Consider the following 72,089-nt stretch of genomic DNA (forward strand, 5'->3'; position numbering starts at 1 on the left):
CTGTACGACGTAAAATATGTATTCCACGACGCAACCACCGTCGTTAAAAATTAATACCCTAAACCCATAAAACTAAATTATACAATTTAAAAAATTAAGTTTATAAAAGGTTTTATGGTTTTAAAGCCTAACATATACCCTAGACTACCCAAAAATTATACTTTAAAAATAAACCCCAATAAATAACAACCCTAATCTCTAAACCCTAGACTCTAAACCCTAAACCATAAAACTAGAAGTGATTTTATGACTCATCAAAATAATTTTATTTTGGATGGTCATTTTAAATTTTTGTTATTCAAAATGAATTTTTTCAAGGTTTATGTGGAAGAAAATATATCAATGACTTCATAGGAGTTGACTTTTCAATTTTCTGATTTATTTTAAATTTATTTTGAATATTTTGATATAAAAATAATAAAATATTCTTACCACAACAACAAACCACGTCGGTGTTAATAAATTGTAGACGTTGTAAATTGTAATAGACTACTAAGTCGTTAAAATGACGTCGTTAAAATGAGAAACCATGGCGGCTATTTAACTATACGACGTAAAATATATATATCAACGACTTAACCGCTGTCGTTACATAAACGTCGTCGATGATACCCTGAACCCTTAAGAAATTGAAGATGTTGTAAACCATAAATGACTCAATTGTTCAAAGAACGTCGTCTAACTATATTTTTACGTCGTATTTGTTTAAAACACGAAACAACAAAATACGACGGTTTTTGACTTTATTAGGTCGTTGGAAAAGTATTACACGTCGGTTAAGCAATTTGTATGTTTGTTTTTTTTTTAATTTAAGAAAACCTCAACAAATTTTTACATTACATATTATAGAGAAAATTTGTACATTATACATAAATATCAAGTGTTCAATAATTGCCCTGTTTAATAATTTGGAAAACAAACTCTGCCCATTCATTCCGGACTTCATCAATGGCTTCTTGGGGGTATGAAGCTTCCTGGTTTCCCTTGGCATACTGCATAAACAATGACTATTAGGGTTTATAAATAGAAAGAAATTCAATCACAGACGACGATATTTTTCATAACCGACGTAGTATATCCATTCAACGACGTTAATTTTACATGACCGTCGTTGATAATACAAAAAAGGACGTGAAATGTATGAAGGTAATTTCTTCTTACCTTATTCTCAAACCCCAAGGAAGGATCCATGATGATGTCCCTCATGAAGCGCATCACATAATACCCGCATTCGACATTGCTGGGTTGCTTTGGTGTGCCTGAGAGAGTTTTCCAAATTACATTTTTACGTCCTGCTCGGCCTATGTGGGTATTATATATTTTTAAAGCACTGTTCACGATGTTTTTCGCCTCTTCGTCGACCACACGATGACCTGGCAGAGGATCCAGAAAATAGACGGTCTCCTTCTTTGCTCTTACAATCAGCAAGATCCAATGACGGCTGCACAAAATTAATATAAAAACGACGGTTATTTACAAAAACGACGTATTATAGTATTTCACACGACGAAATAAAGTAGATAACGACGACATTATATATTTATCACGACGACAAATAAATACCGACGTGGTTAGTAGTTTCAAACGACTAAATAAAATAAAACACCGACGTGGTTAGTTTATAAGCTGTCATTTATTGAAAATCATAAAAACAAAATCCTAAGGAGACTAACCCTGGATTGTAAGGCATCATGAAAAGCTGTTCACCGTCTGTCTTCTGAAGTCGAGCTGCTACCAGTCGTGATCTTTCAGTTATTGTGCCAGAGTTGGCACTAACTGTAGCAGGGTCGATAAAGCCAACCATGCTGCACATATTGGCTTGTTTCAAAACATCGTGTAAGTACCTAAATACATAAAATAATATAAACAAGTCAGCAAAAACAAACACGACGGTTATGTATAAAAAAACGACGTATTATAATATTTCACACGACGTACTGAAATAGATAAGGACGTTATAATATATTTATCACGACGGTAGTTAGTTAAGACGACGTGGTTAGTTAGTTAAGACGACGCAATATATAAACCAACGAGTTATTATCTTAGAAGTACAAACCTCATATATACAGCCAATACAGTAGCTCCAATTTTTTCCATGCCTGCAAATTGTGTAATATCTTCAGGCAGGAGGAAGGTATCGCGCTCACCACCAAACACCTCCTTATCAATTGTAAATTGGAGTGTCTTATCCTCAGGCAGGAGTGTCGTTTCCACAAAACGACAAAGGGTTTTTAAAGAAGATGGCGCCTCCATTTTTGAATAAGCACCAACTTCAATAACCTGTTTAAAGAAATAAAAAAAATGACGTGGTAATTCAATAAAGACGACGGTTTAAGTAATAAAACGTCGTCTTAAAAGTATTTAAACGACGGTGAAAAAACTGTCGTGGTAATTCAATAAAGACGACGCTTTTATTAATAAAGCGTCGTCTGAAACCATTTAAACGACGGTGCAAAAACCGTCGTTTAAATATTTTATTACGTCTTAAAAAAAGTCCGCCGTCTAAGTTTTAAACAAACGACGGATTAAATAAAAATATCGACGTCTGAAATTTTGAAAAACAAATAAAAAAGGCAAAGTTATGTTAACATACCTTGTCGTCATGCTTTTCTTCATCTTCTTTCTCCTTTTCTTCTTCCTTCTCTTCATCTCTTTTTTCTTCTTCCTTCTCTTCATCTGGCTGATGTTTCCCCATTTTGGCAGTATCATCCTCCAAATGTAGGGATCTCACATCACCTCCAGAGCAGCTAGCTTTGTCAGACATTGGATTTTTGGGGCTTTGGCTAATTCTTGGTTTAAGCATGCTTGGATCAAAATTGGGAATTAATTGGGAAAGCTGACTCAGGAAATGCTGCCTCTCAGCCTCTACCAATTGTTTTGTCCTAGCCTCCATCCTTAAGGCCTCTTCCCTTGCCTTAGCCTCCATCTTTTTAGTATCTTCTTGAAGGAGAACTCTTAAACTGTCCTTCAAACGGTCGTCAAAGCTCACCCTCTGTGGTTTGGGCAAATTGAAATATTGCCTTGGGGAAACACCAGCACCAACTCCCCTCAGTCTGCCTGGATGCTCGGGGCCCAAAGCCATGGTCAGCACATCATTGCTGCCATCTACTCTGACTTTGCCTTCCGAGACTTGTTTCTGCAATTCATCCTAAAAAAAGATAAACAAAAAAACACACGACGGTTATTTATGTACAAACGACGTATTATATAATTTCACACGACGCAATAACGTATAAACCGACGTTATTATAACTTATCACGACGGTAGTTATACCGACGTGGTTATTTATTTAAAACGACGAAATGAATAAACAACCGACGTCTTATGCTATAATTAAAGATAACAGAGTAGTGATTCCTATTTAGACCGTTAACGACGTTTTTAAAAAAGTTTCGACGTGGTAATATCATTCACACGACGCGAAAATGAACCACCGACGTCTTATGCTATAATTACAGAAAACATAGTAGTGATTCCTATTTAGACCTTTAACGACGTTTTTAAAAACTTTTCGACGTGGTAATATCATTCACACGACGAAAAATATAACATACGACGTAATAAGAATAATTCACAGTTTAATAAAAATTTAAAACAGAGTGATAGTAGGCTTACAATTAATTTTGCTTTCTCTGCCACCTTTGGATCAGGGATGTTACCATGTTTGTCCTGTCTAGCTCTCTTCCATAAGGTAGATCGATCAATTTCTACCCCAGGCATGGTTTCCTCCAATTGATCCTCCAATCCAGCATATCCTTTTCGAGACAATCGATGATTGTACTCGAGTTTCTCCCTAATCTGTGCATGTTGAGAATGCACAGACTCAAAATCTTTGGATAGCCTTGAAGCTACAAAGGCATCCCATTGTGCTTTCTCTATGAATTTATATGTTTCAGGGGGTTGGCTTAATTTCTCCCTGTCATTGGTGTATGGAAGGATATAATGCCTCGTTAGTGTAGACTTGAAATCCTTCCATTTCTTGGAAGCAGAAGCTAAAACAGAGGTCTTGCCCCCTTGTCCTACGACAAAAGCCATGTCAACTGCTTCCCAAATCTGCTCCTTTATATCCTTGGGGATTTGGGACCATTTCTTGTCCACAAGTGGGATCCTGGAGCGTGCCAACACACCAATATACGACTGCATCTCAATATGTGCTTGGCCAACACCTTTCCCCCTTTTATTGTACTCAACAATTGGCCTCAGTTTCTGAAGCTTTCTCTTCACAACACGAGGCATTGTGCTCATACCTCGACCAGTCTTTGAATCATCAGAGATTGTTGTCTGGCTGGTTTGTTCTGTCTCAGCAGATGATGAAGCAAACTTCATCTTCTTCGAAGACTTCATCTCCTTCGAAGACTTGTCTTGAGGAGCTACCATTCCAAGCTTCTTGGAGCCAGAATCCTTAGTTTGTTGTTGAGAAACCATTTTAACAGACAAAACTGCAAGTGAAAATATTTCAGGAAAACATTAAGAACACAAACGACGGTATTAAAAAAATACGACGTATGATATGATTTTAGACGACGCAATGAAATAATCTCAGACGTAATAAATGTTTAAAACCATTATTTATATAACGTCGTGGTATATATGTTCACACGACGTCAATAGTAATACACCGTCGTGGTAAACTATTATTTATATAACGTCGTGGTATTTATGTTCATACGACGTCAATAGTAATACACCGTCGTGGTATTAACATTCACACGACGTAAAACAATAAGATATTTTGTCGTCTATATTAGATACCAACCCTAGTTTCTTTTTCTTTATATTTTATCAAATAAGGGAAAAACAAAAACCATTGTTCAGAGAAATCAAACCTGCAATTAAACAAGCATATAAAAAAAGACTATTATTTTAAAAACAACTTTGTCAATTTTCAGACGACGCTAGAACAACTGACGAACCGTCGTGGTCTACCGTCGTCTTATTTAGTTGATGTAGTTGTCTTCAAAGTTGGAAACTTTCCCTCTTTGTCTGTATATTTTATCAAACTTGGAAAGAAGTAAAATGATTTTGGCCAGAAAAAAGGTAAAAAGATTTTTCAAACAAAAAACGTATGAGCATGCAAAACAGTAACCAAAATAGTGAAAATGAAAGCTTACCTTTTGCGTGCAATGAAAGCAAGAGGAAGATGATCGATGTTTAAGTTCAGAGACGACGAAGAAGACGAGAGGAAGACGATGAGAAACTCTGACAATGCTCTGACAAGGAAAAAAGACGAAAAGGTTTCTCTGGGAGATTGAAATTTTTAATCGGGTTTGGAAACAGTGCATGTGTAAGTCGAAAAGTTGCTTACATATAAAACCATTTCAAAAAAATAATACGGCGGTTACATTTAACTACGTCGTTTTTAACTAACACGACGCAATATTTTTCGTTCGACGTGGAATCATTTCATTTAACGTCGTTAGGTTTAATATAACCGACGTGGATTTTAATTTTTAAATTATGAATAGAATTTTTTTTCCCGTGACCTTTCAGTTTATTTTTCAATTACAGTGCGTTATAAATAGAGTTTTTTTTCCGGAGGAAATTTAAAACGAAGGAAATTAATATTCTGCAATATGTAAAGTTTCTTTTTTGGATGACAGATTTAAATAAAATAAGAATATAAAAACAACAAATGTGTAAGTCAAGTAGACGAAAAGTTGCTTACATATAAAACCATTTCAAAAAAATAATACGGCGGTTACATATAACTATGACGTATAAATTACAAAATACGACGGTATATTTAACTTCGGACGTGGTAAATAAATACGACAGTAGTTTGTAGGTACCGTCGTAGTAAACTCAAAAATTAAAGTACATAAGTAATAACTCGCGTCATGGTAGATTATTTAACACGTCGTTTTTATTAATTTACCGACGTGGATTTTTGTAATATACGTCGATCATACCGACGTTGATTTTACAATTTAAACGGCGGTTGTTTTGTAAGGACCGCCGTTGGTTTTAAAAATTTATTCTATAAATTTGTCGCTTTCATTCATTTTCGGTTTACATTTAAGGTTCCAAGTTCTTCCTCTCTCAGTCTCTCATGTCTCAAAGACAATAATTTGGATGTCTTTCTCAAAGAGAAATTGAGCTTACTCGCATCAAATATATGTCCACAAGAAGAAGCTTGTCAACTAGCCTTCTCACTTCCTTGATCAAGCCTGATAGGACACTTAGTGCTTCTGAATACTCCTTTCTTTCCATCAAAAGAGATGCAAGCCTGGCCTCCACTCGCTGTCGAAGGAAAGTTCGCTTCTCAGGGAAATCTGAAGATCAGATGTGCCTGATCCTCTGCTTGATTTTCTTGCCTAAAAAGATCCGTCGGATTTGTGATAGCCTCTTCCTTTATCCGTAGAGCTTCAGAAGAAGAAGATGGGTTTCAAGAATGCGATAAAGAATAGAAATGGCTTCAGATGGCCTCTAAAGCATGAGCAATTGAATCAGTAGTTTCTGGGAGATATGATGAAGACATTGTCAATGCTTTGAACTACACAAGTCCTGCAGAAAGATATGTTAAAGAAACTGAAACAACGGCGGTTTTCTGTTCTACCGTCGTCTTTTCTCGTCGTCTATATTAAGTTAAGATGGCGGTAGATTTATAATTACCGACGTTGATTATTTTGTTAAACGTCGTTAAGTGTACTACAACCGACGTGGATTTTAATTTTAAATTATAAATAGAGTTTTTTTTCCCGTATTCTTTCAGTTTTAGTTTTCAATTCCAAAGCGTGATAAATAGATTTTTCTTTCCCGAGGAAATTTAAAATGAGGGAAATTAATGTTCTAGAATTTGTAAACTAACACGACGCAATATTTGCAAATCTGTGTCATCTGTTAAGATTATGATGTGGAACAGAGTTCCATCTGGTAAGATTTCGTAACCCTTGGGATCTCAGACAAATCTGATTATGTCGGCGGTGTTCTATATAAACCGTCGTGGTTATTTCAATTCTTGTCATTAAGTAGATCTACCGACGTAGGATAAGAAAATAAAGGAAAAATTGTTAACAAAAATTCTTATTAAGACGACAGTTTAAATTAAAGGTACGACGTATAAAATTAATAAATACGACGTTAAATTTTATAGTACGATTTAAAGATAACGTCGTAGAACTATACGATAATAACGTCGTTATATTTATATTTTCCGTCGTTGTAAATTAATTTAATACGGCGATATTTTGTATTTTAAAGCCGTGGATTTGTTTGTAATTATACGGCGTCTTATACGAAAATTTCGTCGTGTTATTTTATGAGTAAAAACGGCGGCTTTTATTGAAATCGTCGTCTTTACTTTCTACGTCGGTCGATTCATAACTTCTGCCGTTCTTTGTTGGCTTTGATTTTACACTGCGGAAATCTGTTTCAAATAGACGTCGGTTTTTTAATTAGGTACGTCGTTGTTTTTGAACAGCCATTTGAATCTCCATTTTTAGTTGTCTAAGGTGGTATTACACGACGGTGTTTTTAGAACCGTCGTCTTTTTAAAAACCACGACGGTTTTCACTTAGACCGTCGTTGTTTTCTGGTCGTCTTTTTCACTTTTTGTAGTAGTGCAAGAAAGTCTAAGATTTTATTACCAATCACAAATGGGACAGAAACAAACTTTTCAAGTTTTGGATGATGATTTGGTTGATAAAATTTTAACAATTCCTCTTCTTATCTCTAAGTTGCAAGATCAAATGGTTTGGGGCCCTAACCCTAGTGGCTCCTTCACCATTAACAGTGCCTACAATCTCCAAGTTCAGAGCATCCCTCCCATCCTCCAGCCCATCTTCTCAAGAAAATGTGGAAGCTTGAAATTCCTCCTAAAGTTAAGATTTTGCCTAGATGCTTATAAGAAAAAGGCTTCAAGTGAGAACTAGACTTCACAAATTTATATGCCTCAGTAGTGCCATGATTGCCTTTTTTATCAGAAGCAGCTTGAGACCATTCAACACTTTTTGTGGACTGTGGTTTTTCCAAGATTGTTTAGGGAAGTTCATCAGTTTTCCCCTCTCTCCCTGCGCAAGATGGTGACTTCATTAATTGGTTGTCCTCTTTGGCTTGTACCAGAGACGGACCCAGGAATTTTGTGTCGTGGGGTCATAGTGTAAAAGTTCAATTTTTTTTTGAAAGATTAAAATAACATTGAAAATAAAACTAGAGTACATTCATTCATAATTCATGTAAAAAAATAGCATTACAAATTACAATTGGCCACGACGAGGTTTCATATTTTGAAAACGTAGCATTATAGCTTCATTTTCAATACAATCAAAAACATCCTTCTCAACATAAACAAGCAAGCTATCACTCAACCATTGATCTCCCATTTTGTTCCGAAGTGGACCTTTGATAATATTCATGACGGAGAATGCCCTCTCGACTGAAGCAGTAGCAACCGGTAAAACTAGAGCCAATGTAATAAGCAAATACACATAATTGAATGCTCGATGCATCCTTGTCTCCACCATTTTTTTTGCAAGATCACCAATCCCTTGCAAGTCAGAGAAATCACTACCCGAACTCACATGATGAATATAAAGCTCAAGTTGATCATCAAGTGCCAAAAGATCCCCATCCGAAAAGTCTTGAGGATAAAATTGAGCAAGACGAAGTAACTTTTGTTTATCAAAAGCTACAAATGAATTATTTGGACTCAAACATGCCAAACAAATAAGCAACTCAGTATTTACCTCATTAAAATGATCATCTAACTCCGTAAGTTGCTCGTCAATGACATAAATAAAGAGCTCCACACGATAATGATGACGATTTGTCTTTATTGGAGCATTACGCCTTGACCTCCCTGGAAGTACGAAGGCCTCATCCATTGTAGGAACATCAATATGATGTTTGTCATAAAATGAAGACACCTCTTCAACCAATGCATCAAACCCATTATTCCTCATCCAATGTAGTTTTTCCTTGCATGATTTCACCAAAGCCATTGCATTCACAATTTCTTGATCTTTCTTCTGCAATGCTTGTGACACATCATTTGTGAGTCCCAATATAGTCTTCATTAAGAATAGGTGAAACACAAACTGAAAAGTAAGCATTTCCCTTTGAATCTTGTTTACACCATAATGAACCGAGCAGACCCAGCATCAAAGCGACTAGCACTAAGGCAGCCACGCCTTCTCCCGTGTCGAAGGAAGACACACTTCCGAGGTGCCAGACACCTGCCGAAGCTCCCAGCTGCCAAACCTAATCTCCAGGACACGTGTCGCCACCACAACGACTTGCACAAAGTCCCACATTGGAACTTTGTACAAAGTTTCCACTTTCACCTCCCTATAAATAGGGAACAGTACCCAGGTAAAAACAAGAACTATTCTCCCACTTTTACTGTTACTCTGCCAGAATTACTACTTGTAACTGACTTAGGCATCGGAGAGCCTTCGGCCGGCACCACACCGGTGTCCGAAGCATAACGATTGCTTCTCCCACTTTGTCTTCTGCGGGTTTCCCATCAACCTATATTTCACCAAGGGCCTCAGCCCTCTTCCCTGCTGAAGACCCAGCACATCTAATCACTAAGTTAGACTCAATATTGGCCGGGCCATTTTGAGCATCAACAGTTTGGCGCCGTCTGTGGGAACTCGACACTTGAATCCCCTCTTTCTCTATCAGCCCAGCTGGCTCCTTCACCCCTCAGGCCCCGTCGCCTCTTCTTCACCCCACATTCTGCGATGCCGACCGAGGATAGCCGCGATACCCAGCATCATACCCCCCGCGATGGTACTTCTAGAAGGAAATCTTCGGAAGATGCCACTCTCCAGGCAGAAGTGGAGCGCCTCCGCGACAGTGTCACTAAAATGTCGGAAAAATACGAGCACCTTCATTGCAGGAATGTTGAGCTAGAACATGACTACCGTGTTTTAAAGCGGAACTGGGAAAGGACTCACACCCAGGATGCCCAGCATGACCTCACCCAGAACGTTGGGCTTACTCAGCCGAACCAGCCAGTACATTCCAGCCACAGTGCCTCGGCCCAAGCTAGGCTCCGCAAGGGTAAAGACCACCTTCATCCGGAGATAACCCAGTCACGATCCCTTTGCGTTCCCCCACCGAGGGACCGGCCCCATGAACCAGTCAGGATCTACCAAGATTGCAGGGATCGCCTCTCGGACCGTCAGCCAAGGCCGATCCCTATCCCTGTCAACCTCGAAGACCCACGGGTGACACACCTGGGCCCCTCGCCAGCCCCCGTCTGCATACCCGACGAGGAAGGTGTCGGGGACTCGGATACTTGGGACTTTTATAATTCAGAGACCCGGCCAAATTACCACACCGGGGCGCTGAAAAATTGGGAACAATCCCCAGTCCCTGTCTGCCCCGCCCCCAGGCCTTTGGCACCTGAAACTCTCCCTCATGCCGACCCGGCCATGAGGCTTCTCTTTGAAAAGGTCCGGCGCCTGGAAAGCGAACAACATCGCAGCCATCAACCCCTCTGGGCAAAACCACGACCAGGGCCCTTTACCGAACGCATCCTCCACTACCACCAGGAGAAAGATATCCAGCCACTCCGCATCGCTTTCTACACTGGCACGGAGGACCCTCTCACCCACATCCACTCCTTCCAGTCTGCCCTTGGGTGCAAAGGCCTCACTGATGAAGGCATGTGCCTCCTTTTCCCTTCCACCCTCAGCGGCGCGGCCCTGAATTGGTTCTACAGGCTCCACCCCCGCACCATCAACTCCTTCGATAGTCTCAAGCAGACGTTCCTGGACCATTTTATGATCCAGACTGATCGCCTATACTTTGCCGACGACTTGTATATGCTTAGGCAGGCTGAGGACGAACCCCTTCGGGAATATGCAGCTCGGTTCAGTCATGAGTACTCCCGCTGCCCAGACACTGACGATCGCGCTGCCTTCGGTGCTTTTAAGAGCGGCCTCCGCGAGTCCAACTTCCGCTACCTGGTTCATAGCAACAGTTGGAACACATATGCAGAGCTGATGAAGCAGGCAGCGGTCCATGCTAAGGCCGAATACTTCAATTCCAAGCTTGGCCCAGCTAACCTGATGCGCAACGCTTTCGCTGATCCTCCACCTGCTTCAGCACCCGCCCCAGCCCCACCTCAGCATTCTACCCCTACCCCGAGTACTCAGGACAACCAACAACATAAGCGGAAGGATAGCTACCAGCATCCCTTCGGTAATAACAAACGTGGCAGGCATGGCAACCACCACCACTCTAGCGGAGGCAACCCTCCTAGGCCTGCTGATCGGGCCCCACTTCCATTCACACCCAGGCCCAGGTTCGAGGTATTTACCACCCTCAACACCACCTATGAAAATGTCCTGGTGCGTGAAGCTCCTATCATCCCCAAGCCACCCCCCCGGAGACCATCCAGCAAGCCCATGCCAAACACGGGTGTCTTCTGCCGCTTTCATCAATTCAGCGGCCATGACACCGAATCTTGTGTTGCCTTGCGCAACATAATTGAAGGGCTCATCCTCGAGGGAAAGCTGGACAACTATGTACGCAACATACCAGCCCCGCCTAACCCTCACCAACGACAAATCAACATGATCTCCACCATCAGCGGAGGTCCTACCCTGGCTGGCACCTCCAACAACTCCATCAAACATTATGTCCGCTCCACCTATGCGCACCAGGTCTTCAGCACCGAGCAGGGACGCTTGCCAAAGACCCACAGGACTGGCTGGGCCCCCATTACCTTCTGCGATGAGGAGGAGCGTGGTGTTATCCTCCCCCATGACGATCCACTCATTATCCGGGCTGACATTTCTAACTTCGACGTTGGGCGTATCCTGGTGGACACTGGCAGCTCGGTCAGTGTGATGTTTGCCGAGGCCTTCAATGAACTCCAGGTCCCGCCTCACCTACTCGACCGAAGCATCACACCCCTTGTGAGCTTCTCGGGTGATGTGGTCCAGCCCATTGGTAGCATTCATCTCCCTATCTCAATTGGGGCCGCACCCCAGCGGACGACGATCACTACCCCCTTCCTTATCGTCGATTGCCCCACAACCTACAACGTCATCCTCGGCCGCCCAGCCCTGGCCCAAATGCGAGCTTTTATTTCCACGCATATGCTGCTGTTGAAGTTTCCCACTCCTAATGGCCCAGGCACGGTGCGCGGCGACCAACTCGGGGCCCGAAGCTGCTATGCTTCAGCAGTGAAATCCACCAATTGCCAACCTAGGAGCGAGGCCCTTTCGGTAACCATGGCTCCCGCCCCTCCTCAAGCTAGCACAGAACCACCTGTAGACCCAAGGGAGGAGTCCATCGCACCACAGGCCGAACCTATGGAGGACCTGGAGCTGGTTACCCTCCATGACGATATCCCGGATCGACAAGTCCGGATCGGCACCTCCATCTCGCCAGAGCTTCGCTCTGACCTGGTCGCCTTCCTCCGCCTCAACTCCGAAGTCTTCGCATGGTCCTACAATGACATGCCTGGCATATCACCAGACATCATATCCCATAGGCTTAGCGTCAATCCTGCCATCAGACCAGTCCGACAGAAGCGCCGCGCTTATGATCCCGAGCGCTATGAGGCCATGAGGGCGGAGGTGGAACGATTGAGTAGCATCGGATTCATCAGGGAGCTTAACTATCCTACATGGCTGGCTAATGTCGTGATGGTCCGCAAGCCAAGAAAGGGCTGGCGCATGTGTGTCGACTACACCAACCTTAATCGGGCTTGCCCAAAGGACAGCTTCCCACTACCCCGCATTGACCAGCTAGTCGACGCCACAGCCGGCCACGCCCTTCTTAGCTTCATGGATGCTTATTCAGGTTACAACCAGATCTTCATGCACCCCGAAGATCAGGCCCACACCTCTTTCATTATGGACCGCGGCCTCTACTGCTATAAGGTGATGCCCTTCGGCCTAAAAAACGCCGGGGCTACTTATCAGCGTCTGGTGAATCAACTATTTGCCCCCCTGATTGGCAATACCATGGAGGTCTATGTCGATGACATGCTTGTCAAGAGTCGCACGGCTGACCAACACATCCCCAACCTCTCTGCCATGTTCACCATCCTGAAGCAGTACAAAATGAGGCTTAACCCCACCAAATGTGCATTCGGGGTGGCTTCCGGCAAATTCCTTGGCTTCATGATCAGCCAAAGGGGTATTGAAGCCAACCCAGAAAAGATCCAGGCCACCTTAGACATGACGGTACCTAAGACGGTCAAAGATATCCAAAGCCTTACAGGGCGTGTCGCCGCCCTGACCAGATTTATCTCCAAAGCCACTGACCGCTGCGCCCCATTCTTCAAGGCCCTTAAAGGCACCAAAAGAAACATCACCTGGACTGCTGAATGCGACACGGCTTTCAGCGAGCTCAAGGAATATATGGGCCGGGCCCCTTTATTGTCAACCCCTGAGCACGGAGACATCCTTGTGATTTATCTCTCCATCTCAGCTTCGGCTGTTAGCTCTGTGCTCATCCGATCAAAGGATAACGCGGAACACCCAGTGCATTATGTTAGTAAAGCATTGCAAGATGCCGAAGTTCGGTACCCGGACATCGAAAAATTGGCGTTCGCCCTGGTCGTCTCGGCAAGACGCCTTCGACCATATTTCCAAGCTCACACCATCCATGTCTTAACCAACCAACCGCTCCGACAGGTGTTGCAGAACCCAGAAACTTCTGGGAGGCTGGTCAAATGGGCCATTGAACTGGGCGAGTTTGATATTCATTACAAACCCCGCCCGGCTATGAGGGGCCAGGCCGTTGCTGACTTCCTATCCGAATTCACGGATCCCCAAGCTTCCGCAGCTACCCAGCTCATAACCGACCCCAATCCCCCTCCCAGCCAGGACCAAACCCCCACCGAAGGCAATCTCGACCTGACCCAGCCCCTGTGGACTTTATTCGTAGACAGCTCTTCTAATGCCCAGGGTTGTGGGGCCGGCCTCGTTCTCATCTCCCCAGACAAGGTTGCCCTCGAGTACGCCCTTCGCTTCAAATTCCAAGCCTCCAACAATGAAGCCGAATATGAAGCACTCTTAGCTGGTCTTCGATTAGCCAAAGAGATGGACGCCAGGCAAATTCAGATATTCAGCGATTCACAACTCGTGGTCCACCAGGTCAACCAGGACTTCACGGCTAACGATGCCTCTATGACGGCCTACCTCCAGCACGCTCGGCACTTGCTGGCGACCTTCCACGCCCACTCTATCAGGCAAGTGCCGCGCTCCGAGAATAGCCATGCCGATGCACTAGCCAGGTTGGCATCAGCCCTGGAGCAAGGAATGGGTCGACACATCCACATCGAGTTTTTGGCCCACCCCAGCACACAAGCCCCACTCATCTGTACTATTGATCACAGCCCTACATGGATGGACCCCATCCTCCAGTTCTTACAGAACCAAACACTACCGGCTAATCCGGCAGAAGCACGACGCGTTCGCCATCGCTCTGCCCGTTACCTGATCATCAACGGCTCCTTATACAAGCGGGGTTTCAGCCTTCCTTACCTCCGATGCCTGACTCCAGAGGAGGGTCACTATGTCCTCCGAGAAATCCATGAAGGCATATGCGGTAACCACTCGGGCGCACGCTCGCTGGCCCATAAGGCAATCCACCAAGGATACTTCTGGCCATCGCTCCACACTGACGCCCAGAAATTCACCCAGAAATGCGACAAGTGTCAGCGATTTGCCAACATTCCACAACTCCCGGCTGAACCGTTGACTGCCATCGTCAGCCCTTGGCCATTTGCCCAATGGGGACTGGATCTCATTGGACCTATGCCAGAGGGCAAGGGCCAAGTCAAGTATGCAGTTGTGGCCGTAGACTACTTCACCAAGTGGGCTGAGGCCGAGGCCTTGGCCACCATCACTGCGGCTCGCATCGAATCCTTTGTGTGGCAAAACATTGTATGTCGCTTCGGCATCCCCAACTCCATCGTCACCGACAATGGCCGGCAATTTGACAACGCCAAATTCAAACAATTTTGTTCCAACCTCAAGATTCGTCTGTGTTTCGTCTCCCCAGCCCATCCTCAGTCCAATGGCCAGGTCGAAGCCGTGAACAAAATTATCAAGAAGACCCTCAAGACAAAACTTGACAAAGCCAAGGGCTGCTGGCCAGAACTACTTTCAGAAGTACTCTGGTCCTACCGCACCACCTTCCGCACATCCACGGGTGAAACGCCGTTCTCCCTATCATTTGGAACCGAGGCCGTGGCTCCGGTAGAGATTGGCCAGCCCACATACCGAACCTCCACTTACGATGCCACGGCCAATGACGAGCAGTTGGCCCTCAACCTCGACTTCATTGACGAGCTCCGGGACCAATCGAGCATGCGTAATGTCGCGTACAAACAACGGATCGCCAAATATTACGACTCCCGAGTCAAGCCCCGTGCTTTCAAAATGGGGGACTGGGTCATGCGCAAAGTTTCCTTGGCTACCAAAAATCCCAACGAAGGTACCCTCGGCCCTACATGGGAAGGTCCTTATGAGATTATCAAAATCTGCCGCCCCGGCACTTATCAGCTTCGTGATTCCACAGGCAAGACGCTGCCTCACCCGTGGAATGCTGACCACCTCAAGTACTATTACAAGTAAACATATCTAGATCCTAGGACAATACTTTGGTCTTGATTATTTACTGTAAGGTAGAAGTAAGGTATCTAGACCCTAGACCACTTGTACCTTATGCCTTTCGGCACCTATTTAAATGAAAAGCCTGACTCCGGCTCATTTTCATGCATTCACATGGCTATTACTTTACTAGCACAATTGATATCACACAAGTCTCATATCATAAATCAAAACAACCTTGCTCCACGTAAGGCAAACTGTTCATACAAAGCAAAAATAAACAAAATAGCTAGAATACAACAGAAGGCAACGCCTTCAAGACTCGGTGGAAGGGGCTTCCTCAGTGGCTGGCTCCGCCTCTGGTGTCGGGACACTGGCATCAGCAGGAGGAGACTGTGCAGGAGGCTCGCCACTCGTGTCAAAGTTGATCTCAACCGAGGGGTTGAACCTAACCAACCTATCCTCCCAGCGAAGCTGCTCATCAACCAGCCGGTCCATGATATAGCTCTTCAGCTCCTCTGAGGATCGGAAGGACTCAATCACCTCGACTCGGGCAGCAGCCACCTCCTCGGCCTTCGATCTCTTCAGCTCCTCCACCTCCTTGGCCAGGGCCGCCTTTTGAACCAGCAAGGCGTTCTTCTCTCGGATGGCCTCCTGCGCCTCCGCCATTTTGCTCTTGGCTAGCTCATCCCGCCTCTTCAGCCTCTGGATCTCCTTGTCAGCCTTGGCCATGCTGACGTACATCTCGCCAAAGGCCTGCAAAACAAACACCATGTTTGTCAATCCACACAAAAATAATCCAACACAAATACATTCAAAAAGGGCCTAAGCACTTACATAGGCAGAGGTGAGGATCGTCTTTTGGGCCCGGTCAATGAAGGAAGAAGCTGGAGTCCTCGCCAGAGCCTCAGGGTCGCTCTTCACGCCTTCCAGGAAGACGTTCACTAAAGGCACCTCCTGCCGGTGCATCGCCAGGTTGACCTCCTTCTTCTGCTGGCGTAGCCTGCCGAAGTCTACCTTCTCTACCCCTTCAGCGAACACGTCCTCCATACCGAAGGGTAGCTTCGGCGGTGCCTGCAGATCAAAGGGCAGAAGTCTCGGCCCTGACCCCATCACATGCTGATGAGCCTCCTCTAAGGCTTTCCTCTTCCCCAGCACGTCCGCGACCCGACCCTCATCTTCATCCCTGGGTCGTTTTCCAGCACTCTTCTCAGCCTTCTTGGCTCGAGACTCCCTCAGCCGCTTCTGCATCTCGGTCTCATCAATGTCTACGGCCACCTTCGTACTCCCCCTTATGATGCCAGCCACTGTCAAAACAAACAAAGCAATTCTATTACTCAAACTCACAAAGGCTCAGCACAAAACAAAAAGATAACCTAGGTATTTACTTCCTTGCAGCAGTCCGGACTCAAACAAATTCTTCTGCGTGACTAGATTCCCGCACTCACGCTCAGTCTCCGACAGCTGCGCCCTCACCCACTCAACCTCGTCTTCCTGCTCCTTGGAGATAGGCCCCCACTTCACTGAACCTGCACCAAAGGTTAGATACTACTTAGCCATTTATACTGGCACAGACAAAATAGAGAACCAAGCACAAGAGACAACAAAACACTATCAAACATCAACCAGTCTTAAGGAATGGGGCCAAGGACCTATAGACTGGAAGTGGGTAGGAATGTGTTGGACAACGCTCTTCCCTGGCGGACTCTCCCAGTCCCCGTAGGCCATGCACCACCTGTTCCTCCAGGACTTTTGCGTTGTGGGCTTGTGTCCAATAAAATAACCCCTCTCCTTCGCCTTTCGGCAATTGGCCTGTACCCAGCCAAAATTCCCTTGCTGCTTTGAAATGGAGTACAGGTACATGAATTGCTCAAACGTTGGCTCCCCTAACCCAGCCAACCACCAGGCAATATACACCCCATGAAGAAGAATCCAAAAGTTGGGATTATACTGCCTCGGTGCATACCCCAACTTGGCCAACATCATCTGAACCCACGGATGAAACGGTAGTCTGAAGCCGTGCCGATACATATCTGTAAAAATCATCATGGAGCCATCCGAGGGATATCTGACTACATCGGCCTCAGTGGGTAACCTCAAACCCACATAGGCTGGCACACAAAAATCTGTTCGTAGCTGGGCCAATTTCGCTTCTGTAAGTGTATTTCGCCTCGGCAACGGGACACCAACCCGGATGTCTAATCCCTCTGACACCGAAGCCACGGCTATACCCACAGACCCTGATGGTGATGCCTGGTTGCTCGAACCCACTTCTTGTGTTTGAGGCAAGGCTAGAACCCGATTTGCTATAGCCTCTAACTCTATATAATTTCTCTGCATCTCCCTATATGCAGCCGACCCAGAGTCTCCCGATGGCTCAACCCTCTCACCCCCAGGCCCTATCATCCTACTTTCTATAGTGCCTTCTACCAGACCCTCTGTCTCTGAACTCTCCTCTTCAGAACATATATATTGGCTGGGCTCTTCACTTTCAGTATCATCCCCACCAAAGGCAGGGGGGTCAAGACTTTCCCTATCAGAACTTTCAGACATCTACAAATATGGAAAAATAAGAAAAAGGAACTAAATGCACATGCAGAGAGGATCGAACCACAACAACAAAAATTTGCCAAATCTTCATGCCAGGCAAGAATTCTACATGTTCATACATATGTTCAACATGTTCATCATGTTCATGCTCATGTTCAATGTGTTCTTCCTAACCTTCAACATGTTCATGCAAAGCAAGACATTTCAATTCAAAGGTTCTAGCGAAATAAGGTCTAACCTTGTTCGTAGCACCACGAATGGATCACCGGAAATCACCTCAGCCACAAGCACCACCACAAACTAATCGCTGGAAATCGCCTCCCCTCTTCTTCAATTTCTCACAAATTTTCTCAACTCAACTCAAGTGTGGTGCCTTCACCACCCCAAGTTCCTTTTTATAGCCACCTAAGGGTACCATGCCTCGATTCACGAGCAAACCCTAGCACCCTTTTATCTTCCCTCCTAAAACCCTTGTACCTACACACAATTTGAAATTCAATTTTCAAATATACAAACAAGAAACAAAAAACAATTGAGGGAAATTTAGGGGCCTTGCCGAACGGCAAGGCCCGTGCAAAAACAAAATGGAGTCCCCATATTTTCACGTGTCCTAGCCTATTTCGTAAGCCCAATCCCACTACAAGGCTAGGCCCAAATTTGATCAAGGCACCCAAATACATTTCACAACATATATCATGGTAGGGCTTGCCGAACGGCAAGGCCCTTTCACCAACAAATTGGGGGCTCACCTCCAATCGGCAAGCACAAGACAAGCTGCACTAAACAAGCGAAACGGCCCAGCCTCACGGACTCTACACCTACTCATACCCATGGGACCAGCCCATTTGCCGAAGACAACAAAAAGGGCACATCGGAATTTCAATGGCTTTGCGGAACGGCAAGACCCACGAAAATATTCTTAAAGAACTCGAAAAGATACTCACAGTGAGCTGCCTTGCCGAAGTTGCTGAATCTACCCTAGCACCTTCTGAAACACCTGCCAGCCGAGGCCAAGACCTGCCAAACGGTATGGGCTAGCCACTCGGTTGCACTAGCCGCAAGAGTCCTCCACTCACCCCTGCCGAACGGCAAGGACCTACCAAATCAAATTGGGTGCTGCTGCAAAAGCCCTACTTTCATGCCTTGCCGAAGATTGAAAACAACACAAACTTCCCAATCACTATAGCCGAACGGCAAGGTCAAGAAAATCAAATCTTGCTCCAGCCGCCCCGCTGCCGCGCTGAAACCCTGCCAGCCACCTGCTGCCGAAGCACCTTCCAACTGCACAGCCTAGCTGCTGTCTGCCGAAGCCAACCCGTGCCGAAACTTGCCGAAACCGTGCTCACAAATGCCAGCCGTGGCCAGCACCTATCTTGCCGAAGCTGTAGCTGAACCAGACCCTCGCCCCAGCTGCCACGCCAAACCTGCTGCTGCGCCACCCTTGCCCGAACCACCTGCCTAAGGACTGGCCAAGTCTGCAAACGGCCTCAAATTCCCCCCAACCTGCCCTGCCGATCGGTAGGCTCCAGCCAACCCTTCCCAAGTGTGCTCGGCTTGCCGAAGTGATGATAGCCGTGTATTCCCAGACTGCCGAATGAGGCCTTGCCGAACGGCATGAGGCGACATCTAACCTTTATAACCCTCTCAAAGCCCTAGCCTTCTCACATGCCGAAGCCCATCTCAAGCCCTTCATACTTGCCGAAGGCCCAATCCAAGAAAGCCTCCAACCTCTCTCAAAATGGCCCGGCCATTCACCAAAAAAAAAAAAAAAAAAAAAAAAAAAGGAGCTAGACCCTTGCCGAACGGCAGGAGCCATGAAAGAATTGGAGTCTCCGAAATTTTCAAAGTACCCGGCTCCCCCGAAGGTCTGGCTCCCCTAGGGACCCAGCTCCCATCCTATCTGCAACATGCCCAAGTACCCAGGTACCCAGCTACCATGTATTGACGCAACTCCTAGCTTGCCAACTTGGGGGACTAGGGAGTGCCCTGCGGCTCCCAATGAAGCTGGAATGCTCGGTTACAATTACAAAAACTCACAAGTTCCCAACCCAGAAGTTACTTCTCGATCGCGAACTTGGGGGACTGCTGTTTACACCATAATGAACCGAGCAGACCCAGCATCAAAGCGACTAGCACTAAGGCAGCCACGCCTTCTCCCGTGCAGAAGGAAGACACACTTCCGAGGTGCCAGACACCTGCCGAAGCTCCCAGCTGCCAAACCTAATCTCCAGAACACGTGTCGCCACCACAACGACTTGCACAAAGTCCCACATTGGAACTTTGTACAAAGTTTCCACTTTCACCTCCCTATAAATAGGGAACAGTATCCAGGTAAAAACAAGAACTATTCTCCCACTTTTACTGTTACTCTGCCAGAATTACTACTTGTAACTGACTTAGGCATCGGAGAGCCTTCGGCCGGCACCACACCGGTGTCCGAAGCATAACGATTGCTTCTCCCACTTTGTCTTCTGCAGGTTTCCCATCAACCTATATTTCACCAAGGGCCTCAGCCCTCTTCCCTGCTGAAGACCCAGCACATCTAATCACTAAGTTAGACTCAATATTGGCCGGGCCATTTTGAGCATCAACAAATCTTATTTGCTTCACCGGCACTATCATTGGGATTATCATCAATAATCATTTGAAGCACATGAATCACAGATGAAAACATAGAAATGATGCTAATAATGGTACCGTAATGTGAGCTCCATCGTGTGTCACCGGCACATTTGAGACTTGTTTCTTGATGCAAACCTCGCCCCGTTATAAGACAATCATTTTCAAAAGCTATCACAAGTTCTTCTTGGAGTTGTGCTCTAAGTGCATCACGCTGATTACACGATGCTCCAACATGGTTAACCACACTATTAGTGGTTGTGAAGAAAGAGGCAATATCAATATTCTTCTTTGCTACGGCAACAAGTGCTAGTTGAAGTTGATGAGCAAAGCAATGAACATAGTATGCACAAGGTTGTTCTCTCAAAATCTTTGTTTTAAGGCCATTCAACTCACCTCTCATATTGCTAGCTCCATCATAACCTTGTCCTTGTAACTTGGAAAAGCTCAAACCATTAGAAGAAAAGAATATGTCAATGGCATCCTTTAGTGTACTTGAAGTGGTGTCGGTAACATGTTGAACCCCCACAAACCTTTCAATTACATGCCCTTTGTCATCCACATAACGCAACACCATAGCCATTTGCTCTTTCACAGAAATATCACGTGCTTCATCCACCAATATAGAAAAGAATCTATCTTTTAAACCACTCATGATGACATCAAGTGTTTCCCCGGCACATGCATTCACAATATCTTTTTGAATCTTTGGAGCTACTAACTTGAGATTCCCCAGAGCATTTTCCAACACAACTTCTTTAACTTTCTCATCATTGTCTGCAAGGAATTGCAATAACTCCAAGTAATTTCCCCTATTGCTTGAAGTGGCACTTTCATCATTTTCACGAAAAGAAAGACCTTGTCTCAATAGAAATTTAGTGCACTTGATTGATGCAATTAAGCATCTTCGATATGCCATACGAGCTTGTTCATAGTGTTTGCTCACAGCCGTTTCAATGTGTATTTTGATTCATCAAATTTGTAGCGGCTTCTCTAGCTTTATTATGAACACTACCAACCGGTCCAACATGCACCTTCATTCTTTCTCTCCCTTTCTTCCAATTCTTAAACCCTGCTCCAGTGAAGGCTTCACTACCCACTTGTTCAAAATTGGATTTAAAGAGATAGCAATAAAGACAAAATGCAGCATCTTTAGATACACTATACTCCAACCAATCAAATTCATCAAACCATTGGGGAATGAAGCGTCGATTAATTCCTGAGATATTACTTTGTAGGAAAGAATGACCTCTAGGTTGACAAGGTCCTTTTTGTAGATATGCTCTTCGAACCTCATCTCTAATATTAGCATCATACTCAATCATACAAATTCTTAGTCCCGGGTCTGCCTGAAGATTAGCCAAAACCTCATCTAACTCACTTTGTCTTGAACTTGAAGTTCTTGAACTTCCCACACTATCCGAACTACCCAATGATGACTTTCTCTTAAAAAATATTTCCATAATTCTACATAAATTAATCAAAATAATAACTAAAATCAATTCAAGAGAACACCACCACAAAAAATTCATAAATGAAACATCCAATAAATCTAAACAACACCAAATTTATACCAATTAACCACAAAAAATTTATAAATGAAACATCCAATAAATCAAAACAACACCAAATTTATACCAATTAACCACAAAAAATTCATAAATGAAACATCCAATAAATCTAAACAATATAATACAATCATAAATTCAATTTCAATTCAAGTAATTTAGGTTTAGAGTTAGAATTTACCTTGAATTGTGAGGTGGTGGAAGTGGAGGCAAGCTTTTGGAAGTGGCGGAGCTGCTGGCAGCGGCGACAATGGAGGATTTGGGGCTTCAAGGCTTGGTGGGGAAGAGGGTTAAAGGTTTGTGGGGGGTGGAGATTGGGGATTTAGGTTTGAGGGTTTAGAAAATAGGTGTTTTGGAATGAAAATTCGGGAGGAAGAAGCTGGGCATCTGTTCTGTTTTTTTTTTTTTTTTTTATAACACCTGGACCAAAACGACGTCGTTTTGGCCAGGTCTTTTAAAAAAAAATTCGCTGGTCCAAAACGACGCCGTTTTGGCCAGGTCTTTTAAAAGAAAATTCGCTGGTCCAAAACGACGCCGTTTTGGCCAGCGAGTTTTAAAAAAGATTCGCGCGTCTGGTCCAAAACGACGCGGTTTTGGCCAGCGCGTTTTTAAAAAAAATAACTCGGGCTGGTCCAAAACGACGCCGTTTTGGCCAGTCTGTTTTTTAAAAAAAATTAGAAGCTGGGCCAAAACGACGCCGTTTTGGCCAGCTTCTTTCAAACAGAACAAAGCTTCCCTGTTCATCTTCTTCTTGCTCTGTCTGCAAATCCTCTCTCTCATGGGGTCACACCCCAATTCAAAGGCACCTTCTACCTTGCTTCCATGGAGTCCATGGGGTCGTTTGACCCCATTGACCCCACTGTGGGTCCGTCCCTGGCTTGTACTACTCAACCCTAGGTCTAGATCACTTGTCCAAAGCTATTCTCATTTGCTAGCAGATTTGGGAAACTAGGAACAATCTATTGTTTCGAGACACTCAGCCGCACCTTGCTAGTTGTATTCATGTTGCGGCTACCGAAACCCCCGAAAATGATCAACATACCTTAATCGACGAAAATGGTGACTGAAAATGCCGCTTGAAACTCCCGAAACCCCCGGCTCTTTTTCTAGTTCGCGCTGCGGCTGTGTGGCCTAGGGTGGCTGGTTCTTTGTCTAGCCATGATAATTGGCTTAGGACAGTCTTTTCCCGACCAATGGCCTAACAAAGACGATCGTTAGCCTGGAAGGCTCAGCGTCACTGCACAGAGAGAGAGAGAGAGGGTTGAGGAGAGACAAAATGAGGAAGGAGGGCGACGCACGCTGGGCTGAGGTATTTAGGGGTTTTAAAGAACAAAATTTCAAATTTCCAACACATCCTTTTCGTTTCTTGACCCGAATTTCCTCGTTTAAACTCGGAATTGAGCTTGCCCCCTGTCTACGAACTCATATCGTCAAGCTATAAGCAATGGTGTGACTCAATCTCCCAAAACTGATCCCAAGCAAAAAGTGACTAAAATACCCTTATGCCCAAGGGTAAAATTGTAATTTCAAACTGATTTTCAAAAATAAAAGATTGTTTTGGGCAGGGATGTTACAGTAAGTTTAAAGCCCCACTTCACATCTAATTAAGCTAAAGCCGAATACTAACTCTACCTCTCTATCCCACTCAACCCTACCATTCCCATTCTTCTCTCATGCCTCCTTTATTTCAGCCGTCTCCCATCTTTATATAAAAAAAAAAAAAAAAAAAACTTCTCTATCTCTCTCTCTCTCTCTCTCTCTCTCTCTCTCTCTCTCTCTCTCTGTTTCTCTCTTTCAATTTTCCTCTTCTTCAGGGCTCCCTCTTTCTTTCTTTCTTCTCCATGTCTCTGTCTTTCTTGACACAGTTTGAAACGAAAATTAAGAGTGAAGGAACACAAGAAGCATGCGCTTCTTCTTCTTCCTCTTAGGCAAACTAGTGAGCAGTTGGAAGGCATTCTGTGTAGTCGTTCAAATGACTTAGGTGGACCTCCAAGCCTATTTCCATGGCTTTCATGGGGGTTGTTCGCCCCCAGTGACCCCATTGTGGATCCGTCTCTGAGTGTAGGAACACATATTTTGAGAAATTTGCACAAACAATAAGCAATCTTTCTTGGTCACAAACTCATGATCTTCCTGATGTGTCCCAAGTAAAGTAGCATCCACAACTTCAAGTATTGTTGCATATAGTAATAGTGAGTTTGCAATCCCTTGCTTTAAATCATTTCCGCACTAAACATCTCATCTATTGGCTTCCTTCTTGTGAATGTTTCCATAACTACAATTCCAAAACTGTATACATCGCCTCTTCATAATTAAGGACAATATGTATGTTATTTAAAATATATTAAACTAGCAAGTACATATGCAGCCTGCATATACCAAACTGTGGCTAAGGTCATTGTTTGCATAGGACAAAATACGATTTATAATAGGTTATTGGCCAAAAGTCACTTTTGGTCTGATGGGTTTCCATCGTTAGTGGAGAAGAGAAAAATAAGGAAAAAAATATTAAAATAAAATGAAAGAAAGGACGGGAAAATTTGAAGAAAACGAATGGAAGAGAAAATGAGAAAAACTCTCCCTTATGCATTGTTGCGCCAATTCTTAACAATTAAAATGAGTTATTAAAAACAGCAACTTTAATTCTCGCAAGTGCACGAACCATTTATAGTATAGCTTATGTAAATACGAGGTCGATCCCACGGAGAATGGTAACTTGGTTTCAAGTTAAATTACTTAGAATGCTAGAAAAACAAATAACAAAGAAACTGACTAACTAGCTAAAGGCAAGGTCGAATTCAACAATGCCTCTTGCTAATTACTCAAGGTCTAGGACAGAATCCTAGCACCACACACGCACTCGAAATGGGGGGTTTTGTTGTTGAAATGAAAACAAGAAAGTGAAATGAAAGTGCTCGAAAGTAAACACTGGCAGCAATCAACAAGTTGTGAAACAATGATTGAAAGGTGTTAGAGCCTTGGAATCCACCACTAGTTTTCCTATCCAAGTTATGAATGCATAGAAATTGACTCAAGCTTCATCAACAATAGATCATTGCATACAGGCCTATGGTATCTAGGTGCAGGATGCATGATTCTCCTAAGGCATGTGATTATGCATGGTATCTACACAACACGTGATCTCTAATATGCAACCTAAGCATGGTATCTACTTAGAATAAAGCATACAAGAGTCATTAAGCTCCTTGAGAATATGATAATCACACAAGTCCTAGAACATGGTATCTGTCCTAGTCAACCTATGGTTATTAACCCCTTGAATGATTCTTAGGCCATTCAAGTGTTGCTTGTGAAAGGAGAGTAGAATTGGTGAATCTAAACCCCTTCCCAACCTATGCTAGATGCATAAAATCCTAGTTAGCTACTCCAAGAAAACATACATCAAGCACATAATAAATTGGAGATTAACAACTTGATAATAAAAGCAAGGAAATCAATTAACCATAAAATCATCCATAACATGAATATTCATGACTAGGGCTTCATCCTAAGCCCTAACTAAATGGATTAGTTAGACATAACTATGAATACAGAAAATAAGAAATACATAGATAGGATAAAGAGAGGAGAAGAACTAGATGATGGCAGCAAGGAAGTTCCCAGGACAGCTCCAAGCTCCCTTGACAGCTCCAAGCTCTCTTCTCTCTTTGTGGTGAATCTGAATGTGCGTATGAGAGTAATGGATGAAGTGAATGTGTGTGTCTGCTCTCTCCCCCTTGAATGAGTGTGCAACTCTCTATTTATAGAGTGAAATTTCGTGCTCCCCTTTGGCTGGTGAAGCACACCTCTCTTAGCTGCTCCCAACTGCTCCAGCTGCCCATACTTGCCAACTGCTCCAGCTGACAAATACATGCTTTGGTATGGTTTCTTTATGGAAAGCTTGACTTTTGTTCATCTTTTTGAGCTTCTGAGCTGATTTGACTCCCATGTGTGGCTGCCCATGTGTAGCACATGGCTCTAGGGATGTAGCCACATTAAATGTGATGGCAGCCAACATGACATTTCTGCGAACTTGGTTCAGTCTTTGACGTGTTGAGGGCTTCAGATATATCCAATTGGGCTGAAATTTGGATATGTTATAATAGACACCCATTGGAACAACGTCTATGAAGGATGTCTCCTCATCCGACCTGTGTAAGTTACTGAAATGAGGCCTGCAAGATGACCTACAAAACTGGACTGACAAGGAGTGTGGCACAAATTGGTTTTGTCTTTAAGCTCATATTCCTCTTGTGCCACTCAGCCCTTAACATGCATGAATTGTATCAAATGTCATCCCCTTGCTGTCTTAACCTACAAAGCACACAAACATAGGTAAGAGACTCAAAATAAAGAGAAGCTAAGAAAAATTACTAAGGAAAGAAGGCATGCAAATGTGTGAAATTATGAGCTTATCATGCATGGCCTCCAATTAGTTAGAAATGTTGGCTATAAAAGCAGTCGCCTTTTCTTTCAATTCAATGCATCCCTTAGAAAACCAAAACTTAAACAGTTTTTGAGAGATAAGAAAGCCTCACTTGTGTGAGAGAGAAAATCCTCTTGAGAGAAAAACCAAGAGAGAGTTTAGCCACTGATGTTTGGTGAGATTATTTTAGTATTCCCATTATTTTTCTTAGTGGAAGATAGAGTGTTAATTTTGCCTATTTAATTTACACAAGGCTGGGAGAAGTCGGATTCTAAGAGTGTCATATTTATTTATTGGCTCTTTGATTTTTCGCCATCTTTCCCAACAAGTGGTATTAGAGCTTTGGCTAAAAAAATTATATTCTTGTGTAATTTATGATGGAGGAGTCATCGTCATCATCATCAACAACAATGTTAAAATTGACTGCATCCAACTACTCCATTTGGAAGCCAAGAATGGAGGACATCCTTTACTGCAAAGATTTATATGAGCCCCTTCAATTGCTGGGACAAAAACCAGAGGGGAAGTCAGACGATGCATGGAGCATTCTGAATAGAAAAGCTGTCAGACAAATCCGATAATGGGTAGATCAAAGTGTGTTCCACCATGTGGCACAAGAGACGGATGCATACAAATTATGGACAAAATTGTCCTCAATGTTAAGCGGAAGACCGCTCAAAATAAAGCATCAGTTATCCGATAGTTTGTAAACCTTCAGTACAGAGATGGTCGAAGTGTTACTGAGCATCTCAGTGACTTCTAAGGTTTGATCAACCTGTTGAGGAATATGAAGATGGTGCTTTATGATGAGTTACAAGCACTAGTGTTACCCAGCTCTTTGCCTGATAGCTGGGATACACTAGTAGTATCCTTAAGCAATTCAGCTCCTCAAGGTGTTCTTACTTTGGACATAGTTAAAGATAGCATGTTAAATGAAGAAGCAAGGAGGAAAGAAGAAGGTGTAGTAGCCAAGTCAAAAGCCTTCGTCTTAGAATATCGTGCAAGAACTAACAATAGAAAATTCCACAGGCGAGACAAGTCAAAGGGCAGGTCAAGAGATGGCTCGAGAGGAAGGTCCAAGACAAGAAAGGACCTAGAATGTTACCATTGTGGCCGGATAGGCCACATGAAGAGAGAGTGCATGTTGTTTAAACGAGAGCAAGATAGAGGTAAGGAAAAGAGTGATGCCAGGCACACGACTGCAACTACCACTGGTGGAAATGAGGTCATTATTCTATGTGGTGATGGCTTTGTTAATTTTTCCTCTCAAGATACATGCTGGATAGTGAATTCTAGTGCATCAATTCATGTCACCTCACGGAGGGACTTCTTTACATCTTACACCAATGGAGATTTTGGTAATGTGAGGATACGAAATGACAAATTGTCCAAGATCGTGGGAAGAGGAGATATTTCCCTTGAAACCAACACAAGTTGTCACTTGTTCCTCAAGGATGTGAGACATGTTCCTGACATGCATCTCAATCTAATCTCCACTGGATTACTTGACGATGAAGGATACACCAACGTCTTTGCTAAAGGGAAATGGAAACTTAGCAAGAACTCTCTTATCCTAGCACGACGGAAGAAGGATAACACCCTATACATGACACATGTAAAAGTCAGTAATGGGTATGTAAATGCTCTCGTAGAAGACTCGATCGAGCTATGGCATAAACGGCTCGGTCACATGAGCGAGAAAGGGCTACAAATTTTAGCCAAAACAGAAGAACTGACTGGGATGAAGAAAGGCATGCCTCTAAAATCATGCACGCATTGCTCAGTTGGAAAGCAGCATAGAGCTTCGTTTCAACATGGTCATGCATAAAGAAAACCCAATGTATTAGATGTTGTGTACTCTGATGTTTGTGGTCCTATGACCACTGTACTCTTGGTGGTGCAAGATATTTTGTCACATTTATTGACGATCATTCTAGGAAGGTATGGGCTTACGCACTTAGAACAAAAGATCAAGTATATGAAGTTTTCAAGTAGTTTCATGCTAGCGTTGAACGAGAGACTAGTAGAAGCTTGAAATGTATTCGCACTGATAACAGAGGGGAATATATATGGGCGTTTAGAAACTACTGTATAAGTAATGGAATCAGGCATGAACGATCTGTTCCGAAGACTACTCAGCATAATGGCATAGCTGAGAGAATGAACAGAACAAGTGTTGAAAGAATAAGAACAATGTTATCTCATGCCAAGCTGCACAAAAGTTTTTGGGGGTGAAGCCCTAATGACTGCGGTTGATCTAATCAACCTTTCTCCTTCAACACCTTTGAATGGTGATGTCCCGAACAAGTTCTAGTCGGGAAAAGAAGTTTCCTACAATCATTTGAAAGTTTTTGGTTGTAGAGCTTTTGTTCATATTCCTAAAGACGAGAGATCCAAGCTCGACGCGAAGTCGAAAGAATGTATCTTCGTGGGATATGAGAATGAAGAATTCGGTTATATGTTATGGGATCCTGTAGCTAGAAAGATTATTAGGAGTAGAGATGTTGTCTTCTTTGAAGATCAGAACATTGAAGAAGTGATAAACCTGATAATCCTAGAGAGTATCCAGCTAACTTGGATCCAGTTCCTCCTCCATTGGAGCACAATGACGGCCGAGATGAATCCAATGATACTGATGATCTAGCTAGTGATCCAATTATAAATGAACCAGTAAATGATGACATGAGTGATGATCACACAACTGATGGTATAGTAGATGATGTAGCTGATGAGGGGCTAGAAGCACAAGCCCATGAAGAGCTAGTGGCCAAATTCCAACCAAGAAGATCGACCAGGGTACGGAGACCTCCGAGTAGGTATTCTCTAGATGATTACGTTCTCCTAACAGACGGGGGAGAACGAGAATGATATAAAGAAGTATTGACTCATGATCAACAAGATGAGTGGTTGAAAGCCATGCATGAAGAGATGCAATCTCTACATGAGAACCATACATATGATCTGGTGAACCTACCAAAAGGTAGAAGAGCACTCAAGAACAAATGGGTGTATCGACTGAAAACGGAATAAAACAACTCTAAGCCCAGGTTTAAGGCAAGGCTAGTTGTGAAAGGTTTCAGTCAAAAGAAAGGAATTGACTTTGAAGAGATTTTCTCACCCGTAGTGAAGATGTCATCCATACGGGTTATACTCGGTTTGGCTGCAAGCCTGAATCTCGAGATCGAACAGCTAGATGTGAAGACAGCTTTTCTTCACGGAGATCTTAAAGAAGAAATCTACATGGAGCAGCTAGAAGGATTCAAAGTCAAAGGAAAAGAAGATTTGGTATGTCAACTAAAAAAGAGCTTATATGGACTCAAGCAGGCACCTCGACAATGGTACAAGAAGTTTGATTCCTTCATGATTGAACATAGATATCGGAGGACTACTTCAGACCATTGTGTATTTGTGAAAAGATTTGATGATGGTGAATTCATCATCCATCTTCTCTATGTGGATGACATGTTGATCGTAGGACAAAATAGTGACAAGATTAGCAAGCTGAAGAAAGAGTTGAGCAAGTCTTTTGCTATGAAAGACTTAGGACCCACAAAACGAATCCTCGGTATGAGTATATCCCGTGATAGAAAAAATCAGAAGTTGAGGTTATCACAAGAAAGTTATATCGAGAAGGTACTAAAGCGATTTAACATGGATAAAGCAAAACCAGTTTCTACTCCATTTCCTAATCACTTCAAGCTTAGTTGAAAGTAGAGTCTAACATGTGAGAAAGAAAAAGAAAACATGGCTATGGTGCCATATTCCTCAGCTGTTGGTAGTCTGATGTATGCAATGATTTGCACTAGGCCAGACATAACGCACGTAGTCAGCGTTGTAAGCAGATTCCTGTCTAAACCAGGCAGAGAGCATTGGAATGCTGTGAAGTGAATTCTTAGATATCTCAGGGGTACTTCCAAAATGAGTTTGTGCTTTGGAGGTGGAAAACCTGCATTGAGTGGCTACACAGATGCAGACATGGCAGGAGATCTAGATTCCAAAAAATCTACTTCAGGATACCTGATTACATTTTCAGGGGGAGCAGTTTCGTGGCAATCAAAGTTACAAAAATGTGTTGCTCTATCAACTGCAGAGGCAGAGTTTATTGCAGCTACTGAAGCCTGCAAAGAAATGCTCTGGATGAAGCGATTCCTACAAGAATTAGGGCAAGAGCAGCATAAATACATTTTGCATTGTGATAGTCAGAGTGTGATCCACTTGAGCAAGAATCCGAGTTTTTTACTCGAGGTCAACTAAAAGGACCCGCCCCGAATTTTTCAGAACCCGAGGCGAACCCTTTGGAATTCCCGACATCCTCCTGATGCCAGGCCCAAATGCTAAAAACCGAGACTTCCTGCCGAAAATTCGGCAGAGTCTCCCCTATAAATTGGACATTTCCCAAAATTTATACTTGCATAAAAACGCATTTAATATTCCCAACTGGCAGCATGCACAATATAATTTCATGCAATTCACACAAATGGCCTTCGGCCTTCCAATAATTCTTAACAGGCTACCAAACAAATCAAATATAATTTATGACTAATATTTAGTCTGCGGCTGCACCTAATAACCTTAGGCTGCCTACGTACCCTCCTTGAGGGATCAAGCCACACATAGTTCTTCCCTATAAAACCAATTCCACATTTGGGCGATACCTTATTTCATTTCTCTGTATTTCAAATAATCTCCCCATACGCCGGTACAACCAACGCCACGTATGGGGCCTGTCTACACGCCGGATAACCTACGCCACGTGCGACCATGCCATCATATCACATATCTCCCCATACACCGGTACAACCAACGCCACGTATGGGGCATGTCCCAACGCCGGATAACCCACGCCACGCAGGACCTCAATTTCATATCACAAATCTCCCCATACGCCGATACAACCAACGCCACATATGGGGTCTGTCGACACGCCGGATAACCTATGCCACGTGCGACCTCAACACAATATCACATAGCTCCCCATACGCCGGTACAACCAACGTCACGTATGGGGCCTGTCTCAACGCCGGATAACCTACGCCACGTGAGACCTGAACATCATATTACATAGCTCCCCATACGCCGGTACAACCAACGCCACGTATGGGGCCTGTCCCAACGCCGGATAACCTACGCCACGCGGGACCTAACTTTCACTTAGTGGTACTTCTAGTGAATCCAAAATCCGGGGCTCCGATTCACGATCCGTGAATTCCTACACGATCCTAGAAATACCTACATTAACATATATTAAATCTGGGACCATCCAACGGTCCCAACCTATCGAACCCGGATAACGCACACTATGCGATTACCCGTTCGATAGTCAAACGAAGTCCGAATTGAGATCCGCGAAATCCTACGCACTCGTGACAACCTAAGGATCTCATCGGAATACATCGCTACTTTTTCTACAGTGCCCACGCTCCGCCGCAAGCGCCGGCAGCGCGTGGGTGCCCAAAGCGATAATGCTTCGCCGGAAAATCTCAAAACCACGGCTCCAAACTCCTACCCTAGGTATAACACCCTATTTGGAGCCACTTTTGTTCTTGGACCTACCTTAAAAAGTGGCTGGAAATGGCCGATCACGGCGGCCGATTTTCGGCCGATTTTCAATTCGAAAATCGAATTGTCTACGCTAAGAATCAATCTAATCCTACCCAACCATCAGCTAGAGCATGCAGAAGAGATGAATTTCTATACCTTGATCGCCCGAAATGGCGGCCGGAAGAGGGAGATCGGCGGCTGTGAAGATCGGGCGGCGTCGGCCGCTTCTTCTCCAAATTCCGGCGAAACCACGGCGGCTGGAGGCGGGAGACGGCTGGGGCTGGAAGAGGACGACGCCCCGGTCATTTTGGTACCGGCCCCGTCCACAGCCGTGGTTGGTGGCCGGAGTTACGAGGAGAGAGAGAGGAGAGACCGACGGGAGAGAGAGAGAGGTCGCGGGAGAGAGAGAGAGAGAGAGAGAGAGAAAACCAGATTTTTATAAAAATTCCATTTCAAAATATTTATGATTGTGCCACTGGGTTTCTTTTGACATATCTCTCTCGTTACAACTCCGATTCGAGCCCACTACGTGTCTATAAACTCGTCTCAGTACGACCTATCCAAAAATACTAGTCACTGCCCCAAACTCTCTCCGGTTAAAAATATAACTAAAATACCCTTAGATAATTAAATAATTAAATAAGGGTTAAATTCGGGGTCGGGGTGTTACAATGCGATATCACTGGATACGTGATGTGTTGGAATCTAAGCAATTACAGCTTGAGAAAATCCTTACTGATGACCATAGTTCAGATATGATGACCAAGTCCTTACCTAAGGAAAAATACGAATTTTGCAGAAGAGCAGTTGGACTGCTGGAGCCCTCCACCTAAGTCGGGAGGGGGAGATTGATGGGTTTCCCTCGTTAGTAGAGAAGAGAAAAAGAAGGAAAATAAATATTAAAATAAAATGAAAGAAAGGAAGGGAAAATTTGAAGAAAACGAATGGAAGAGAAAATGAGAAAAACTCTCCCTTATGCAGGCTACCAATTAGTTAGGAATGTTGGCTATAAAAGCAATTGCCTTTTCTTTCAGTTCAACCCATCCCTTAGAAAACCAAAACTTAGACAGTTTTGAGAGATGAGAAAGCCTCACTTGTGTAAGAGAGAAAATCCTCTTGAGAGAAAAACCAAGAGTGAGTTTAGCCACCGGTGTTTGGTGAGATTATTTCAGTATTCCTATTATTTTTCTTAGTGGAAGATAGAGTGTTAATTTTACCCATCTTATTTACACAAGGCTGGGAGAAGTCAGATTCTGGGAGTGCCATATTTATTTATTGGCTCTTTGATTTTTCGCCATCTTTCCCAACATGGTCCTTATAGTTTGACATTTCAATCACTTTTTATCCTATAGTTTTAATTTCATTCCTTTTGACTATGTAGTTTCATATTTGTAGCAATTCAAAGAAATATTAAATTTTATGTCAATTTCTTTAACAAAGCAAGCACGTGCAATTACTGCTTGAGATGGGTTCAATGCTTTTGTTTATTCCATTCTTTTGTGGCCTTGTTTTTTTGTTTTTTTTTGTTCAAATGGCCATGTTTTGTTCAGTAACTTTGGGTTTGGAAAGTTATTGCTTTGTTGCTTTGGTAGTTACTGCTTCAAATGGTGGTTGAAAATTTTATAAAATATTGTGTGTGTATTGGGAGTGGTCCCATACATGTTTGAACCAGTAAAACCTTTAGGAAACACAATCACTACTACATTTTACAATTTGCGCTACGAAGAGCATTTGGTCGCACAAAGTACATTTGAGTCGCACAAATTTCAGGGCGACAGAAACTTCGTCGCGTTGAATCCGTCCAGCAAAGATCGTGAAGAAAGACTTTGCTCGACCAAGTTTTTTAATTGGTCATGAAAAACTGAGCGACGGTCAACCTTCGTTGCACAAAAAGTTTAGGGACGACACAATTGTTCGTTTCTCAAACCTTTGCGCGACGACAGCATGTTCGTTGCGAGTATACAGCGCAACGGTTTATATTCATTGAGCATAAATGTAGGGGACGAAAGAATTTTTCGTGTCGCAAACATTTGCGCGACGACTTTTGTTGCGCGACGAAATTGTCTTAGTCGCTTTTTCTTTTTCGAGAGACGAAACATTTCGTCGCTCAAAAATAAAATATATTTTTTAAAATTTAGTTTTACGTTTTTGTATTTTTACAACGTGAATTGGAGCGACGAAAAGAGTTTAGTCACGCAAAAATAAAATATATTTAATTTAATTTTAATTTTATGTTTTTTTAATTTTGTAAAAAAAAATTTTGTTTTTTTTTTTTAATAAATGAAATTGCAATAAAAAAATATAATGAAGAGAAATTTTTTTTGCATAAAATATTATAAATGTATAGTACAAGAGAAATGTTTAAAATGTAATTAAGAAAGTAAAAAACTAATCAAACAATATTCCATAATCAACTTGGTCGTCTGGCAAATGCGGCTCGGAGGTCTGGACATTGTCGACAGGGGCAGAGGTGTGGTGGCCAGGCTCGGAGGTCGACGAGGGACCAAAATGCGGGATTGGAATGCCAAACGGAGCGAGGGACTCTAGAAGCACAGACATCTAACCCTTAAGCTCAGCCATCGTTGTTGTCAAAGCAGTCACCTCGTTTAACTGTGAAGATGAACGGGGTCTAGGTTCCCGCCGCCGAGCATTCCCCATCCCTCAACAATATGTCCTTGGCCTCCTCCCGAGAGTCTGATCTAAGGTCTCCGTCAGGATCTGAAACCCCGCATCTTGTGGAGGATCCACAAACTTGAGCGGAGTATTGGGAGGAAGTTGGGAGGTGAACTCCTGAAGAACCAACTGGCTCTTCTCCATCATCGTCACCTATTTAACATAACATAAAATATTAATTAAAACATTGATATAATAACCATGAAACTTGAATGTGTAAGATAATAATTAAAATTAAAGAATACTTACATGAAGGGACTCTGCCAACTCATTCCCACGTTGAACATAAACGTTGCCAAAGACGTCGATCTCCGGGAATTTGGACCCTCCTGAATTGAACAAGAGAAGAAAAATGTTAGTACGAAAAAAATAAATTAATATTAATGACATATTAAAAATTGAATATAAACAACTTTATTATTACCCGTCATCGCGCCTCCATCCTATATGAGAAGGGTCTGGAACCTTAATGGTGGCGAAGAGTCTTCTTGTCCCTATTGCCCTTATTTGCTTTTGCCTTCTTCTGTTATACCAAAAATAAACGCATTAGTTGAAATTAAAATGAAATATAAAAAATTAAATAAACATTAGTAAGTAACGTATAATAATTTCCAACTTAATATAAAAAAATACCACATAATCAGACTCCTGAAAATGACCGCAGAGCCACACCCAACTATCCTCCCGCCCTTCAAGCTTCTTCGGGCAACCCTCCTGAAGAGCGACCTGCGGATCATCAAATGCTTGAAAGTGGTGGTGCAAGTCGCTCTTCTACTGCTTGTACCTCTCAGCAAAGAGTCTGTTGACGTACGCCAACGACTCGTCGTCGAGGTTCTCTAAATTATAGTTCGTCTGCAACAAATTAATTAGATACATTAACTAATAGAAATATATAAAGTTTGAAGGGAAAACAATTAAAAGGTAGGATACGTACCGACAATTGTCCGTGCACCTCTGTCCTCATCTCGTCCGGCATAACCTTCCAAGACTTCCATTTTATAAGGCAATAGGTCTGAACGACGTGACCAATGCCGTGGGCCAATGAGCTATGCAATTCCGTTGTTGGTGCAGCCTGATGCCGCTTGTCGTATCTGATGTTGATAAGACTATTGGTCACCAAGGTGACCTTCTCCGTCTTCAACTGGCGACAAGGTCCCCGGGTGTTCTTCCTGGCTGCAAAGAAATATAAAATCAACATTAAATAACAAATCCTACTAAAATCTTGGCCCAAAATAGCTGGAGTTCAAGGAAATCTTTACCTAGTTGTGACCCCGACGCACCAATACCGTCTGTCGATGTTGTGTCGGTTGTGCTTGGGGGGGCGGTGACGCCTCCTGGCGCTAACAGGTTGCACCACTGATGACTCTGATGATGTCGGCGTATAGGAGACCCCGAGACCAACCGACATGTGGTCCATCTGTGCTGGAGCAGTGGCAGCTGACGGCGTAGCTGGGGGAGGCGAACTCAGTATAGTTGTCACCGCCTTATGACTTCTAATAAGGTTTGACATCTTGCCCTAGGAACAAGCATCCAAAGTTAAAGACATAGTTACTCTAATATGTGTTCTAACACCATTTAAACATTTATTTAAATTTTTTTTAAATGGGGCCAACGTCTAATAAAATAAAAATAAAAATTCCAACAACTAATAAAACCAAAATATATAAGAATCTTCATTAATTAACAAACATAAAAATTAATTCAATTTACCAATATATAATCTAAGCATATACAATTCATTAAGAATCTTAACTAATTAATTAAAGCATATCTTGCCATAGGGTTCGTGATTTCGGAATATCCGGGACTCCTATCCATGATCAGTTGAATCCTATACGATCCTAGAAAAAGAAAGTACAACATATATGAGTTTGAGTTCGATCCAACAGTCCGAACATATCAAACCCGGAAATGGCACAATAGGCGAAATTCGTTCGAGACTCAAATTGAAATCCAAGCACACCTACGCGCTTGTGACAACTAGGGGTTCACACTGGGACACAATGCCCCTCTGGTACAGTACCCACGTGCCGCCACATGCGCCGGCAGCGTGTTGGTGTTCAAAGAGATAATGATCGCAGTAAAATTCTCAAAATTAAGGGCCAAGATTCCTAACCTAGGTTCAGAACATCAATTGGAGTCACTTTTGTTCTTGGACCTGCCCCGAAAAATGGCCAGAAGTGGCCGAAATTTCAATTCAAAAAGGGGTCAAACTTAGGGTTAAAAATGAAGACACCAAAACTAGAAATTGATCAAATCCTACCTAACCATCAGCTAGAGCATGAAAAATAGTCGAGAAACCATACCTTACATGTCCAGTTTGGTGGCCGGAGGAGAGAGAACGAGGCCGGTAAAAATCTGTCAAAATCGGCCGGTTTCCTTCGGCAAGGGTGACGGTGACGGCGGGAAAAGGGCTGGGGTTCGAAGGTGGTGGCAGCCCAGTCCTTCTTGGGTCAGTTTCGTGGGTTGAGGTGGTTGGATGTGGTGGTTATGAAGGGAGGGAGTATCAGGAGTGGGAGGGGTCGAAGGAGAGAGAGGAACTAAGAGGTGGTGGCGGCCCGGTCCTTCTTGCGGCGGTTTCGTGGGTTGAGGTGGTTGGATATGGTGGTTATGGAGGGAGGGAGGGTTGAAGGAGAGAGAGGAACTGAGGGGTTTGTACTTGCTTTTTTTATAGAAAATTTTTGCGAACTTGCGACAAGGTCAGATTGCGCGACGTAAAAAAACATTGACGTCACGCAAGCTAGTAATTCAGCCAAAATTTTCGCCAACTTGCGACACGACAAAAGTAAACCGTCACGCAAGGTAATAATTCCGCCAAAATTTTCTCCAACTTGAGCGACGTAACAATATACTGGCGTCGCACAAACCCTAAACCTTAAACCATGAACCCTAAACCCTAAACCCTAAACCCTTGAAAATTATAACAATGCGCTAAGATGCCTAAGCGTTGCTCAAAGTTATGTTGCGCGACGCAGGATGACTTGGCCTCGCTCAAAGTTAGGTTGTGCGGCAAAACGGTGTGTCCTGCAAGAGTTTGTGCGACGTGTGATTCACTAGTGTCGCGTAAAGTTTTTTATTTTTTTATTTTATAAGAATGATTATAAAAATTACTAATGAATCATATTAAAAAATCTGCAAGTACTTGAACCACAATTATGTGATCTGTGATCAACCCGTGGCCAAGTCCCTTTAATGATAGATAGACTGTGGTTGACACTAGTATAGGCCACGAGTGTATCAGTGGCCTATGAAGAAGTTTTCTAGTAGTGGATATAGAATAAATTGGTGATTATTAGCATGTTTATTATTGAGTTGGGTTAGAGAAGCATGTGTACAACTCTTTATGGCAGGAAACTGCATATAATTAATTGTATGACAATGTTAGCCCCAAGAGAAAAAAGAAAAAAAAGAACTCATGGGATCCAACACTATCCTTATTAGAAGAACTTCAAGAGGAAGATCGAGATGCAGAAATACTACTACATAAATGCTCAAAAGACAGTGAGGCAGAAATAGTGTAATTATTATTATTATTATTATATACACATATACTACAATGTACATATATACACGTATATACACATATACATGTATATATATATTCACACACATATATACATATAATATATATATATAAATACATATAGATATATACACGTATATTATTATAATATATCCATATACACATATACATATACATATTATAATAATAGTGTAAGGGTTTTTTTCTTCCAGCAACTACAAATGGGCTGGGCTGCCGTAAAGAGCAAAATGGCTGAAATTTTTCCCTTGTGTTTGAGTTCAGAGATCAGACCCAAAAATGTATCGAAAGGATAGTAAAGCCTAAGGAAACACCCTAGTCACCTTCACCAACAAAAACAATGACTGCTTACAGATGAATTCTTAGTGCTTACAGGTAGAATCTTAGCTTGGCATGAGAGGCTTGTGGCATGTGAGCAAATTGTCATGAATTTAGCCTTAAAGGGAAAGAACTGTGAGTTTCCATGAAAAACAGGGGTTCTAAGGAAGTGGAGGAAAGGATTATTAGAGGATTTGGCTGAGAGGAGAACAAAAAAAAGAAAATGGTGGCTTGAGTGGTTTTCCGGCAGCTTAACAGAGACTCTGTCAAGTGTTAGAACAGCTTGCCAAGAGGGGAAACTAAGGGAAAAGGATGGGTTGAGCACGAAATTGCTGAATTTTGGGAGTAAGAGAGGAAGCTTGCTATCTGGATGTGGTTGATGCTTGTTAGGTAGAAGAGGCCTCTTTTATAGCCGTTGGAAGTTGACATTTTCCAAGAAACCCTAATGGTTTCTATCCAATTTGGCCAAATCTCTCCATTTCTTTCTCCTCTCCTCCCTTGACTTTTCCCATCTTGGTGAAATTTTCTCAGTCTATTTACACAAAATCAGAGATTTTTGGGAGCTCAAGGCCCTTTCCCGCATCTATTTCCCTTTTTCTTTCCTTCCTCCTTCCATGGCTAGATTTGATTAAGGAAAGCAAATTGATATACATGCTGGTTCGAAGGGTGCCTCTCCTCCTGGCAGCTTGCGCGCTAATATTTCTTGGTTCTTCAGATGTGTTGTGCTTGGAACTTGTTCCTTCCCATGTGCTGGTGCCTTCTAGCAGATCTGCATATATGGACATCTTGCTCCCTTCATAGCTTCTGTTTTTTCAAGAAGGGGCTGAGGCTTTTGCTGCTTCTCATTTCTAATTGTATGGGCCTTCTAAGATGGCAAGCCAACTTACCAAATAAATGGGCTAATCTCATCAAGTATTGGGCTATATTGGTTAATTTAATGGACCATTTTGGGCTGGGCTATTTTTCTCCTTCGTGCTTACCTACATATTTGGGCCTAAGAAACGGGCTTGGGTTCTGAGGCTCCCAAGCAACTTGGGACCTTCATTTCTTGGCCCATCAATGGGCCTCATGACAACTTATTACCATCTATACCACAACCCACTCAAGCAAGCCCCGGGCATTTGAGTGGCTTGGGCCCACTTAGGCTTGTAGCGTGGTTGGGCGTGAAATAATAATTTATTGCTTAGTGTGGCATGTTGCTTTGCACGCTCTAATTTTATTGTCCTTAGAGAGGGACACGGTGCTTATTATTTTAGCATGGGCCTGTACTTTATAACCTTACCTCAGTTCCTAGCATGACAAATTATTTATTTAGTATGGTATGTGGGTTGTGACTTGTGTATGACTGGCTTTCATGTACTCTGATATGTGACTTTTCTTAATAAATTATCGTATTTGGGCCGGAAATTTATTTGGGCCCAACCATGGACAACAAATAGCATACATGTATATATGTAATATATATATTATAATACATATATACAGAGAGCTTCCATTGAGGGATCCCTCAAATAAGCTTATTTGAGGGACACCCCTTGTAGGCCCCACTCCGAATTGTATTTCACTAATCCAAACCGTCTATTTTGTACATACTCATTCAAAGATCATCTCAACAAAAAATCACTTGAATCCAATATTATTTGACCACTCAATTAAGCTATTGAAATTTTAGCATTTTCTTGAAGCATCGTATTCATTGATTTTGTAAGACACAATTGGATGTCGAAATGGCTTCCGATTTGTCTAATTTTTTGTAAGGATGATCTATGAATAAAGACCTAAAAAATAGATGGTTTGGATTATTGGGAAAAAAATTGTAGGGTACCCTAAGGGGCGTCCCTCAAATAAAATTATTTGAGGGATCCCTCAATAGAAGGGGACTGTACATATATATATACGTATATATACATATATGTGTATATATATTATACCCATATATGTATTATAATCTACATATACACACGTATATGCACATACACATTATATGTATATATTATAATATACATATATACACGTATATACATGTATATTATTATTATAACATACCCATATATATTATCTATTATAATATACATATGTATATGTATTATACCCATGTATATATTATAATATATAGAGACACCTATATACACATATATTATATACATGTATATACGTGTATATATGTATAATATAATATTATATATATTTATATATGTATGTATATACAGTTTTGCTCACATTAGGATGATTGGATTTTAATTAAAATGCGGATATTAAAGGTGAAACGTCAGATCAATCCAATGGTATTGCAGTCATGATATGTATTAATTGACAAAACTTAAAGCCACGCGCATCAGCTCTTTGGTTTTTTTTTTCACGCGCAAGTGGCAGCCACAACTTTAATGATTATTAAACTAATTTAATATTATATCAAATACTGTCTCTCTCCCTCTCTTTCTTTTTCTTTCTTCTTCTCTCCCTCTCTCTTCTTCTCTTCTCTCCGTATCTCTATCTCTCTCCCTCTTCTGTGCTTCTTCTCCTTCTTAACAAAGGGCTTGAGCCCAAAGAATAATGGTTTCATTAAGCCTGTTGTTTTTTCTTCGAGTCAAAAAGTTTGTGGAAAATGCATCACATGCCTCTTTAATTTCTAGATTTCCAATCATTTCATTAAGCATGTTATTTTTCCTTCAGTCAAAAAGCTATGAGAACAATGACTTGTAAAAATTTATCTAAATCAAATGGACAATGGATTTTGATAATTTGTGGATTGCTATGGTGTTTCTTTGTTTTTCTCTACAAGTCAACAACCTTCTGGAAAACACACCCCTTAATGGCAATACATATGCAATCATAACCTAGAAATTAGTTGGCAAATTTAATTGGGGGTTGTGAACCTTTCTGGGTTGTGAAATTTTGGGGGTTTCTATAATCCCTCCCTCCCAAATCTCTGCCTCCAGTATCTGGCATCTGGCATTTAACCAAATTTACACAGAGAGAGATATGGAGACTGAGAAAAAGAAGAAGAAGTAGAAAAGAGAAAGAAGTAGAAGAAAGAGAAAGAAAATTAAAAAAAAAAAAAGAAAGGGGGGGGGGGGGGGGGGAAGAGAGAGATATCTGGCATCTTCATTTTTCTCTGTTCTTTTTTTTCGTCATTTTTCTCTCTTTCAAACCAATTCTCACTGTTTGTTTGATACCTATGTTTGTAATCCATCTTTATGAAACGATTACAGTGAAAATAATGATAAAAAAAATCATAAAAACCAGATACCAGAGAATAATATCCCTATGTTTGTGATGGGGATGTCAACGTCAAAAAGATGTTGAGAAGATCTTTTTGAGAAGATGGAGGCGTTGAACAGTTAATTAAAGCAAACCCTCAGGCTGCCCACCTTTTCAGTTTTATATAATATTAATTAGTTCAATAATTATTAAAGTTGTGGCTGCCACTTGCGCGTGAGAAAAAACACCAAAGTGTATGTATATATGTATATTGTATATTATATATTATAATATATGTGTATATATATTATATTATAATATACATATATTGACACGACCATAACTAAAGTGGTCGTGCAAAATTACAACTTTACGAGACGAGAATAAAGTTGTTGCACAAAATTACAACTTCACGCGACGATACCTAAAGTGGTGGTGCAAAATTACAACTATACGCGACGAGAATAAAGACGCTGCCTGTGATCATTGCTTCTAATTTGAGTGCATCCGAAGAAGACAAACTAATTCGAGTTCAAAGGGAGCATAAGACTGCCCTAGGTTAGACCATTGCAGACATCAGATGAATAAGCCCTACAAAGTGCATGCATAGGATCCTTTTGGAAGGAGAATCAAAACCTACAAGGAAAGCCCAAAGGAGGCTGAATCCGATGATGAAAGAAGTCGTTAAGAAGGAAGTTTTGAAGCTTTTAGACATGCGAATTATATACCCCATTTCGGATAGCAAGTGGGTAAGTGCCGTCCAAGTTGTTCCCAAGAAAGCCGGAATTACTGTTGTGAAGAATGAAGACAATGAGTTGGTGCCTCAAAGAATTCAAACGGGTTGGAGAGTATGCATAGATTATAGAAAGCTCAATACCACGACACGTACGGATCACTTTTCGTTACCATTTATTGATCAAATGCTTGAGCGTCTTGCAGGTCATAGTCATTATTGCTTCTTGGATGGATACTTTGGATACAATCAAATTGCCATAGCTCCAAAAGATCAAGAAAAGACCACCTTCACTTGTCCATTTGGTACGTTTGCTTTTAGGCGTATGCCTTTTGGTTTATGTAACGTACCTGCCACTTTTCAACGTCGCATGATGTCCATTTTTTCTAATATGGTGGAGGAGATAATAGAGATATTTATGGATGATTTTTCTATTTTTGGTGATTCATTTGATATTTGTCTTCACAACCTCTCTTTAGTGTTGAAAAGGTGTCAAGAATGCAATTTAGTGCTCAACTGGGAGAAGTGTCACTTCATGGTACAACAGGGTATTGTATTAGGTCACATTATCTCTTGTAGGGGAGTTAAAGTGGACAAGGCAAAAATCGACATTGTGAGAAGCTTGCAGCCCCCAAAAACCATGAAGGAGATTAGTCATTCCAAGGACATACAGGGTTCTATAGGCGTTTCATCAAGGACTTTTCAAAAATATCAAGGCCCCTATGTCGGTTGCTTGGCAAAGATGTGGAATTCGAGTTTAATGAAAAGTGCTTGGATGCATTTAACAAGCTTAAGAAGCTTTTAACGTCTGCCCCTATCATGCAGCCTCCATATTGGAATTTTACCTTCGAGTTGATGTGTGACACCTCGGATTATGCAGTGGGGGTTGTGCTTGGACAAAGAGTGAACAACGTACCACATGCCATCTATTATGCCTCCCAGACTTTGAATGACACTCAGTTGAATTGCTCAATTCCGAAAAAGGAGTTGCTTGCTATTATTTTTGCTTTAGAGAAATTTAGATCATATCTTATTGGCACTAAAGTAATTGTATTCTCTGATCATGCAACACTTAGGTACCTCCTCCAAAAGAAGGACGCCAAGCCGCGACTGATTAGATGGACACTCTTGCTTCAAGAATTCGATTTGGTGATTAGAGACAAGAAAGGGAGTGAAAACGTGGTGGCTGACCATTTGAGTAAGCTGGTGCAAGGATCCAATGAAGAAGAGGACGTGCTTCCTCTACATGAAAGTTTCCCCGATGAGCAACTCTTCACCCTCGAAGCCAAGGACCCTTGGTTCGTTGACATTATTAATTATAAGGCTTCAGAATTGATTCTGGAGGATCTCACTTGAGCTCAAAAGGATAAGCTTGTCAAAACAAGTAAGTATTATGCTTGGGATGATCCATACTTACGGAAATATTGTCCAGATCAGATTGTTAGAAGTTGCATGTCTGAATATGAATTTAATTATATACTTACCTTTTGTCATTCATCTGTAGGTGGTGGACATTTTGGTACTAAGAAAACAGCCCTTAAAGTATTGCAATGTGGTTTTTATTGGCCTAGCTTGTTCAAAGATTCATATACTTATTGTTCCACATGTGATAGATGTCAAAGAACCGGTAACATTAGCTCTAGGAATCAAATGCCTTTAACGCCTATCCTTATTGTTGAAATATTTGATGTGTGGGGTATTGATTTTATGGGACCATTCCCTTCCTCTTATGGCTTTATTTACATTCTCCTTGCTATTGACTACGTCTCTAAATGCGTGGAAGCAATTCCTACCCAGACTAATGATTCAAAAGTTGTTTTGAGCTTTGTGAAGGACAACATCTTTTCTAGGTTTGGAACACCAAGAGCCATTATCAGCGATGGAGGCACTCACTTTTGCAATAGGTCATTTGAGGCACTTTAAAGCGATATGGAATTACACATAGGGTCTCGACACCTTATCATCCCCAAACAAATGGACAAGTGGACAAGTAGAGATTACTAACCAAGAAATCAAACAAATCTTGGAGAAAACCGTGAGCCCTACTAGAAAGGATTGGAGCTTGAGACTTAATGAAGCATTATGGGCATAAGGACAGCTTACAAAACCCCCATTGGTATGTCTCCTTTTCGTTTGGTTTATGGTAAAGCATATCACCTTCTGGTTGAACTTGAAGATCGTGCATTTTGGGCAATCAAGAAATTCAATTTCGATATGAAAGAGGCTGGAGATGCAAGGCGACTCCAATTGAATGAATTGGATGAGATGAGGAATGATGCTTATGAGAGTGCACGGATTTACAAGGAAAAGACGAAGGCATTTCATGACAAAGCCGTTCAAAGGAAGACCTTTGAAATATGGCAGAAAATCTTTCTCTTCAAATCCTTTTGTTGTTACTAATGTTTTCCCTCGTGGTGCAATTGAGATTCAAAATGACAAGACAGGAAACATATTCAAAGTGAACGGACATCGATTGAAGCCATACTATGAATCTTTTGAGCTTGGAAAAGAGAGCATGCACGTGGGCGAACCACCCTCTTCTATTGTTTAATCATCTAAAGAACCGCGTCTAGCTGAAGACTTTAAACTTAGCGCTTCTTGGGAGGCAACCCAACCATTCTTCACTTTTGTTTTTAGTTTATGTGTGATTTCTCGTACAATGTTTATATTTTTGATTTTGTTATGTTTTGCGTCATCAAACGATGGATTTTGTGTTCCATAGAAAATTTTTAGCATTTTTCTAGCCCTAAGATGTTTGCAGCATGTTTCAAATGTGTTACAGCAGTTTTTTTGATCATTGGCTGAGTTTAGATACCAGAAAATAGAAAAATAGCTTTTATGTTCTTAGTTTGGTCAAAACTAGAATTTCTGCCTAATTTTCTTTTTGCTGTTTTTTAGGTCAATATGATGCCACCAACATGTTTAGAATGGTTATTATGATCATTTGGACCAAGTTTGGGGGTCTCCGGTGGCCTACATTATGTTTTAGGACGATTTGAAGCTCATAAAAGGACCTAAAACACACACACAAAAAAAGGCAGCTGCTGTTTTGCCCAGGATTTGAAGATTTTCATCACCAAAGAGGTTTTAGCGATGGTGTTCATCAGATTTTTCGTCACCAAAGAGGTTTTAGCAAGTCAGATTTCCAGATTTTCATGATTACATATCCAGCTCAATTTCGTTCCAATTTCATCGCATTCCGAGACTTTAAGGAGCTATTAAGGGTCCGTTGGCACTCAAAGAAGCAAGTGAGTTCATTGCTTTGTCTATCTCCTCTCACTTCGACAAATTCTTGCCCCTCCGCACACCTAGAAAACCCGGGAAGTCCTCAAACCCTCACCCTTTTTAATTGATTGTCCATGAATTTATTTCTTTATTTTACACATTGGGGACAACGTTTATTTTAAGTTGTGGGTGATTGAGTGTTATAGTCTATGCCGCCGCTTCACTTTTCATGTGTAGGATTAGTTTATTATCTTGTTGATTGGTTCTCAATTCTTTTCCATTTTTGGTTTTTTTTTTAATTTGTATTTTGTCTTTATTTTGTTGTCTTGTTTCTAATTTCGTTTTTCCTTAAAATATATATTTTTTTTTAAATCAGAAAAATGTCATCAAAACCCAGAAATATTTTCTTTAACTTGGAGTCTAGTTTTTATTTGTTTGTAGTGGTCACTTCCCAATTCTATGATGAGATTGAATTTTATTGACAATTAACTTGCAAGGAATTGTGAGCATGACATTAATTCTTTACATTATCTTTGTGTTAGCCTTAATTTTGTGATTAAACTTGGTAAATCTGTATGCACATAGCCATATTAATATGATTTTCGATTGGAGTTCACATGATTTAAATTCCCAAATAAGGCTAGCGTAGACTTATATAACCCTTATTATGTGAGCTTTTGAGCCTATACCTCTCTTTCTTGAGTGATATATACTATTCTTTGTTTTGGTTAAGTACTTGAGGATGTTTAAATTGTTTGCTAGAACTACTTTCATTATCTAGTTGAGGCATATTTCATGAACCACATGGATCCTAGGAAGTGATATAGGCATTGTTAAAAAAAAAAAAAAAAAAAAAGATATAGGCCTTGTTTCGTTTGTTTGAGCCTTTCCAACCAACCCATATCAACTTTATCCCTAGTCAACCCCTTGTGCCTTTTATGTAAACCTTTATCGTTCTTACCCAATTCTCCTCATCTTAACCTTTTGTGTATTTATCCTACACCCTTCTAAGGAGCTTTGTAGAGCACTTTCATGGTTAAGGGAGAATTGCACAAATTGTTCAATGATGTGTATATGATACTGTTTCAAAAAAAAAAAAAAGTATGATTCCGAAGCCTTTTCAACTCGAGTTTTTAAGCCCGATGAGTGTTTTACACTTAATACCCTAAAGCTATCTAGCTTGGGAGTTATTGGTCTAACACTTACATGGGTTGATTAGAAAGCTAATGGAGTTAGGAAAAAAAAAAAAGGAAAACAAAAAAAAAAGACAAAAAAAAGACAAAAAAATTTAAGACAGTATCAAGATGAAATTATGTGCTAAAGTGCAAGATGTTATAATTTCATGGAAAGCTTTACTTAGCCCTTAAACTTTGTTTGTTCATCCATGTCTTTTTCTTGTTTCACCCATCACCCTAAGCCCTATTTCAACCTTAGTGAAAGTCCTACTCAATCCAAGGAGAAGTGTGGTTCCTCATGTGGAGAATAGGTAGGCCTCATCATTTGGCCTGCGGGCTCATGGGCCGATGGGGCCCCGCTCGGCCCATCGAAAAAAAGCCCGGCCCTGCCCATTATGGGCTTTGAGATGGTCTGGCCCTCCTTGGGCTGGGCTAGGCTTGGGCTTGGGTGTCTGAAGCCCGCCCCGGCCACGTTAAGCCCAGGAAAGCCCGGCCTATTAGGCCCGCATACATATATAATTATGTATAAATAAGAGTTTAGGATTAGGATTATATCACTTAAATCACATATATAATTTGTTTCATTTCATTTACTTTTCTTTACTCATTCTTAGTTTATAATTGGATGATTAGCACATTAATTTGTGTCAATTATTAATACAACAATTATATATATAAATAAGATGAAAAACATATCATATCACTAAATATAATCATATCATGAAACATAATCGTACCACCAAATATAATCATGCTTTTCTTGAACACATCACCAAACATTTGCATATTTATTCATACCATTCTTTAAAAAATATTTTTTTGATACTTATTATTTTTTAAAATTATTTCTTAAAACGTTTTATGGTCTAATTATGTAATAACCTCAAAAATAATACTTGGTTTTATTATTTTTGTGAAAAATCTTATTAAGTTGTGTGAATTTATTAGGTATTTTATGAATTTGGTTTGATGTGAAAATATTGGAATTAAGTGAGTTTAATCTCAAATTTGGACTAAAATGCCCTTATGATTAAGTTTATGATTTTTTTTGAATGAAGTAGGCCTGTTTCGGCCCGGCCCGTTGGGCTTACCCCGGCCAGGCCCGATGGGCTTTCTCAAGCCCAGCCCATGGGCCAGGCTTGGGCTTTGAATTTTCTAAAAAAACACGGCACGGTATTTTCTCTCTCCTCTTTAAAGCCCGGCGTGGCCCAGCCCAAGCCCAATAAATTTGGGCCGGGTTAGCCCGGCTAGGCCCATTGACGAGCCCTAAGAATAGGTGTGGAAGGACTATGATCAGATGGTTTAACTGTTTTCAAGTATGCGATATCTTTCCATGAGATCTTTTATTCATGTCTTGTGCTTTTATTTCAATTATGTGAGTACACCCTATTGATTTGATTCTTCTCATATATATGAGTGACACTACCTTGTCAAATTTCGAGTGCTTTCATTGGAGTGAACATCCTTGGTGAGAATTGAAGTTAAAGCTTGTTCTTATTTGGTTATTTAACTTTTGTGAAGCATAAGTCGTGTTTATATTAATGTTGGCTATTTCACACACGACACTCCAAGTTGTTCAATTAAAGTTTGGTTAACCCTTTGATAATGTCTTGAGTTAATTTTGCTTATTTCTTGGAAGTTAGTTAACCGTTGGTAATTATCTCTGAGATCAATATTGGGAATTTAGTTGTTCGTTTGTTTTGAGTCTTTGTTCTTTTGTTTTTACTTTTCATTTTGTTTTGCTCGAGGACTAGCAAAATCTAAGTTGTGGGTATTTGATAAGTCCATAAATATACTCATTTATGTACTCTTTGTACTTAGGTTTTGTAGGAGAATTAGATTTAAAAGGGGCTTATTACTTTACTTTTCTGATTTTCAGCTTTTCTGCGCTCTTAGAAGCTTTTTAAGGGAAAATCAATTTTTCGGAGAAATTTTAGCACAAGGCCAATTGAAGATGAAAGCTAACATCTTGAAGTTCAATCTATGATTTTTCTATAAATTTCTACCTACCCAATTGGTACAGTATTACAAGTGAAGTTAGCCCACGTGCAGACAGGACAGTTTCGTACATGTTACGTGAATGTGAAGAAACGGAAGCCTTCCCCAATTTTTCAAGTTACGTGCTATATATGTTGGAAAGATAAGACATCTATATTTCTAAAATACATTTTAAATAATGTTTTTAGAAGGCCAAAGATCCCCAAATCGTGTGATAATTAGGCTGAGCTGTATTCTCTATGGAGTTAGGAATTGTGATTTTTACTTTCCTATTTGGATTCCTTGTTTACCAAGACTTCTTGGACGAATTTTCAGTAAATTTTAGGGTTTAGAACTCTGATATAAGTGATATAAAAGGCCAGCCAAGGCCCCCATACAAAGGATTCACGTCCTAAGGAGATCAACCGCGCAAGAGGAGAAAGCTGCCAACGAGTTCTTTCTTTTCCTTTCTTCTTTTAATTTTCAGTTCTTATGTATTTATTTTTGAGTTCATCCAAGAACATGAGTAACTAATTTCTTGTTAGTTAGGGCTTAATCTTGAAGCCCTAAACATGATTATAATTCTATAAACAAGTTTGAATGGATTTTTTAGTTTTTACAAGTGTGATGATTTCGGTTTCTCTATGTTATGTGAATTCTTATATTTTGTTTCTTTGAGTAGCTAACTTTGAAGCATGTATTGGAAGTAAATTGTTGTAGAACATAGGTCAATTGCCATATTGAATGTGTTCTTGTTTGCAACGAATAATTGGGTTAAGAACTAGTTATGAGAAATCGATTCCTGAATTCCTAATAACAAATGCCATGTTTTAGGGTTTTTGTGACACTCATATTCTGTTTGATCTTAATGGATTCTTGATTGTTAATTTGAGTAAATGTCATACTGAATTTCAATTAAGAATACACATATTGATGTAAATGCCATACACTTTACATACACTTAAGAGAGAATCATACAACTTGAGTCAAATGCCATGATCTAGTTGTGAGTGTCGTCATCATATGCTTGCTAGAAATTGATTATCTATTGTTGTTTATAGATTGATTGATTGTTTGGAGGTGGATAGTGAGTCCTAGCTATTGTTCTTGACTGATTCTAAACCAATTTCTCTTAAACTCTAGTTTAAATTCTGTTTTGTTTTCTTTTTCTTGTTTTGTTTTATTCACAAAATCAAATCAAAACCCTCCTTGGTGTTGGCGTGTGTATGGAAGTCCTTGTGTTTTAATTTTCGTTGCGTGACATTGATAAACATCTCTTTAGATTACAATCTCTGTGGGAATGACTCTTGCTTGCTTACTATGCTATCATTTGATTTGTGCACTTGGAAGGTTTTAATATTGTTGTTAAAAATTACCAACATCTATCTTCATTGGTCGTCCGTTCCGGAATGTAATTGCCTTAGCTTGCTCCAAATTCTTCAGGTTTACTTCCGTTTGGCTGGGTAATGTACTCGACTCTCTCCCCATCAAAACTTGAGCTAACTGCCCCATTTGAACTTCCAAATTTCTTATAGAGGCTGCTTGGTTTTGTAACGTGGTCTCGGTCTTGTTCATAAATTGATTGGTGTTATTTGAGAGAGTACTCATATTTCCAGCAAGTTGAGTGAGTATGTCTTCTAACCCAACCTTTTTCTCTTGAGGTGGAAATCCAGGAGGTGGTTTCTATGCATTCTGGTTATTACTCCAAGAGAAATTTGGGTGATTTTTCCATCCAGGGTTGTAGGTGTTGGAATATGGATTATTCCTTTGACGATTAAAATCTCCAACTTGGTTTACTTGTTCGAGTGCAGAGAATGGATTCCCATTGTTGCAATCGGCGCTAAAGTGACTTCCTGCACAAAATTCACAAATAACATTAGGGGTTTGAATAGCATTGACATTTAATGAACCAAGTTGTTTAGAGAGAGTAGAAATTTGTGCAATTAATGCAGTTACTGCGTCGACGTCATGAACTCCGGCTTTCTTAGGCATTGCACGTTCACTAGGCCATTGATAGTTGTTGGATGCCATGGTCTCAAGCAATTCGTATGCTTCATCCTGCGTTTTGGTCATCAAGGCTCCTCCAGCTGTGGCATCAATGAGAGTTTTGATTGTAGTGTCTAGCCCATTGTAGAATGTTTGGACTTGCATCCACTTTGGTAACTCATGGTATGGGCATTTGCGAAGCAACTCCTTGTATCTCTCCCAAGCTTCATACGTCGGTTCCTTGTTGAGTTGTGCGAATGTCATGATTTCGTTGCGGAGCCGTTCTGTCTAAGCTAGAGGAAAGAATTTAGCCAAAATTTTTGTAGCTAAATCATCCCATGTAGTGATCGAATTGGGTGGTTGAGAGGTCAACCACGATTTTGCTTTCTCCTTCAGTGAGAATGGAAAAAGCCTAAGGCGAAGGGCATTGCTAGAAGATCCATTAATCTTGAATGAATCGCATATCTCCAAAAAATTCCTAATATGGGTGCTGGGGTCCTCGTGAGAAAGGCCACCTAAGATGGAATTGTGTTGGATCATGCTCAGGATCGCTCGCTTAATTTCAAATTTGTTGGCATCGATTGTGGGGCAGCAAATGCTCGTTGATCCGGCGGTGGGAGTGCCAAATTCTCTAAGTTGCTTTTGCGCTTCAGCCATGGTGGCTGGTTCTGTCGGAATTTGTTGGGGTCTTGCTCGGTTAAATCGATTGCGCTTGTGAAATGTCCACTCGATTTCAAGGTCTAAAGGTATAAGTTTAGATGTTTGCGAACGTCTTCCAAAACTCATGCACTAACTAACCAAGTACCTATAGAAAATAAATAAATAAATAAAAATTACAATTATAAAAAAATAAAAAATTTCTAAAGTAAAATTTGGACAAAAATATATCAATATAAATTAAAATCAATTTAGTCATCGGCAACGGCGCCAAAATTGATAACGAAATTGTAGAGCACAAAATCGTAGCAAAATAGTGTAGTGGTAAGTGAGTATCGTTCCGTAGAGACTAAGACTAATTAACTGAGTACTGATTATAATTAATCCTAAACTTTATCTGGATGTTCGAATAGTGAGGCTTTGATTAACAAGAATGAACTAACATAAACAATAATAAAATTCGGCAAACACTGATGGTATGAGCACTAGGGTTCTGATTTCACCATAGCCAATTCTACCCTATTCCTATAGCCAGTTAATCCCAATTATTATCCATGTTAATGGTAAATTTCTCTTAATTATTCAATATGACATGCCTGTCTATACCATAAGTATTCCTACAACTGTCCCACTCTATGCCTAGATGAAGAACTAAGAAGTAGAAACCCATTAAGTTCTATAGAAATTTATGGAAACCACACAAGCCTTGATTAACCTTCCAGTTCACTCAAGTAACCTGTGGTATCAATTACTAGAAGCAAAATCCTAAGTTGGATATTCCTATCGTCAACTCAAGCATCAAATCAATTAAGTGGTGATCAAGCACTGAAAGCATTAAGAACGGTAAAAGATACTTAACATGAAAAATAATATCAAATTAACATAAACACAGAAATAAGGTATTCATGGCTAGGCTACATCGTAGCCCTAGCAAAAAGAAAATTAGAACCTGATAAATTTATTGAGAATCACAGAGTGGTTGATGGTAGACATGAAGATGAACTCGAAAACGCCCAAAAAGATCCAAGGTGGCCGGCGGGGGTAGGACTTCTCTTCGCAAGAATTGGGTATTTTCATGTAGTGAAAAGTATGGATCCCCTCCATAAGGCCAGCCCTATGCTATTTATAATACACAAATCCTTAACCTAGTTACAATCAAATACAACCAAAAATAGGTTTCCCAATATCTCTTCGATTGCTTCTCCAAATTCCACAAGGATTTGACCAAACTTCCTCCTTTAAGGTTTGACCAGTTGATTTCCTTCTAAGAAACATCTTCTTTGTCTCCAATTAATCCTTGTCTACATCTTAATGGTTTTTGAGTCTAATTTGACAACTTTTCGTCCAATTCCTCTAATTAGGGACCAACTACACAATTCTCACAAAATACATTAAACCCAACAATTTAATCCAAGAAAATCAATAAATAAATAAGCAAAGGAGGCATAAAATATATGTAAAATATGGACTTATCAATATGCAGGAAAATCATTCACAGTCCACATAACTGCTGCCCGCAAAGTGAACATCTTCCTAGTGGATTTATCGTATGTGCACACACTATTTGTCCATAAATCCTTGAGCTCATCAACCAACGGCCTTAAGTATCGATTGACCTGCTAGGATCCTCAGTTATCAAAACAGTCTTCATCATGTATTCTTTTTTCATGCATTTCTAAGATGAAAAATTATATGGGAATACGAAAATTGGCCAAGTGTTGTGGTGTTTGTTTAGAACCCCGTACGGATTGAATCCGTCAGTGGCAAGTCCCAATCTAACATTTCGGGGATCAGTAGCAAACTCAGGGAACGTTCGATCGAACTCTTTCCATGCCTCCCCATCTGCAGGATGCCGCATCACATCGTCGTCTACCCATTTTTCCTTATGCCATCTCTTGTCTGTGGCATGCGTCGACATATACAATCGTTGCAACCTAGGTTTCAGGGGCATATAATGCATGACTTTTTGTGGGATCTTAGTCGTTCTATTCTAAGATGTCATTTTGAACCTCGACTCATTGCATATACGGCATGTATCCAATGTTTCATACTCATTGTAGAATAATATGCAATTGTTTTTGCAAGTGTGAATTTTTTTCTTAACCCAATCCAAGACCATTGGACACCTTTTGCGCATATCTATGGTTTTTCGGCAAACAATTGTCCGTTAAAAATATTTTCTTTAAAACCCCCAAAAAGTAATCGAAACATAGGTTTGACATACGATACTTTATTTTTCTGTGCATTAGCTCCACAATGGCCGTGAGAACGAAAAAGCTCTCGCACCCCGGGTATAACTCTTGGTTGGCATTTTTTAACAGTTTTTCATATTGTTCGAACTCTGCCCTGTCCATTGGTGTTGGCACGTCATCTTCCCCTTCCGGATTGATGTTGGTCGATGCAAATGGAAAAGCATCATTTATAATATTCATGACTTGTTCATTAGGATCCACAATAGGTTCAACATTGTCCACTCTTGTGGCCCTTGAAGACGAAGCATTGTCTAATTGTTCCTCGTCATGGTTCTAAGTGCTATATATCTCAATCATTCCATTCCTTACTAAATGAAATCGAACATTTTCAATTGTCTCCCACAACGTGTTGTTACAGCTCCTACAAGGACATCGGATTCTAGTTGCACTCGGGTTGTGTGTACGTGCAAAGTTAATAAAATCCTTGATTCCATCCAAGTATTCGTCTACGCATCTATTCGGGTTCTGTATTCACCTCCTGCTCATAATTCCTTGAACCACAATAACAACACAACAATCACAACAACTTCATACGAAGTCATAATGTCACCTTATGCCTTTAGTAAGGGCCCTATCCCATTCGGTAATGCATAGTCATGTCACGTAATTTATGACCACATAAGATTTCGACGTTGATGAATTTCGGCAGTATCTCGATACAGTTCTTGTGGTGTACCGTAGGTATAAAATACCTATGTACCACTCGAAGAACGTACAGAGATGACACCGAAATCTCCACAACCAAAACCTAATCTTGTAGCCGTTTATTACGTCACATGACTATGCATTCCCAAACTATCCAAATAATGGGACAATTCAAGAATTAATTGGACCACAGTCATGCTTTCGCATCCATGCACGAAATCCAACTAATTTCAAACGGGAAACTAAGTTTTACTAAAAATAAAAGTAAAAGTACAAAATAAATTTCAATTAAATTTGTACATCACAACACATTATGCTACGTCACGCATAATTTAACAACATAATATAAATATAATTTCACAAAAAGGTATAAACATAACAAACTAAGTTTAACATAATGTAATTAATTTTATATTTTTAAAATATAAAACGAATAAAATACGTTGTCAATCGTTCTTCACCAATCACTAATCACACATAATATCCCTAAAGAGAACGAAATTAATAAAGTTAGTATGAATTTACATTAATACTTTTAAACTAACGACAAAAAATACTTACCCAATGAACGTAGTGAATTCCCAGCAGAAGCAGAGGTAGAGGCAGAGGCATAGCTTTTTTTTTTTTTTTTTTACAGTCTGCCTCTGCAATGGCTGAATCCAGATTATATGACGAAGGATTTTGCACGACGAAAAGGAATTTGTCGAGCAAAATATCATTTTCGTCGCACAAGTGGTCCATTTCATCGCCCAAAATACCATTTTCGTCGCGCAGGTATGTGTTGACATCCAACTTTTACGCAAATGCTCATTTTCGTCGCGCAAAAGACCATTTTCTTCCTTCATGAACGTGCCGACATCAAACTTTACGCGACGACAGTTTTTTTCGTTACGCAAATATTTGGCGCCAAATAATATAATCCCACGTTTTTCTTATGCGACGATAACGTGTGTTGTCGCTCTAAGTATTCTTTTGCCACGACAGCTGTCATCGATCAAGTGTTTGGGGCCAAATAAAATAACCCGAGGTTTTCTGGCTAACTTTACGTGACGATAACGGGTATGGTCGCGCTAGGTGTTCTTTCGTGACGATATGTGTCGTCGCGCAAGTATTTGGCATGAAATAAAATAAACTCTTGTTTTTCTTCCTAACTTTGCGCGACAATAACGTCTATGGTCGCGCTAAGTGTTCTTTCGCAACGAACTTTTTGGTCGCGCAAATTTAAAAATATAAAATTATTTTCTGCGATAGTTTGTGCTACGATTGAGTTTTTACGTCGTGCAAGTGTTTCTTGTGCGATGAATTTCTTTTTGTTGCACAAATAGTAAAATGTGGTAGTGTATATCCCCTATTTGCATAAAGTGAAGGAATATGCATGCCATTTGTTATTTAAAAGCTTTGTATGCTTTGATTCACATAAAGTAAAGGAATATTTTCAATCTCATAGCATTGATTTTTCAGATGCTGGCCCTCCACACCACTCTTATGCAAAGACACAAGCTTCCTGTAAGTGTTTTCATTTTTCCTTATACATATTTATATGTAAATGTATATATTAATATATATTTTATGTGGCTATGCAGATTAGGAAAGATTATATAAATGCTCCAAATGCACCAGGGCCAACTTCTCTTATGCCCACTCCAAGGCCAACTCCTCTTATGTCCACTCCAAGACCAACTCCTCTATACCCAATCCAAGGCCTATTCCTAATATGCAAATTGGAAATTCAAGCTCTGTGAATCAAAGACAAATTGGAGGTGCAAAATGAACCCAAGACCAACTCTTAATATGCAAATGCAAGGTGCAAGTTCTGTGAATCCAAGGCATATGGGAGTTAGCATTAGGCAAATGGGAGGTTCAAGGGCCCGATGGAACCCACCAAGAAAAGCAACAAACAAGAAAAATTCCAAGCGAACTGAAATTGCTTATTTTGGTTGTTGGCCAATATATTGTGAACTTTCTTCTTTTGCTATAACTGTAATAGGCCTTGAATTATTCTTTTGTTATCAGACATGTTTTTTTTTGCTGCAAGTGTAAGACCCCTATTTTGGGTATAATGCAATTAGATTTGTCTTTGAAAAAACACTCAAATGTTCATTGTGAAATAGCAATTAGATTTAACAAGCAAAATAGAAAGATACTAAATTTCTGGTTTTTTATTAATACTTCATTAGAAAAGCCCCAGAAAGGCCAAAGGAGGAAACAAGACAGCAATAAACGATCATGCATAAATACAAAACAAAACCACTAGGCGATAGCAACTAAAGCCAAAGCCAAAGAAAACCATAAGTAAAAATACATGACACCAGCAAAGCCCAACAATCAAAACAAGAACCGGTTGGTTTTACACTTTTGTACTTCATTTTCAAAGCAGCCACTATTTCCTTCAATTGCTATAGTTGCTATAGTTGCTGAGTGGTGGTGGGTATGAGGTGGAGAATGGTGGAGGGAGTTGAGAAAGAAGGAAGAGAAATTGGTTATTTGGAAGATTGAATCTATAGGGAGAGAGAAAGGGATGGAGGAGATAGAGATTGGTTAGGTGTTGGGAATTTGGGATAGGAGGGAGGATTTTGAGATTTTGATTGCCCATTTTCGCGCCCCATGGAAGGGGTAGAGACTAGCTTTTAGCATGGGATTTTGGTCTGATAAAATTGCCCCACCACGTGAGTGGCATGTGATTGCTTCGTTAGAGAAATGGACAGAAATTTTATCTTGTTGTTGAATTACTACAAATATGAAACTACATGGTCAGAAATGACGAAATTGAAACTACACAATCAAAAGTGATTGAAGTGCCAAACTATAAGGACAAAAAGTATGCCTACATTATTTATTAGCCTTCAAGTTTTTTAATTATTTTTTAAAGTGTGATTTTGGATCTTCAATCTCCACTGTGGAAAATAGTCACCGCTAATTTGATTATTTAAAAAGTACATAAGTGTGTGATTTTCCCAATCTAGCTACTCAATCTGGGAAATACAACTGATTTGATTATAGCTAGCAGTACCAATATTCAGAACTGATCCCATAATGTCTCAGGATAGATTTCAAAGTCCCAAAGGTACTCTCGCTGCAGTTCTTCATCGCTGGTGGATCCATTCACGAATCTTCTCAATTTCTCAGTTATTTTTGCAGCCCCAAAATCAATCATAGACTTGCCTACCTCTGCACGTATAACGTGAAATATTGAGTCTCCCAAAGTTGATAAGCTCGCATGCACAACATCTGCTTGTTCTTCGTGAACTATACGAATTATTTCGGTGAACATGAACTGGTGATTGTCTAGCCCACTGATCAATACTACCTCCAGTGTGGACCCCATCTCATGGATTTCGATTTGCGGTGGTTTTGAGCACCTCATGCTATCAAAGTTTGTGCATGCAGTATGTGATCTTTTTTTCTTTCCCTTTAAGCTATCCCTCTTCTCCTTGGACTTCTGCAGCTTTGTCTCTAGGCTTTTTATGTAGTTTATGGCTTCATCTATTTGATCAGGCAGACTTAGTGGCTCCTGCATTTAATTGGTGTCAGAACAAATTAAAGCATTATTTAATATAAAATAGTTCGGCAAGAGAACATATGCGGTCCATACATTGTAGCTAGTTTTCACAGTTAGTGTACACGTATGTGCAATAAGATCGTAATCTAGACGTATATGTATAGAGGGAGTGAGAGAGTGACCTGGGAATTTTGGCGAGGGAGGAGAGAGTTGAGCTTGGAGTAGAGGACTTTCATTTGGTTTCTCCTGTTCTTCTCTATCACCCTCCTTTCTACCTTGGTTGAAGAAGACTGACTTCCTTGATTATGATCCATTTGAATTTGATGATCTCTCTCTTCCAAGTTGGCAACAAATGATCCCATGAGGCTGAATTTCCCAAGTTTCTGTAGTTTGAATTGCTCTTGCTTTGAGCAATACGCACATGTATTTATATTCTAACAAGTCTCTTCTAGCTAGTCTCCCAAGTGATGATGAAAGTGCAAAAAGGGCAGAAGTCTTCAAGTGATGAGAAAACAGAAGGAAACTAATGTGTAGGGTCCGAGTGTGAGCTACTCGTCGTCATCCAAACTTGCATCAGCAATATGACAAGAGAAAGCCGTCAAATTTGAAAAAAATTCAGGGTTTGGCACGTGGATAATTTTAGTTTTGCCTTTTCTTGGAAATTAGGTCCCTCCATAAAGCCAATTTAAAGTCAGAGAGGTACGTCCACACTATGATGTAGCTTTTGTTTTTTCTGTTGGTTTGTAAAAATTTGAGTGTCCATATGTGGCCGATTTTTCTTTGTTACGCGGTGTGTATGGTATTTTTCACGTTCGTAATTCTTATATGAGTCCAAGTCAAAACCCATCCACCTGTCGCTAAAAGAAAAAGAAACTCTTGACTCAACCAGCATTCCTATTGTTGAAGTTTTCAAGTGACGTTTTCTTCCTTAACCATTTTCTAGATTGTGGTTTACGTTTGAACCCGAGTGGATAATGAAATAGAAGGAATTTAATTTCGTAATCTCTCTTGAAACTACAAACTGGAGCATCTTCAAGGGAAATGTTAAATTTAAATTTGATAGTTCATGTGATTTATAAAATCGAAATAATATAATATCAGTATAATTGAAGAGATCATCATAAACTTTGTAGATTCAGCAAATATATATTTATAAAATAATTATACTAAGTACGGAATTCCACAAACTCTCACTAAATTTCTTTGAGCAAGTACTGGGAAATGAAGTATCAAAAGTAAGAATTATTCGTTGTAAGACGTAACTTCCGTTCACAACTAAAAGATATTTTGTTCAGAACTATTCGTTAAAAGATACAGACTCTCACAAAATTTCTTCGAGCAAGTGCTAGGAAATGAAATTCCTTTATATACTTTTAAAAATGATAATTTATTCAATTTAAATTTGATGGTTTATGTGATTTATAAAATCGAGATAATGTAATATCGGTACAATTAAAAAGATCATCATAAACTTTGTAGATTTAGCAAATATTGTAAAATAACTATACTAAGTACGGAATTCCACAAACTCTCACTAAATTTCTTTGAGCAAGTATTGGGAAATGAAGAATCAAAAGTAAGAATTATTCATTGTAAGACGTAACTTTCGTTCACAACTAAAAGATATTCTATTCAGAACTATTCGTTAAAAGATACAAACCCTCACAAAATTTCTTCGAGCAAGTACTCGGAAATGAAATTCCTTTATATACTTTTAAAAATGATAATTTGTTCAATTTATCAACTCCTCTTTTTAGGAGAAAAAAAATTATCTTCTTCATCAAAAAGTTTTATATATTTTTTCCTTCCTCAGTACTCCTCCTCCACCTATTGCTTTCCCCAAGATCATAACTCTATCTCTAGAAACCCAAAATGAGCCTAGTTTATTCTCCTCCGATTTTACTGATGACTTCTTTACCACGTCACACGATAGTAGTTGCATTATGATCAAGCTCGGGATTGACTTCCTACCATCTTCCTCAACCACAAAATCTCCTCTGTGAAAAGCATTGGAGCAGCTGAATAATACGACCAAAAATAAGAAAATTCAAAGAGATTGATCAGACGGAGACAGATTTCAATAATCACATGAACAATGGTAAATTGAAAGAGGTGAAATATCTAAAATTTGATTCATTTTCTCTCTCTCTCTCTCTTGGGTGCTGCTCTAATATTCTTATGGATGGTTAAACACATTCTTTGTGAAATGAACGAAAATGAAAAGTTTGTGTTTTGTAGGACAAGCCTAACAAGTTTGTAGTTGTCCACTGTTCCAATTGTAAGACAAAGCAATTTTGCTTTGATGGTATTGAAAGATGTTGACATTTTTAATTTGAGTGAGCAAATTGTGTATTTGCATAATTTTCATTTATACCCAATTATTAAATCTAATTCTGTATATATTTGTGCGAGTTTGGTTGAGTGAGCTGATTGTGTTTGCATTATGTGAGAGAGAGTGAGAGAGAGAGAGAGAGAGAGAGATATGAGGAAGTGGCAGTGGTGGAGAAAGAGAGAGGTGAAGTGTTGTTGATTTAGGTGGTGGAGAGAGCGGCATTGGTTTTTGGCAATCCTAATTTGTTTTATTTTTTTTGAAAAAGAAAACACATTGGCCACACAAATGAATAATTTGTATGCGTGTACAAAAGTCAAATCAAAAGTAGCAATCGATGTTGTCAGATATATGTCATATCCATACCCAAAAGTCTTGAGTTTAAGATACGAAAAATAAAGTCATGCCCTATGAACAATAAAAACTCTTATAGAAAATCGACTATTTTAAAGTAACTTCACTTTAACTATCAATATAAAGCACGGATAATTGTGTCTTTTACATCAAAGAGCACGAATAACAACTGTGTTCAAAACCAGATATTGAACTAGTGAACGCTCTGAAAAATAAAAAATAAAAACTTTTAAAGATTGTATGTATTTGTAAATTCTGTATGCATGATAATGCATTCCGATAATTGATATTGGTCACATTGAAAAATCTTAGGTCGTCATGTAGCCACTGATTCTTTTGATAATCAATTGATGCACATGGGGTAACGGGTCCAATCAGATCCACCCGGCGCCAGGTGACACTGACAAAAGCAGATATATTTTGCATCACAAATATGTGGTTTGGTTTGGCCCTTCATATTATTGATGAAGGATGAAGCTTCTCGGGCCTTCACTGTCTGAGAAGTGGATTTTAGTGGTGTGTTTAAATTGGAATGTGAATGGAAAATGTGAATGGGACTGTGTAGATCCCGGCGGGGTCCAATGAAAAAGACTTTGACTTTCTAAGTCTTGAAGTCTTTCCATTAAGGACTTTCTAATGTTACTGTTTACGTATTATTAGTCACCCATGGCCAGCAAGTCAACAAAAATCGATTAGGGTTGTTGGGCTTCTTAATGGAAATTTTGTTGCTCATTTACTCAAAATGTATTCTCGCAATCATTCTTAATATTTTACACGTATTTATAAGCATAATTATAGTTAACTTTTTATATTATATTTATGGAACTATGGTTATGCATATAAACACGTATGAAGTATTGAAAATAGTATGAAGAAAACACCTTAAATTAAAGTGGTGAGTAATAATGCTTTCGATTCTCGATACCTAAAATTCTATGGATACGACAATATGGTTTTTGGTTGTTAGTGATAATATTGTCAACCCAATGCAAACTTTATATAAGTTTCTATATCATGCAATAGACCATTGATATATTTATTTATCCCTAATTTTATGTTTGTTAGTACATATTAGTTTCATTTATTTGAGCTCATTAAGTTCTTTTTCATATTTTCCCTATTTTTGTACGTCTACGAGTCAAGTCTGGAAACATTGCAAATAGCTAATTTAAGTCAAGACTCAACTGGGAATGAGTACATATTTTCAAAGAGATTTGTCTATTTTTCTTATCTATTGTATTTATATTTCATTTAAAAAATAATTTTTTGCACCGTTTTTAATTATTTTATTTGAATTAGTTAAATATATAGAAATATAAAGAACTTGTGTAATTTATGTGGTGTCATGAATCCGCCTCCAATGCAGACAAGGCTCTACCATGGTATAGTCACATCCCAGACAAAACAAAAAAATTGGTATAGTCGCATATAGTTCAAAAGTTGTTTTTTTTCTTTTTTGTCAGTAGTAGGTAGGAAGGGGTAAGGGGAAGGAATACATATGGGACTTGTCTTGATGTCGCCATGGAGAAGGGGGCAGCACCATTGTCACAGATACTTCAAAAGTTAATACAAAAACTGCTGGAGCTTTTATGGTGTTCATATACTATTACAAAATTCAAAATATTATCCAAAATATTTCATTCTATATCAGCGATATCTTTCATTTATTATGGTCTTTTATAGCCAAATAACTGCATGTAGAAATTAAAAAGATTTTTTCAAATTTAGAAGAAAATATAAAGGTTAATATAATAAATATTGAATATTATTGAAAAACTATTTTGATTGCTATAATTCCACAGAAAAAATATTAAAACATGGATTTTTATATTACCATAATCAATATTTCAATACATCATAATGTCATCATTTATCGTCATTTCTTGAAGTGAACTTACAATTGTTATTCTTACCTTCGATTTGGATGGAGGAAAATAACTCGACATATAGTTAAAAGTCGAGAATTGAAGAGAAGAAATTGATATTTCCATTGTTTGGCAACTTAAAAATGGAACTTATTAAATGATGAGCTAGAAAAATTGTGGAAATTAGGAATTGAGATTCCTGAGTTGAGTTTCTGCCAAAAGAGTCGTTCTTTCGCAATTCCAATTGAGCAGGAATTCATTTTCACTATAATTTCTGTCATTTACAAAATTCAACATACATAAATCTAAACACTGAAATTATTAATTGCAAGAAAAATGATGGAGATCTAAATTTCGTCCTTTAAGAATTTTATGTAATTTTCAATTCCTTCATCCAAATAGAGGGGCAGTGAATTCGTTCTATGAAACTGACTTTATTACGTAGTGAAAGGGGTAATATTTCTATTATTACAACTCCCATAAATAGCACGACCAACTTTCATTTTATAAGAATGACCCAAAAGTTCACTTCTTGCAACATCAATACACTTCTTACAATCTACGCCTGAAAGGTCATTTTTACATTCAACCATACCATAAAGATAAATCTTTGATGGTACGACTCTCATCGACCCATGAGCATACAATTTTCCATGAACAACATTACAACTTAATGGCATGAACAACTTATGAACATGATATTGATTGAGCGTGGGATCTTCAACAAATGTGGTACTAGTCCCATAAACTCCGTTATCTGTGTCACTTATACCAAAGAAATTTACATCTTAGTATTTTAAGAGACAACGTATCATCCAAATTATAGCTCCTCGATTGTGAGGGCAAAGCTTGCGAAGCTGTACGCCTGCTATATTGAGACACTTTTTGCATGTAGAATATCGCTTGTCATTTAGGGTATATTTCCAACAATGAGCTAGCCAGAGGCGGCCCTGACCCAGGGCCACCAAGGCTACAGCCTGGGGCTCAAAGTTGAGAGGGGCACACAATTTTTATTTTATTTTATTTTTATAGCCCATATACATATATTAAAAAAACAATTTTAAAAAAAGGAACCAAACCTTCAAAACTAGAAGGAGCCGTTCCTGATATAGTGGATATAGTGCGGTGTCATGTCACAAGTCACTTTTTGATATTCTCAAGGAAACTTCCTTACTTGGAAAACAAAGTCAAATTTATATTATATATTATATAATATAATAAAAGAAAAATAAAACATTGGGAAATTAAACAAAGATAAACCAATATGTGTTATTCTTCTTCTTTTTTAATCAAGCAAAAAGGCTCTCAAACACAACATAAATGCAAGCAAATTTTTTATTTTTATTTTTTGTGATTATCTTGTTCTCCAACATTGAGTTGGAAAACAATCCTCCACAAGACCAAGTCAGTGCCTTTCTTTCAAGGTTTTTATTTATTTATCAGATCTTTCAAAGTTCTTCCTTTTTTAAAGATAGATATAGATGTATAAATTTTATAATATATATACACATCTTTATTAACTTCTTTTTCTTTATTATTTGATTCAACAAAAACTTGGCAAAGATTCTTGTTCTTTACAATTGGAAGTTTCAAGTTAAAGAAAAGATGCTCCAAATCCAAGTTTTATTGTTATTTGTTAATTAGTTATTTGTTATTGTGTTGTATTTATTATAAAAATCAAACTGCCATTTCCAGCGGGCGAGCTACCTGGTGCCTCAATGGTAGGTGTTCGAAACCTGTTGGAAGCATTTTGTGGCCATGTAAATCTCAAAAGACAAAAGAGAAAAAGAAGAAATTTTTCCAAATGTAAGAGGGTCTTTAATTTTGATAAAAATTGTAATTTTAGTGTTTAATTTGTCTAAAGGGCCCAGGACCTTAGAAAACCTGGACCGGCTCTGGGCTAGCAAATACACAGAAGTATTTTGTGTTGTAGATATAAATGTATCTTTGGTAACCTGAATCTGGAACTTCTCATAATAACCCTTGGCTTTAAATTCGAACTGATTGAAGCAATTATGCCCCAAAATAGGGGGCTTATTAAATGCTCCAAAGATTTCTTGGAGAAAAAGATAGATTGGTAAAAGCGTTAAAATGATTAAGGGCTTTGAGTAAAACATGATAAGGGCTTTTTATACTTATATGATTTGTCTAGTACACTTTCTTGAAGTAGTAATATCATACATCTTAAAACATAACCAAAAGCTTTTCTTAGCTTTACCGTATGATTATTTATTAATTATTACTTAAGCTAATTCATTCTAAAAGGAGCCATGCTTATTGTTTATTGGGCTGGGTTTAATGTTTTTATGTTGGGTTATTCTAAAAGGTAATGTAAAATTTGAGTTCGCTGGAACCCTCCTTGTTAAAAGGGCATTGATGTTATTCAATGAAATTCTCTCTTTTACGCCAAAAAGAAGAAGAAAAGAACTAGAACCTTCCATGTTTATATTTAAACTTGACATCTGCCTACCCAAGATTTATCGCGGTGAGTTTGTTGAGGCATGCAATGAAATGTCAAAACATAGCACAAGGCTCCAAGCCCTCCTTCGACCACTAAAGAGCAATGAGGACAAAGAGGAATGGTCCAAATTATGTGAACGTGATCGCACAAAATCAGCAGCATTTACTACCTTTTTTCATATTCAAAGCTACAATCAGCAGACTCGGTTTTATTTGGAGCCACTCAATTTAAGTTGAACTAGCGTTCACATTTGGCCTGTGTCAACAATACCAAACATGAATTACTTTGTCTTGTGATCTTGTGTGCATCTCATTCGTTGTCCTTTCATTGTCCACTTTATTAACCAACCAAATGCTGTACTTTCTTTCAATTTTAATGCATCCTCACAATTTAAATAATTTTAATATGATTGAGGAGTCAATGAGATCTTCTAGCCTAGTGGAAAAGGGCATTGATTTGAAGATAAGAGGTCAAATGTTCGAAACTTCCTTGACATCTTAGTTGTGTGTGTGTGAGAAACTCCCCATCCTTATAGTTTAAATTATCACTTGTACCATGCTAGCAAGAAAGTTGAAATAAACTGGGTTGACTAAAAAAAAAGTCAACTTTTGACTAAAAATGGAACTGGACATGACTTGACCATGCACCTTTTAGAATGAATTAGCATTGCCTCACGACCATGCTCAGAATCCATCTTCAAGGCGCCACCGCGACTCATGGCCGGACCTCTTATCACAGCCATTCTGCCTCCATTGCAAGTTACGGCCTGATCTTTTAGCAACATCATTCATCCCCTCCTTTGCGCCACGCTTGACGTATGCTCCTGTGTACCCTTCCAACGAAACCCTAGCCAAGTGCAATTGGACTCCACGGAATTCTCTCCTCTCGATCCATGAAGTCAAGCAGACCTCAGTCTTAGAGTTGTCTGGTTGACTGAAAGAGTAGACGACCAAAACAACTTAGTTGGACAGCTCCTCAACCAGATAGACTTGGTCTGAGACCTTGGCCTTGGACCACAAGAGGAAGAGAGAAGGATGGATGAACGCACCGGTAGTCAGTTTGAGAAGTCCCAGACATGAAGAGTAGGACCGAGCTAGCAAGGAAAGGATAAGAGCGAGCTGCTTAGCGTGCAGGCAAGTCACAGGTGTTTGCAAGCCCCGCTTAAAATATATCAAGTGCCCATTCAAGATTAGACCCGAGGATCAACTTGCATGAGAGGTTGGGACCACGATCCGATGTTCATGCCCGCCTGGGCCCAGAAAAAGTGTTCATGAGAGGCTAGGCCCTCAAAGAGGTTAGGCTTGCAACGATCATCAAGTGTCTATAGTATGTCTTTTATCACCAAGTGATCACACTTCAGTTTGTCTAATTCTGCGAAAGTCACACAACAAGGCGGACCGACAGAAGATCCAAATCTTAAAGGTCGAGAAACCATAGCAATGTTTTTGGAAGCAAACATAACAGTAGGTTCCCCAGTCTTGGTGCTGGATCCAAGCATAGTAATTTGGCATTAAGCCTCTCATCAGACCATAAAAAACACATTCTCGATGCTCAGAACTTTATCACTCCATAGAATATCAATGTGAACCTTGTCATAAGTATTATTATCTGAAAGTAATGACTTTTGTCCAATTCAAGCCAGATTTCCTTAAGTTTGGCAAAATAGGTGGGGATAGGACGATCCCTTTACTTGAGACGGGTAGCCTTGCCCCGCAGTTCAAAGAGCTGGGATATGTTAGATCCATCAGAAATCATCTTATTAACATCATCCTAAATCTCCTTGGCAGTAGGTAGAGTATAAAACATATTCAGCAAACTAGGTTCCATAGTTCGCAGTATCCAACTTTTCACAGTAGCATCAGCAATTTGCCCTTTCCAAATTGTGTAAATCTAGAATCCAGGGCAACATAGTAAACCAGTTAGGTAACCTAATATTCCTCGAGAAGTAGTATGGAGTTCAATCATCGAAGCCCATATCTCATAGTTGGGTCCATTCAATTTGAATCCCAATGGTAGATTGGTGGACTATTTAGTATGAACCATCACAATAGTGGTAAGAGAAGTAGTAGATGAAGTAAAACCAGAAGCAAATGAACGAATAAAGTCATTGACATCTGGCATGGTAGTGGAAGACTTGGCCATGGCAAAGGTGAAGGGTAGGTGGCGGCGGCAATGAAGGTTAGACGACAACAAATGAAGGAAAATAGCCCATAACATATCAAAATAGATAGGGGTAAAATTAAGTTAATTACCCAAAGTAGAATTCGTATATTGGATTTTAGTTATCATTACTGGTAACTTAATTCAAGACCTATATATAATTGGCCTCATTTTACCCAGTTTACACTTTGAGCTTGAGAGTTACCACAGTTGGTTATCAACTCAAAACCAAATTGGCAGCCTTTAAGCTAGAAAGGTAAAAGCACTCAGCACTCTTCTCAACCACAACCAATGGCTTCCCAAGAAGACAGGCCACTACAAGCCAAAGAATAATCAGTCGATAGAAGGCTTTTGCGGAATTGGTTGAGAAAAGCAAAGCTAGAAAGTTGGTTTATTCTCTTAGCTACTAGGGATCAGTGGATTAACACTTTCCAGCAATTATGCTCTTGTTCTCATCATGCATTTCTCTATAAATACAAGAGTACGTGAACTGGATTCCATAGATATCAAAAGCAATCAAGCAATCAAGCTTACAAAAGCAATTCAGCTCTAAAAAATAAAATAAAAAGCAGAACTCAAACTTCTGACTTCAAATCCAGCTCAGATAATTAGCTCACCAAGAAGAAAACGAGATTTCTCTCGTCGCAAATGCGATTGAGCTCAAAAGAATCAAGCTGAACTTAGCTTGCTGTAGTTACAAATTTGGTTCAGAACAGGTGAACCAAGCAAAAATCAGGTTATTCATTATATGAAAATCTCAACAAATGCTCAGAGACACCTTGATGTCTTAAGCTCACCAAAATAGCTTACAAGTGATCCCCAGTTAAGCAAAACAGGTACTAAAGTGCAATTCCAACTTGCAATTGCTAATCCAACCACTTCGAATCCAGTCCAAATTGGAGAAATTCCAGGTCAACCACAGCAAAGACACCAGGATTCTTAATCTCATGCAGATAGTCTCCAGAACATGCAAAACAGACTCAAACTCCCAGTTCTGCCCTCTCGTCAAGCCTCTCCATGGCTCAAACTGATTATAGCTCTGCTAATTTCAACATTGGTATCGATTTTCAGCTAATCTCCATTAGTTGAAGGTACTAACATGCAATTCCAGTACAGATACATCTAGTCCAGCCTACGTCATAGACGGCAATCCAGGCAGAAATTGAAGTTCAATGTTTTGATGTCTTCCTAGACTTGGCAATTCCTTTCATTTAATGTATAATAAATAGTTCTCCTTGAACTCGTTTGTTTTGTTTTTAAAACACTTATTTTTTGTTAAACTTACTAGTTTTTACTATGGGAAATTATAAAGTCATCACCTGTCTGAGGCAGAAAAGAACATAGGAGATATTCCTCACCCAAATTCATGATTACTTGATCAAAGTCAATAGCTTAGGGCGCAAGCTAATACATTTTACAGTCTGTTATGGTTTTTAACCACTAACAGTGGCATGCTCAAATAGAAAAGAAAGTTAACTTATTGACCATGAATGGTCTTTAGGTCAATGGGGAACTTTATCCAACCAGCTCGAATCGACTGTGAGAAATGGTTAGGTTTTTTGGGCGATTCCGGTAGTGGTTTTCATCGAATGAGGTATGAAACTTCATCTACTCATAAAGCTCTACCTATTTTTGTTCATGGTTTGGATCAGTTTTGAGGTTTTAGAGTTCAATTCTTAAACCAATTTTGGCCGGCGGTTTGATCGTGTTTTTTTGCCTAATTCCGGTCAGTTTTTGGCCATGGTCCAAGAACATAAAGTGTTCCCCTAGTTGGTCTGCTTTTGTCGGTATAGGTATTGTGGGGTGTCTCGAGAAATTTTCGTCGCTGGAAATTTATCAAGACAACCACGTGCTGTCGGCGATAGTTGGCAACTCGTGGGCCACATTTTGGTGGCCCATTATGTTCTAAAACACTCCCCATGTCATCCTAAGCACGATGGTATGCTCGAATTTGGAATTGGTTGTCGTTGGACTGACGCAAGGATATTGCACCTATTATGCGATATCCTTGGTCGATAGGTTCAGACCGTTTGATCGATCCCAATTTCAAATAGGTTTAGAGTCTCGGATACTTCGAATCAATGAGTCTAGGGTTAGGCAAAATGATCGTGCGATTGAGAGTGATCCAACTGCTCAATCGAGACCAAACTTTTGGGACTTGTTTAGTAGACTTTGTTGGACTTATAGGAACTTTCATATTGGAAATCGGAGGTTATAGACCCCGCAGGCCCGGTTGACCAACATGAAAAGTTTGACCACTCGGTTGACTATGAGTCTTTCAAGATTGTCTCATCCTTCAAGAATTACTAGAATGACCTTATAAACCTTCTTAAAGGTTGTGCACACTTTGAGATTCGGGAACAAGAGTTTTGAGCTAAAGTTCATTGTGGGTACGTTTATTAATTATGTCCGTTTATCCTCTCGAATTGCTATTCTTGCTTCGCATACTCCAGAGGGAGAGCTCTCTTAGGATTGAGCACCGTTGGACCTGTAGTGAGTGGACTTTGTTTTAAATGGTCATTATTTTCAAAATATGAAATGACATGAACTTATTGAAGTGAATTATTTTCAAGTATCAGATGGTAAAAAATGTATGTATACGAAAGAATTTTGTTGCTTAGTGTTTCGATAATTATTTCCTAAAACGGAGAGGGTTATTTATGTTGAAAATAAACTATGTTTAATGCTTTGTTTTCGTCCACTCACATTTTCTGTTTTGCGCCCCCAGATCCTAGATATCTGAGGTTGAGACCACCACGTCTAGGCCTGGAAATGTTGCACACGACCCGTTAACATGACACAAATTCACACAAAATTATCAATATTTGGGTTGAGCTTAATGGGTTGGGTTGAAAACGGGGGGACCCGTTAAGTTAACGGGTCGTGTTGGGTCCATTCGCTATTATTCGCTATCCACTCGTTAAGAAGGATAATTTTATAATTTTATATCACAATTCATATTAAAAAACCAAACACCCACCTCACTTCACTTTGTTTTTTATTATTATTCTTCTCTCTCACTAAATCTCTCTGTCTTCACTTTGTTTTTTTTTTTTTATTCCTCTCTCTCTCTGTCTATTTTTTATTCACTTTGTTTCTTCTTCCTTTCTATTTTTTTTTCTTCTTCTTGCTATTTCCAAAGTTTTCATCTTCTTTATTTATATTTATTTCCTTCTCTCTTCTCTCTAGGATTCCTTCTCATGAGCACATTTCCTTCACTCTCTTTTTAGAATCCAAATTTCTTTTCTTTGGATGTAAAAGTTGAGAGAACTAGTGAAGAAGTCTTCACTGTCTGTCCATGTGGGTTGGGGTTTTGAGTGCTGGTTATGGTGTTTATGAGATGGATATTTGGGGGAGAGGACAGAGATAAGGGGTTGCTGGCTAAGCTTGGTGATAGTTGTTGTTTTTTTTATTTTTTATTTTTTCTTTTCAGGTTTATTCTTAGCGGGCAAGTGTCTGATATTCGCAAATTATAACGGGTCGTGTTTGGGTCTAGTATTTATCACCCGTTCACTTAACAGGTCATGTCATGTTAACCCATTAAGTTAACGGGTTGACACGAACATGACCCGAAACCCGTTAGCATTGCCATTGTTTTCTCCAGGTTGTAAACGTAAATCTTTACATTGCTCTGTTAATGCCCACGTAGGGTTGAAGTTAAGGCTAGAGGCCTATTTTGTAAACTGTGTGCTGCTTGTTAGGAAGTTATTTTCTGTTGTTTTTAACATGTGGAAATTTTTTGGTAAAGTCTATTTTTCAAGGGAGACTTTCGGTAGAAGTCAAATTGTTCATCCCTTTACATTAGGGCTAAAGGGATTTTAGGTAAAGTGGGTTTGGCATTAGGTATATGTTGGACAGAAAGCAGAGTTCGTCACGAATTTCGAAAGCGAATCTGGTGCTGGTCCTGTTAGCAGATTTTCAAATGGGAAGAGTCTCATCAACAGGCTTTTGAAGAAATTAAGCATTATCTTTGAAACCCACCAGTTCTGTCTCTACCCAAAAAAGGCAGGCTTTTGGTTTAGAGGTGTCTATTGGCAACCTTTTGGTTCAAGACAACAAGGAGGGAAAGGAACAAGCAGTTTGTTATTTGAGTAGAACTTTGACAGAACTGGAAAGAACACATTCTGCAATTGAAAGGTTATGTCTAGCTTTATACTTCACTGCTGTGAAACTCAGACATTACATGTTACCTTTCACTATCTACATTATTGCCACGACAGACTTGATTAAGTGTATGCTGACAAGACCAATGTTGAGAGGCAGAATTGGTAAGTGGACTCTGGCTGTGTCAGAATTCACTTTTCACTAAGTTCCTCAAAAGGCTATCATGGGTCAAGCTGTAGCAGATTTCTTGGCAGATCATGCAGGAGAAGAAATTGAGAACCTGGATTCCATAGATATAGCCAGTGCAGATTTATTAAATAGAGCTCATACATATTTCAATAATCCAAACTATTCAATCCATCTTACTCCATGGAAACTGTATTTTTATGGATCTCAAACCGATATGGCTTCTGGGACAGGAATTGGTTTAGAAGATCCAATGAGGATCAAGCACAACTATTCATTCCAACTAGATTTTCAATGCACCAACAGCAGAGTAGAGTATGAAGCCTTGATCATTGGCCTCGAAATGTTAGTAGAACTAGGAGTCTAGTTTGTGGAAATCCTAGGGGACTCTATGCTTGTTTTGAAATAGATTACAGGAGAATGCAAGTGCGTAAATCCTTCACTAGCCGTTTATTTGGTGGCAGCAAGAAACCTGTTGGTAGAATTCAAAGAAATTACTTGGAAACATATTCCAAG

General features: G+C 40.0%; 3 protein-coding genes across 3 annotated transcripts; all 3 read right to left on the reverse strand.

The window, feature by feature from the left end:
- LOC109948048 lies at positions 8,200-9,018 on the reverse strand. Its single transcript, XM_020559949.1, has one exon. It carries the CDS (start codon positions 9,016-9,018, stop codon positions 8,200-8,202), a length of 819 nt encoding a protein of 272 aa, XP_020415538.1.
- Positions 20,666-21,616, reverse strand: LOC109948049 (zinc finger MYM-type protein 1-like). Its single transcript, XM_020559950.1, has one exon. It carries the CDS (start codon positions 21,614-21,616, stop codon positions 20,666-20,668), a length of 951 nt encoding a protein of 316 aa, XP_020415539.1.
- Positions 57,415-58,579, reverse strand: LOC18766013 (transcription factor bHLH36). The gene is made up of 2 exons (XM_007198802.2): positions 58,297-58,579; positions 57,415-58,126 (listed from the first exon to the last, which is right to left on the reverse strand). Exons 1-2 carry the CDS (start codon positions 58,474-58,476, stop codon positions 57,632-57,634), a joined length of 675 nt encoding a protein of 224 aa, XP_007198864.2. The 5' UTR covers positions 58,477-58,579; the 3' UTR covers positions 57,415-57,631.

This window comes from Prunus persica, chromosome G3 (genome assembly GCF_000346465.2).
Source record: "Prunus persica cultivar Lovell chromosome G3, Prunus_persica_NCBIv2, whole genome shotgun sequence".
NCBI classification, from domain to species: Eukaryota; Viridiplantae; Streptophyta; class Magnoliopsida; order Rosales; family Rosaceae; genus Prunus; species Prunus persica.

Coding starts and splice junctions, on each gene's coding strand:
- LOC18766013 (XM_007198802.2), bottom strand. CDS start 58,476: ATGGGATCATTTGTTGCCAACTTGGAAGAGAGAGATCATCAAATTCAA. Junction 58,127..58,296: donor TCCCTCGCCAAAATTCCCAG/GTCACTCTCTCA, acceptor AATTAAATGCAG/GAGCCACTAAGTCTGCCTGA.
- LOC109948049 (XM_020559950.1), bottom strand. CDS start 21,616: ATGGCATATCGAAGATGCTTAATTGCATCAATCAAGTGCACTAAATTT.
- LOC109948048 (XM_020559949.1), bottom strand. CDS start 9,018: ATGAAGACTATATTGGGACTCACAAATGATGTGTCACAAGCATTGCAG.